Below are 65,084 nucleotides of genomic sequence, written 5' to 3' on the forward strand. Positions count from 1 at the left end.
TTTTTCAAACCGGCTCTTGCTAAGTTCCTGAGGTTACTCTCAAACTTAGCAAAATTCTGTGATTCTCCCATCTCAGTTCTCAAGTCCTGGGATTGCAGATGTACGTCACCAGGCCTGATTTTTTTTTTTTTTTTTTAGGTACTAGGGATTGAACCCAAAGGCATTCTGAAACAGGGTCTAAGTTGCAGAGAGCTTATTTTTTTATTTGGAGACAGGGGCCTACTGAGTTGCTAAGACTGGCCTCGAGCCTGTAATCTTCCTCAGCTTCCTAAGCACTGGAATGACAAGTGTGCACCACCATTCATTTATTGAGCACCTGCTGATGGCCGGGCCATGTACTCTAGGCTGTTTGGGGGATAGATAAGTGCCCGACTTGTCCCTGTTCCCAGGAGAGCCTGGACCGGCAGGGATGGGGGGACAGGTAAAGAGCTGGTAGACGGCAGAGACGAAGAGGCAGGGCTGCCTGGAAGCCGAGGACCGTGGGGCAGCAGCTCCACCAGGCCTGCAAACTTGAGGCCGATCTGGGTTAACAAAAGTGGGAACAGCACCCAGGCTGCGGAACAGCATGAGCAAAGGCAGGGCGTGGGAGACATTTGCTTGGAAAGGTCTCAGGGGCCTGGCGTGGTGGCGCAGGCTTGTAATTCCAGTGCTTGGGAGGCTAAAGCTGGAGAATAGTAGTTTGCAGACAGCCTCAGCTACTTAGTGAGGCCCTCGCAATTTAGTGAGACTCTGTTTCAAAACAGAGAATACTAAAAAATAGAAAAAAAATATTCTCTGGTAAGAAAGAAAGCAAAAAGGAATATTGAAATGTTATCTTTAAGTCATCAAAAGCTTGGTATCAGACAAATGAAACCGTTCTGTGAGATTATCATTTTTAATTTTAGATAAATTGCCATAATACTAGATGTCAACTACTAAGCCAAGCATGGGAGGGAGGGATAGGGAGAGAATGGGGTGGGGATCGGGTGGGGGCTGCCTGGGAAAAGTGTGCATGTATGTCTACAAAAGTTTGTATCCCACTATGATGTATGAATACAGTGCACCAATAAAAAAAAAAAAAAGAAACTCCCAAGTAATTATGTCAAGGTATCCTTCACTTAAAATAAATTGGATTTTTATTAAATTAAGATTTAGCTAAAATATCAACAAAAAAAAAAAGAGAATAAAAGCCAGGTGTGGTGGCGCACGCTTTGTGACTCTGTTTCAAAATAGAGAATAAAAGACAGGCGTGGTGGCGCACAATTGTATGGTTTGCAGACAGCCTCAGCTACTTAGTGAGGCCTTCTGAAACTTAGTGAGACCCTGTTTCAAAACAAAAGAACAAAAAAAGAAAAGAACAAAAAATAAGGTTGAGGGTGTAGCTTGGAGGTCAAATGTCCCTGGGTTCCATCCCCAATCCCGCCAAAAAAAAAAAAAAGAAAAGAAAGGAAGGAAGGAAGGTGTAAGGGTCGTGGGAAGCCATGATTACAGGATTAGGCTGCTGGACGCCTGAGAGCAGCCTGTTCCTCCAAGGTGAACGTCCCTGTGTCCTCACTGCCGCCCGTCCCCACACACCCGCGTGTCAGCCCTCGCCTCCAGGCCTCCGCGCGTCCTCGGGTTCGTTGCTGATGGCTAGCTCAGACTCCACTTGTGCTGCCTTGTGCCTGGTCGACTTTGCCCCTTGCTCTCTGGACCCCGCATGGATGCAGCAGCATCCGCGCCTCAACCTCGCCCTGGAGAATGAGTAAAGCTGTGGACCCGTGTCCAGCGGGGCCTTCGCCCGCGAGTGAGGCCCCGGCCTGCCCGCGCCCTCTGCGCTGGGTCCGCGTCTTTCTCCTCAGGTGCACTATGGGACCGGCACTATGGGGCAGGAGAGCACGGGTGCGCGCAGGTGAGGGCTGGGCATGCCAGAAGATGGGGGGCGGGCTGAGGACCCGCAGCTCCCAGGATGCCCCGGAGCTGAGAGCTGGGCTGAGTTCCCGCTGCTCCTGGCCGGCCCGGGAGGTGCCTCCTGTGCTGGAGGGAACCGCCTGAGTCACACAGGGCCCAGCAGGCCCTGGGGAGGAGACGACAGAGCCAGGCCCGTGCGCCAGGCTTGAGGCCCTGGGGACGCACAGGTAGCAGGCCCCATACTCTGCCTGCCAGCGCACCCTCTGGTCCCCCACTCAGTGTTACACAACACACACCATCTCATAGTTGTACAACCTGTCTACACCCATGTGCACACTCAGGGTACACTCCTGAGACCACAGAATCCTGCTGGGCACTCCCCACAAAGTCATACCACAACAGTATCTATAGGGCCACAGCAGGGAGGGCGGGCCGGGAACCCAGTGCCCACCACCCCAGAGCCCTGCTCCGTCCACACCGGGTGCTTGCCCTGGCCAAGTGGCAGGAAGGAGTGGGGGGCAACGGCCATGCACACTCCCCAAATGGCAGCCTCGGCTCAGGCTGGCGGGGGCGGGGGTGGGGGTGAAGGTCAGGGTCCATTCTCGAGACCTCTATGCCAAATCCTCACCTGGCAATTGACGGCCACAGGCAGGTGGGTGGGGTGCCGGGCCTGGAAGGCAACCTTGAGAACATCCAGTTTGTCTTCATTTATCTGAGCCCCAAAATCACAGGCCCAGAGGTGGCCTGTGAGGGGTCAGTGTCTCTGGTCCATTTCATCACTGAAAACTTATAGAGTACCCAGAGTACTGCTAGAAGCCCTGGTCAGGGGTCAGCGCTGTCTAGCTGGAGCCTGGCCAGTGGACAGAACTGGAAGAGGGGAGAAATTCACCCACAAAATCTGGGGTCAAGCTGGGCATGGTGGTACACACCTGTGACCCCAGTACCTGGGAGACTGAGGCAGGAGGATTGCAGGTTAAAGGCTAGCCTCAGCAATTTAGTGAGGCTCTCAGCAACCTAGCAAGACCCTGTTTCCAGTTTAAAAAAAAAAAAAAGTGAATTAGGGCTAAGGGTGTTGTGGCTCAGAGGTAGAATATCCCTGGGATTAATTTTCAATACCATTAAAAAATAAAAAATAAAAATCTGGAGTCAGCCAGAGAAAGGCTACAGGGCCGACTCTCCATCCAGGGGCCGGAGTCAGCAGCCAGGCTCAGCCAGAGCTCAGCACTGGCCTTTAACCCCTCCCGAGCTGAGGCTGTGGGAATGTCAGATGCTGGTCATAGGCCCTCACACTGTGACCTGGGAGGGGCCTCTGGGCCTCGCCGCCCACCCGTGTCACTGGGCTCACACCCCCCCAGCTCTTGTGATCCTGGGGCAGCTGGGGCCACGAGAATTCCTAGGACCCGCTACCTGGACCTGCCAGAGCAAGCCCGTTCCTCCATCCCTCCTGCACTCCTCAGGTTCCACAGGCTCCTACAACATGGTCCTGACCCTTCCATCCCAGCCACTCGCTCTCCCATTTGCCCTGCGATCCTACACCCGGGTGACACAGCCTGCCAGCCCTGCTCACTCCACTGCGGCAAGCTGCTCCAGGAACTACAGGAAGTGGGGCCTGGAAAGGCCCGGGGCCCCAACGTATGCTAGTTAAAAAATCCTCACCCACACACAGTACAGAACTGTGAATAAACACAGATTAACGCCGGGTGTGGCCGCCACGCCTGTAATCCCAGCTATTTAGGAGACTGACACAGGAGGATGGGAAGTTAAGCCCCTCCTGGGCAGTTTAGTAACACCTTGGTGAAAAATTAAAGAGAAGCCAAGCCCAACACGGCGGTGCAGGCCTGTAATCCTAGTACTCGGGAAGTGGAGACAGGAGGATCTCAGGTTTGAAATCAGCCTCAACAACTCAGTGAGGCTCGCATCAACTTAGTGAGACGGTTTCCAAATAAGAAAATCTAAAAATAAGGTTAGGGGTGTAGCTTGGAGGTAGAATGCCTCTGGGTTTAATTTCCAGCACCAGAATAAAATAAAATAAAGCTATAAAGGGCTGGGGGGAGCCTGGCATGGTGGCACATGCTTGTAATCCCAGCATTTGGAAGGCTGAGACAGAAGGATCACAGTTCACGGACAGCCTCAGCTATTTAGTGAGGCCCTTTGTAACTAAGCGAGACCCTGTTTAAAAATAAAGAATAAAAAAATAGGGCTGGGGTGGGCATGGTAGTGCACGCTTGTAATCCCAGTATTTGGGAGGCAGAGACAGGAGGATCACACAGGTTTGAAGCTAGCCTCAGCTACTTAGTGGGACTGTTTCCAAATAAAGTATAAAATATCTGGAAATATAGCCCAGAGGTAGAAAAGCCCCTAGGTTCCACCCCAGTACCACAAAAATAAATAAATAAATAAATAAATAAATAAATAAATAATTTTAAAAAAGGGCTGGGGGCATAGATTGGAAGTAGAATGGCCCTGGGTTCCATCTCCAGTACTACAAAAAATAAAAAAAATAAAAAGTACAGCCTATTATAAGTATCACGTCATAATTAGAAAGAGAAGGAATTGGATGGGGAGAGGGCCCTGGGGAAGCAGACGGAGTGTGGGGTCCAGAAGGACCCTGATGCTAAGAACACCGCAGGGCGGACACCCCGCAGCGACACAGAGAGGCCAGCCGGGCCTGTGGCAGGGCAGCCACCAGGGCAGACGGCCCGGCCCAATCCCACCTGCCCCAAGAAACTGTGTGCCCTCAAGCCAGGCCGTTGGCCTCTCTGTGCCTTCACCCCTCACCTGGGAAGTGAGGAGAGTAACCACAGGACCCCTCGGGGGGCTGCGGGGACTGAACAAGTTGCTGCAGTTATGGGCTGAGTGCCTGGGGCAGAAGCATCTCATGTGCTCCTTTTTTTTTTTTCAGGTCTGGGGATGGAACCCAGGGGCATTCTACCTCCAAGCGACACCCCCAGTCCTATTTTTTATTTTTTATTTTGAAACATGGTCTCACTAAGTTTCGGAGGGCCTCACTAAGTAGCTGAGGCTGTCTGCAAACTGATATCGTCCTGTCTCGGCCTCCTGAATGCTGGGATTACAAGCATGCACCACCACGCCCAGCTCACAATTGCTTTTTCTTTTTTTTAAATTTGTTTTATTTATTTATTTATTTATTTATTTATTTATTTATTTATTTATTTTGGTGGTACTGGGGTGGAACCCAGAGGCTTTCTACCTCCGGGCTATACTCCCAGACCTATTTTATACTTTATTTGGAAACAGGGTCTCACTAAGTTGCTGAGAGCCTCATTAAGTAGCTGAGGCTGGCTTCGAACCTGTGCAATCCTCCTGTCTCCGCCTCCCAAGCACGCAGGGATTACAAGTGTGTGCCACCATGCCCGGCCTTATCTTTTTCTTTTTTCTTTTTTTTGGGGGAGGTACAGGAATTGAACTAGGGGCATTCTACTTCTGAGTAACACCCCACCCCCAGCCCTTTTTGTTTTGTTTTGAAACAGAGTCTTACTAGGTCACTGAGGCTGCCCTAGAACCTGCAAACCTCCTGTCTGAATCACAGGTGTGCGCCACCACACCCGCACTTCTCCCAATTTCTTAGATGAGGACACTGAATCGCAGAGAGGTTAAACAGCCTCTCCAACGCGACACAGCTCGTGAGTGCAGAGCCTGGTACAACTCCAGAGCCTGTGTCGGGCTGGGGCGGCCAGCGGGCAGTTCCTGAGGCTTCTCAGGGGTGGACGAGGGAGAAGGACGTACCCTGGTCTCCTCACTGACCCCAGGGAGCATCAGTATGCGGAGACATATGCTCAGAACCTGGAAGGCCAGGCGGGGAGGAAGTGTCCCAGGATTAGAGGCCCAAGGCGGGGCAGGGCACGGTGCCCCAGCAAAGCCCAGGCAGGCCCTTGGAGTATTGTCACACTGGAAGAGGCTGACAACAGGGACTGACAAGGCCCCCCGGGGACTGGGAGCGGAGTGGCCAGGGCCCAGGAGGGGCAGGCCCAGAGGAGTAAGGGCCGGGAGCCTTCCCAGTGTTCCTCGGTATACTCAAGGGCGCCGGCAACTCTCCCACCCCGTGGAAACCTGCGGTCTCCTAACCGGGGTCCTTATCTATGAAGTATAAAGAATGCCTCTTGCAGACAACTAAAAGGTGAGCGGGAGTCTACCATAAAGAGAACAGGAAAGGGGTAGAGACGCAGAACACGTTGTGGGCCCTGGGGACCCTGGCGTCGGAGGAGCCCCAGCCACGTGCTGTCAGTCGCAACTGCTACTCCTAAAGTCCTCGAGCTCTACTGAGGAGAGGTGCCGGCCACCCCTGGGCCTTGCCCGGCCTCGCCGCCCAGCGGGGTCCTGTCACTACCCAGGAGTTGCCTGGGCCCAGTGCCTCAGTGACACACCAATTTCTCCCAAAGCCAATGAGCCCTACAAGAGGGAGAGAAGCCCCCCAAAGGGAGGGGCTCCCCGAATGGGAAAACCAGTCAGAGTGGCCTGTCTGGGGTGTTAGATACTCTCTGTTACCAGGAGCCCAGCAGCAGCACGCAGGGCTCGGAGGATGGGACCTGGCCTCGCCTCTCACAGTCCCTGGACCTGGACCTTGCAGCCAGCAGGACATGTCCAGCCGAGCCTTGGGCGATCTTGGGGTGGCCATTTTCTCCTGGGTAGAGGCCAGAGGTCAGAAAGATCTGATGACCCAGGACACAGGGAGGACAGGGGCCCAGACTCGGCTTACTGCAGAGTCCACAGGGTGGTGGGCAGAGCGGATCTGAGTCCTGCTTCCGCTGGCAGCCCGGGCAGGTCCCATAACCTCTCTGGCTCAGCTCAGCATGGCGGGGGGCACGAGGGGGGGCAGAGTGCAGAGGAGGAGCGTGCCAAGCAGAGCTCGAAGGCCCAGGGCTGCGTGCACAAGCATGCGCCACTGGCACTACCATTAGAGGGTGGCCGCTCTGCCCGGGCACCGCGGGCGGGTTCTGACTGCTGTCCACTTCCACCTTTCTGACATGCTCTCTGCATCTCAGAGAAGCCGTTAGGCTCCTGGGTTTGAGTCTTTTTAATTTTTTTGTACTGAGGATCGAACCCAGGGGCCTTCTACCTCTGCATTATATCACTAGTCTTATTTTACTTATTAAAACAGGGTCTCACTAATGGCTAAGGGCCTCGCTAAGCTGCCGATGCTGGCCTGGAACCACAACCCTCCTGTCTTGGCTTTCCGAGTACTAGGAGTACGGGCATTCGCCATCACACCCCGCGGGCCCCATACTTAGCGTGTGTGTGTGTGTGATGCTGGGCTTGAACCCAGGAAAGTTGAAATGAAAGGTGTGTGTGTGTGTGTGTGTGTATGTGTGATGCTGGGCTTGAACCCAGGACTTCACACATGCTAGGCTACCACAGACCTAAACCCCCAGCCTTGAGGTCAAGAGTCGACACAAACAGACCTTGTTAAGTAACCTCACTGTCCTTTCGCATCCCCACCAATGAGTTTCTTTGGTACAACTTCCTCTCTGTTCCACCTGCTGTATTTAGGTGCTGCTCCTCCTCCGTCTTCCTTTTCTTCTTCTTGGTACTGGGGATAGAACCCAGAGGCATTCTACCTTTGAACGACACCCCCAGCCCTATTTTATTCTTTTTCTTTTAATTTTTTTGTGTGTAGAACTAGGGATTGAACCCAGGAGCATTCTGCCTCCAAGCTACATCCCCAGCCTTTTTTTTTTCTTTCTTTCTTTATTTTGAAACAGGGTCTCACTGAGTTGCAGAGGGCCTCACTAAGAAGCTGAGGCTGTCTGCAAACCGTAATCCTCCTGTCTCAGCCTCCAGAATGCTGGAATTACAAGCGTGTGTCACCACGCCTGGTTCCCAGCACTATTTTTATTTTTTGGTTTGAAACAGGGTCTCACTGAGTTGCAGAGAGCCTCACTAAATTGCTGAGGCTGGCTTTGAACCAGCAATCCTCCTGTCTCAGCTTCCCGAGTACTGGGATCATAAGCGTCACCGCCACGCCTGGCTAAGTTCTGCCACTTCTTTAGGTCTTCATTTCCTTTTCAGGTCTCCCAAGTCCGGTAAAACATCAATGAAGTGTGTGTTTTTCTCCAGCTAATCTAGCCTGTGTCTGCTTAATTCTGAGGCTCAAAGACCCCTTACAGAAAGTACTTTTTTGTGGTACTGGGGATGAAACCTTGGGGCATTCTACCTCCCAACTATACCCCCAACCCTAATTTTTATTCTTTATTTTGGAACAGGGTCTCACTGAGTTGCAAAGGGCCTAAGTAGCTGAGGCTGTCTGTGAACTGTGGTCCTCCTGTCTCAGCCTCTTAAGCACTGGGATTCCCAAAGACCCCTAAAAGATGGAGAGAAAACATCCCCTTCAAGGGGTGCAAAGCTGCCAGCCTGGGCAACCAACCTTCCTTCCTTCCTTCCTTCCTTCCTTCCTTCCTTCCTTCCTTCTTTTTTGGGTTCTACTGGGGGCAGAACCCAGAGGCTTTCTACTACCAGGCTATATTACCAGACCTATTTTATATTTTACTTGGATACAAGGTCTAAGTGGCTGAGAGCCTCACTAAGTAGCTGAGGCTGGCTTCAAACCTGTGTAATCATCCTGTCTCAGCCTCCCAAGCACAGGGATTACAAGCATGCGCCACCACGCCTGATTTAGCCTGGGTAATTTAGGAACAGCCTGTCTCAACATAAAAAATGCAAAGGGCTGGGGTGTAGTGTAGAGGTGGAATGCCCTGGGGTTCAATCCTCAATACCAACCCCCTTCTCCCTATCCCCCTCCCAAATCCTATTGTTCCCAGTAGAAGATGAATCCTCCTGAGGATCCGCTCCACCTGCCACCTCTGGGGACCATCTCTACTCATCAGATGTGGAGGCACAGCTGGGGAGACTGGAAGGACCTGGGCTACTGAGCGCTGGGAGCCAGCCCCACCAGGTGCCTTAGGGGCCCTGGGGCGGAGCCTGGCTTGGGGCAGGGAGTGCCTGCTTGAGGGAAGCCCTCCTCCCTCCTCCCTCCTGCATCCTTGCCCGCCTCCCTACATGCTCCAAGCCTCCTGGGTCCTGGGGACAAGAAGGGGCATCGATGGTCACAGGCAGCTCCTGATACTGCAGACCCATTTCAAATAAAAAATAAAATAGGGTTGGGGCATAGTTCAGAGGTAATAGGACCCTAGATTCCATCCCCAGTAACACACACACACACACACACACACACACACACACACACACACGACTAGGGGTGCAGCTCAGAGGTAGAATGTCCCTGGATTTAAGCCCCAGTACCACAAACAAACAAACAAACAAACAAACAAACCGGCTTCTGGTTCTGTGTTTGTTGTGTCTCCTGGGCAGGGCCTCTCATCTCTTATTTATCTGCCGGGCACACCTAGGTGCTCAGTGCACACAGGCCAGGGGAGCGAGTGGACATCTGCTGGCCGTGCATGTGGACGCAGGCAGATGTGGCGGCCAGTGGAGGAGTAATGCTGGGCAGGGCTGGGGAAGGGGCGCCCACCAGGACCAGGTCTGTGTGGGTGTGGAGAGGCCCAGTAGTGGGGTTGGCTCCCAGGGCCCCCTGGTTACCTGCCCCTGAAAATGACTCAGAGTCTGGTTCCGGGTACATCCCAGGGCAGAGCCAGGCCCCTCAGCGCCCCCCAGGCCGGGCTGGTGCCCCCTACAATGCGTCCATCCTGCTCCTACCTCCTACTTCTCAATTCCTGCTACAGGCTGGAAGATGCCTCCACCTGGAAGCCTTTCCTGGTTCTGCCACCTACAGGGACTCAATCTCTCCTCCCTGGATGCCAGCCCCCTGGGACAGTCAGAGGTGACCTTGCTCAAGGGAGGCAGACCCAGAGGCCAAACCTCAGCATTCTGCAAAACTGCGCAAGGAGTGGGAGCATTCTTTGAAAAATTCTCACAGTCCTGGGGTTGTCTTTGATCACGTTTAGTATACTGCTTCTTAAATAGGAACAGACACTCAACCAGGTATAAACCTCAGGTGCTTATATTTGCTTCCAACATTAAAACCAGAGCAAATTTACAAATGAATAATAAGGTAGTGGAACCAATAAAAATTCAAATTGGCGGATGGAGGGGCCTTGCTCACTCTGCCACACGCAGGCGGCAGGTGCCCAGGAGGAGCGGTCTGGGGCCTGGTGACCTGGGCCGCAGTTCAGCGGGCCTGGCTTCCCCTGCATCCTTCTCTGTGTACCGCCCCACCCTGGGAGGCCCTGGCTGGAACAGACCTGGACAGGACCCTGCTGTGCAGGCTCCTCAGCTTTCCAGGTCTTTGGCCACCAGTAACTGGCCAAACAAATCTAAACACACTGAGTAGCAAAATTAAAAAATAAAACTGTGATACCCTGGGTGCCATGACACCTGCCCGTGATTCCAGCTACTTGGAGACTGAGACAGCAGGATCACAAGTTTGACACTAGCCTGGGCGATTAGTAAGACCCTGTCTCAAGTGAAAAAATAAAAACGGCTGGGGACGTAGCTCTGTGGTAGAGAGCCTCTGGGTTCAATCCCCAGAAAAAAGAGTAAAATAAACACAACATAAAATTTACCATGTTAAGCCGGGCATGGTGGCGCACTTGTAATCCCAGCATTCAGGAGGCTGAGGTGGGAGGATCGTGGTTTGCGGCCAGCCACAGCTACTTAGTGAGACCCTGTTTCAAAATAAAGAATAAAAAATAGGGCTGGGGGTGTAGCTCGGAAGTAGAATGCCCCTGGGTTCCATCCCCAGTACTGAAAAAAAAAAAAAAAAAGTTACGCGTGTAGCACAGGGGCAGTACTTCCATTCACATTGGTGCACAGTCCCACCCATCTCCAGAACTCCTGTGTTTATTTTTGGCGGGGAGGGGGACCCTGGGGATTGAACCCAGTGACATTCTACCTCCACCAATTTCTGAGTCCAGCACAGCACCTGCCCTCCCCATCTCAGCCTCCCGAGCACCAGGACTACAGCCGAGCTACCACAGCAGGCTCCAGAACTCCTTTGTTTTGCAAAATGAATTCCACACCCATTAAACAAAACCCTTAAACAAAATCCATGCCCGCCCCTCTGGGCACTGACCCTCTGGGCACTGACCCGGGTCTATTTTGGTTTCTAAATCTGACTACTGTAGGTCCTTCACGGGGGTAGAGGCGCACAGGCTTTGCTTATGGCTGGACGATGTCCCCCACGCTCACGGTGTGAAGCCTGTGTCAGAATTTCCATCCTCTCTTAAGGCTGGCGAGGCCCAGCATACCGTATGCCTGGACCGCATTTCACGCACCCATGGCTGGACATTCCCACCTCCTGGCTATGGTGAAGATTATGCATGAGCCGGGCATGGGGGAGCACACCTTGTAAGCCCAGTATTTGGGAGTCTGAGACAAGAGGATCTCAGGTTGGAGGACAGCTTCAGCAAGTAGCTAGACTCTCGTCAACCTGATGTAGGAGAGAGGAAATAAGCAGGCAGAAAGGAGACAGGAAGGGAGAGTAAAATAGAACTTTAATCTAAGAACCTGGAGCTGAAGTGCTTCAGCCTCTAGTCCACAAACCAGTTCTTTCCCAGGCCTGACTCCCAAATTCCTGGGATACCTGTAGATCCTCGAGATAACTAAAAGAAACTATAATTGCTCTGTGCATTGATAATAAGGCAGATCGATGTTCCGAGAAAACTCTAATTTAGAACACTCCAGTTTGTCAATCAGCTAATGAGGACCCCAATCAGCCTGAGGACCCTAAGGCTGACCAGACCACCTGCCCCATAAACTGCCTGGGGACTAGCGGACTGAGCTTATCCTCACACCCCTCCTCTAGCCTACCAGTCATGAAGAGCCCCGAACCCCCAACATGCCTTCCTGCTCTCGAGGTGGCCCGCATTCTCTCTTGAATGTCTATTTCCTCCCCTTTCCCTCAAATAAACCTCTGTCCATGTCTCTGACTGGCATGTGCTGAAATTCTTTTTCGTCCTTTTAGCCAAGAACCCTGCAGACCCTGAGTTCCTGAGCTGAGGGATCACCCCACAAACCTAGCGAGACCTTGTTTCAAAGTAGGAGTGGTGATGCACACTTGTAATCCCAGTATTGGGAGGCTGAGACAGGAGGATCCTGGTTTGCAGACAGCCTCAGGGGAAAGTAAGTGAGGCCCTTCACAACTCAGTGAGACCCTGTTTCAAAATAAAGAATAAAAAAGGGGGCAGGGGGTGTATCTCAGAGGTAGAATGCCCCTGGGTTCCATCCCTAGTACCGAAAAAAATAATAAAAATAAATATAGCCTGGTGTGGTGGCATGCACTTGTAATCCCAGTACGTGGGAAGCTGAGACATGATTGCCAAATTCACAGCCAGCCTCAGCTACTTAGTGAGGCCATCTGCAACTTAGTGAGATCCTGTTTCAAAATAAAAAAAAATGAAAGAGGGCTGGAGGTGTAGCTTGAAGGTAGCATGCCCCTGGGTTCAATCCCCAGTACTACAAAAAAAAAAAAAAAAAAAAAAAAAAAAAAAAAAGAAAGAAAGAAAAGAAAGAAAATTATGCATGTCTGCTTGAGACTGATTTTAATTCTTTTGGAGAAATGTTCAAAAGTTATATTGCTGGGTTGTATATTAATTCAGTGTGTCATTTAGTATTTTTTTTTTTTTATACTGGAGATGGAACCCAGGGGCCTTTTACCTCTCAGCTACAACCCCAGACCCTTTTATTTTTTGAGATAGGTTTTCTTTTTTTTGTTGTTTTTGGTGGTACTGGGGTGGAACCCGGAGGCTTTCTACCTCCAGGCTATCCTCCCAGACCTATTTTATACTTTATTTGGAAACAGGGTCTCACTAAGTTGTTGAGAGCCTCACTAAGTAGCTGAGGCTGGCTTCGAACCTGTGCGACCCTCCTGTCTCAGTCTTCCAAGCGTGGGGATTAAAAGCGTGCGCCACCACGCCCGGCTTGACATAGGGTTTTACTAAGCTGCTGGTTGGCCTCGAACCTATGATCTTCCTGTCTCAGACTCCCAAGTACTGGGATTACAGGCCTGCTTTATCACATCCAGCACTGTTAGCCTGTTGTTGTTTTATAATGTGGCACTAGAGATTGAACCCAGATGCATTCTACCTCTGGGCTAAACCCCCAGCCTGATTTTATTTGGAAACAGGGTCTCACTAAGTTGCTGAGCACCTCACTAAGTAGCTGAGGCTGGTTTCAAACCTGGGTAATCCTCTTGTCTCAGTCTCCCAAGCGCAGGGAATACAAGTGTGTGCCACCATGCCCCGCTTTGAAATGTAATTTTTTTTTTTTGGGTGGGTCTGGGGATGGAACCCAGGGCCATTCGACCTCTGAGCTACACCCCCTGCCCTTTTATTATTTATTTTGAAACCGGGTCTCACTGAGTTGCAGAGGGCCTCACTAAGTAGCTGAGGCTGTCCTCAATCCTCTTGTCTCAGCCTCCCAAATGCTGGGATTATAAGCGTGCGCCACCACGCCTGGCTTGAAATGTAACTTTAATTCAGAATTTCTGCATCCTTTTCTAGGCCTGTTGCTCTGCAAGCCAGTTTCTCTCATAGGCCTGCCACTCAGAGATCTGGGGGGAAGTTATAAAGCTACTTGGTGCAGTTTTAATTATACCACCAATAAATAGTTTAAGCAAAGAGAAAGCTGACATTTTGAGAAACTGCATGTTGGGGGAACTTGTGTGTGTAGTGCTGGGGATTGAACCCAGAAGCATTCTACCTCCAAGCTATACCTCCATCCGTATTTTTACCTGGAAACACGATCTTGCTAGGTTGCCAAGAGCCTTGCTAAGTTGCCAAGGTTGGTCTTGAACCTGTGGTCCTCCTGTCTTGGCCTCTTGGGTACTGGGATTATAGGCATGCACTACCACGCTCGGTTTACCTTAGAGGACTTTCCAGCATTATCTATGGAGAATGACCAGGTCACTACAGTCTAGAGATCAGCAGCTGAGCCCATGCCTCATACCTTCCCACCCCACCCCACCCAGTTTTCTTTAAAAGAGGAGCTGGGAACCCCAAGAATGCGCCTTTTACTCTGGAGATGTGCTCCTTGTTTTCCTAAATATATCCTTATGCCTCTACTGACAGGGCTTAAGTTCTTTTCCCTCAAAGATGTCAAGGACCCTGCTGGTCCTAAACCGAGTTTCCCCCCCTGAGAATTCCTCTGGCCCTCTGCCAGAGACACTCTTCTGTGACCCGTTCAAGTACCTTGCGCGAGCACAGGCCCATGCCTTCTGACTCCTCCAATCACAGCCCTGTGACGGACATCGCAGGCCTGGCGTCGACTCTGGGGCTGGATTCACAAAGCCCTTGCTCTTGCAGAGTGGATCCTGGGCGAGGGAGAAGCAAGAGATGTCTGCTGGGAGCCAGGTGTGGCGGCGCACGCCTGTGAGCCCAGGACTTGAGAGGCTGAGCAAGGCCCTCAGCAACTTAGACAAAAAAGATAAAACTGGGCTGTGGGTATAGTTCAGAGGTAGAATGCTCCAGGGTTCAGTCCCCAGTTACATATACATATAAAAAAAAAATTTTTTTTTGCAGTACTGGGGATGGAACCCAGGGGTGCTCTACCTCTGAGCTACACCCCAGCCCTATTTTTTATCCTATATTTTGAAACAGATTCTCACTGAGTTGCAAAGGGTTTCACTAAGGTTTTGCTGAGGTTCAGCCAGCGAGATCTCGCAAAGAGAACTGGGTTGGGGGAGGCCCCCCCAGGGGGATTGGGGGGTAGCATTGGGGCTGAAACCTGAGCAATGGAAGGCAATAAGAAATCAGACTGCAGAGCCAGAGTCCTCCAGCCAGGTGTCTTCTTAGGACTGCCACCAGTGGGGTCCCCACCACGGAGGCCTCTGGGAGCCCACAGCCCCATGGAAGGGCTGACTCGTGAGAAAATCAGAGGCCCAAAACAGGCCCACAAAAGTGGCAAAGCCAGCACCCTGGGGACCTTCCCAATGCCCATCTGCCTCAGCCTGGACACACAAAGGCCCCAAGAGGCTGGTCGTCTGGTCTGATATAGGCCATGGTCTTGGCCAAACTTCAGACTGAGTTCCAGAAGGGGCCTGGACACCTTCAAGGGCAGCTGACCTGGCCTCAGGGCGCTGGGTGTTCCCCACTGGTCCAAGCCTAGGGAGGGCCCAGTGTCAGCCAGAGGCTGCCTGGGACAGGGCTCGGGGCCGTGGGGTGTTCTCCCAGTCTTGACTCTTCCTCAAGTCCTCAGATTCCCAAGCTCTTCCTGTCACTGTTCCACATGTGACATCCATCAAAGGACCCCAGGGCTCAAACGATGCCCGCCATGCTCCCTCAGAACCGCCTGCCAGGAGCTAAGCGACACCAGGGGCAGGGAGCCCCCAGGGCAGTGCCCGCCGCACGCCTAGGGCAGAGTAGGTGTCACCAGGGGCCAGCCCGGCCCGAGGGTGGCCTTCTACGACCAGGCCCAGGCCTGCACCTGTGCCGTTAGCCCTCAGAACATGCGCTTCCCACTCCCCTCGGGGGGCTGGGCCCGTACCGTGGCCGTAGGAGTGTTTAGGGACACCCGAGGCACAGCCAGGTGAGTGGAGGGACAGATCCTGAAAGGAGGCTCTCCCTGCAGAGCCCTGCCCAACAGAGGGAGTGGTGCCTGGGACCCTCTGGCCACACCAGGCGGAGCTTGGCTTCCTTCTTAGGTGGCCTTTCAGTCTGTGGTGGACGCACTCTCAGAGTGATGAGTTAAGTCTCAGCAGGAAGAGGCACGGTATGGGCTAGTATTTATAGCATGTCCTTTACCCAAACAAAGCCAAGTAAACAAACTAGCCAGTGAGGGCGAGGCCCTGCCCTGTTGACCCCAGCCTGGGCAGCTGCAGCACCACCCACACACCAGCCCAGGGCTTCACTCAGGGGGACTGAGGACAGCTCACAGCCAGCACTGCCCACAGCCCGGGAGCTGGACTGCGGGGCGAGGCTGAAGCAGGCCGGGGTCTCACCCTCGGTGTCAGGACAGTGGCGCCCAGCGACGCAGTCAGAGTGCTGGGGTTCCAGCAGACCATCGCTTACCAGCCTCCAAGCAGATCAGGAGGCAGTGGCCAGCTCCCAGGGAGAGGGCCTCGTGGGACAGATGTGGTGTTAAACACGCCACTAATGCCACCACGCACATACCACCATGTACCACTTCACTGCACTAGAAAACGCCATTGTTTCTGGAGACCAAACAGTATCAGAGATGTTCCTGGGAGAAAATCCCCTTTGTTCCCCAGCCTCTGTGCCGAGTTGAAGTCTGTTCCCCCGCAGGGCAGAGATGGCTTCACAGTGGAGGGCAGCAGGCTTGCTGCAGAGCTCCCCCTTCCCAGGGTCCTGCTAGGCTTCTCCGGGAAACCTGCAACTCCCCACACTATTTGCAGGCGTGGCGAGCAGGTACGGACTGGCCTTTGACTGCTCCATGGTGGCTGGTCCTGGCCAGCTGCTGTTGTACCACGGAGGAGGGCGGATGGGGAGGGCTGGCTGATTCCAATGAAAAGGCCCCTGTGGCTTCAGCTCTGGCCCCGCCACGGATGGCGTGACTTGGGCTGGGAGCAAGTTCTGGGCCTGCTCCCTCCTCTGAGTGGGAACAGCAGTCAGGGTGGCTCCCCTCATCACTGGAGGCAGAGAGCGTGGGGGAAATGGTCTCACCTAGCCAGGGGTGGTGGCACGAATCTCACCTAGCCTGGGATCCAGTATTGAGACGGGAGGATTGCAGGTTCAAGGACAGCCTCAGCAAGTAGCGAGACTCTCGTCAACCTACTGAGACTCCATTTCCAAATAAGAAAAAGAAATTGGGCTGGGAGTGTAGCTCAAAGGTAGAATGCCTCTGGGTCATTCCCCAGTACTATACCAAAAAAGAAAGAAAGAAAGAAAGAAAGAAAGAAAGAAAGAAAGAAAGAAAGAAAGAAAGAAAGAGAAAGAGAAAAGGTCTCGAGGCCCGGCTGGGTAATCTTTCCCCATCTGTCTGTGGCCTTCCTGGGCAGCTGGGGCTCCAAGAGCCCCTTCCCCTCAGCACCAGCCTCCACTCCCCTCTCAGCCAAGCCCGCAGCCACTCCAGACTCGTCACCCAGGGGTGAGGCCACTGGCCTCAGCTGCCCCCACAGTGGAGGGGACCCCACAGGCTCTCCGTGGCAGCCCAGGACCAGGCTCTCCGGGCCTTTGCAGCTGACTGTTCCCCATGGCTGTGCAGGCCCCAGTGTTGCCCAGACCTTCCTGAGCATTTGGCACTGATGACCAGCGACGGTGCAGGCCCCCAACAGGTCGCCCTGTGGGCTTGGGAGCACAGGGCTGAGTCTGGAAGGGGAAACAGTGTCCAGAGGCAAGGGGAAACAGTGTCCAGAGGCAAGGGCAGCCCTGTCTGCGGGCCTCGGCTCACTGTCCACAGGTCGGCCTTTCTACTCTTCTGCGTGGGGCTAAAGGGACCGTAGGGGCCTCAGGCCAGCGCAGCTTCCATGTTGCAGCCCTGGTTCTGAGAAACAGCTGCCCAAGAGATGTGGCCTCGGCCTGCTGTGTGGGGTGCAGCCCAGGGCAGTGGGACAGGGTGGGGCACAAGCCGCAGACGGCTGCCTACTGACTCCACCGCTCAGGCCAAGTCAGGAAAGGCTGACCCCATCCTGCGGCGCTGGCCTGCCCGGACACAAGGTCCCGCTCCGGCTGCACTCTTGGCCAGGCTATGGTGCTGTCCCCACGCTCTGTTCGCCATGGTCCACGCTCCAGAGGCGGTAGAACTCAGCAAAGTCCACGTAGGGTTCCACGCGGCCATCCTCGCCAGGCGGGAGCGAGTGGGCAGGGCGGGAGCGAAAGAGGCCCCCATCAGAGCTGGAGCTGCTGCTCTGGGTGTGCGTGTCAGTGGACTGCAGGGTCATGGTCGGGCTCTGGCTGCGGAGACAAAAGGGGACAGAGTCAGGGCAGCTAGTTCAAAGACTCTGGCTTTTGGCCAGGACAGAGGTCCTTGGCCACAGGATTCTCTGGCAAGTGATGTAAAGCCAGGCATGCTGGTGCACACTTGTAATCCTTGAATTTGGGAGGCTGAGACAGGAGGATGGCAGGTTCATGGCCAGCCTCAGCTACTTAGTAAGGCCCTCAACAACTTAATGAGACCCTGCTTCAAAATAAATAAAATTAAGAAAAAATAAATTTTAAAAAAATGGAACTGGGGGTGTAGGTTGGAGGTAGAATTGCCCTGGGTTCCATTTATAGTATCACCAAGAGAAGAAAAAGACATAAAAGCCTGCTGGTCCCTGTTCTTAGGGACAGATAAAATGGCAGATGGATTTTTGAAGCACCGGCAACCCCGTGGCTACTCAAAGTTAAGTAGCATACTCAGTTCATGTACTGAGTGGCCATTCCTGGTGAGTGGCTCCCATGTGGGGCAGAACATTCCCTGGGTCCCACACACGCCTGCCGGGCAGAGCTGAGCTCCAGGGCTCCCAGCCTAATCCAACCCACTGACCCTGGCCGCATGCCCCTTCTTCCTTTACTCCTCTCCACCTTGCTCCAGGTGGAACAGAGATACCTGGACATCCTCCTCTTATCAAAGAAACAGCTGGTGGCCACTGCCCGGCAACTCCCAACACACCCAGCAGCAGCTGGGCAGGCTCAGGGCTGGGGAAGAGGCTGTGTGCGCCACTGAGCCTAAGTCGGAGGATGCTGGTCCTCCCAGCGAGCAGGCTCTGCTTTGTGGACACAGCTGGCAGGGTCCTGGGGTAGCCCTGCAGGGGGGGAAGAGCCACCTGGCTGCTCAGGGGGCCCGCCGCTCAGCTCCCAGCAGGCCCCTCAACCCTGGTGGTGGCCAGCAGTAGCAGCAGCCAGGACTTGGGGGCGGAGAAGGCAGGCTCCTGGGAGGCAGAAGAAAACATGCTGATTGGCCCTTCCTGCTCAGTGCCTCCCTCAGAGGGCTGGGTGTGCATCCCCTTTACTCTGAGCAGGGCTAACTTTCTGGGCTGGGGGTGGGGTATGCATCCACAGAGGTGAGGGGCAGGTGGGCACCAGGGCTGCAGGGCAGGCCGCACTGGAGGGAGCTGCAGGCTACGCTCCAGCTGCACCCCCTTAGAGAGCCCACTTCAAAGCTAAAATGTTGTAGTCAGGAAGCAGTGGTGCTCTCAGCCAGAACAGGCAAAGCACAGATCTGTCCCCCACGGCCCCAACACAGACGCCAGGTGGAAGGTCATCCTACACCACAGGCTCCAAAATGGGGAAAAGGAAGAGGACCTTCCCACGGAACAAAAGCTAGAATGAAAGCCCAAAGAAAACAGACTGATGGGCCGGCACCATCAGACGCCCTGTCCCTCCTGACTGTCCTCGCACCCCACCTATGTTCAGCTTCAATGAGCCCTGGAACCAACTGTGCTGGCCCTTCCTGCGCCCTGTCTCCTCCACAGAGAACTCCTCCCTCTGCCAGGGGTAAAAGAAGGGAACTGGAGGGTCCAGGATGCCAATACCTCTAAATTCAACTGAGTTAGTAGAAAAGAAATAAGAATAAACTGGGTAAGCCGGGCATGGTGGCGCGTGCTTGTAATCCCAGCATCTGGGAGGCTGAGACAGGAAGATCTCAGTTCGCAGACAGCCTCAACTACTTAGTGAGGCCCTTTGCAACTCAGCGAGACCATGTTTCAAAATAAAGAATAAAAAATGGAGCTGGGGTGTAGCTTGAAGGTAAAATGTCTCTGGGTTCCATCCCCAGTAAAACACACACACACACACACACACACACACACACACACACACACACACACACGAATCAGCTGGGTGTGGTGGTACACGCTTGTAATCCCAGTACTTGGGAGGCTGAGACAGGAAGATCGGGTTCGAGGCCAACCTCAACTACCTAGTGAGGCCCTCTGAAACTCAGCAAGACCCTGTTTCAAAATAAGAAATAAATCGGGCTGGGATGTAGCTCAGAGACAATATGCCCCTGGGTTCAATCCCCAGTACTGCAAAAAATACAAATACAAATAAAAATAGAAAGGGCTGGGGTGTAGCTCGAGGTAGAGTGCCCCTGGGTTTAATCCCCAGAACTGCACCCAAAAAAAGAAGAAATAAAAAAGGTAGAACAGAGACTAACAGGGAAGGTAAAGGGACTGTACCTTTAGTTTCTTGGTACTAAAGATTGAATCCAGGGGCAATCTTCTTCTGAACTAGAGGCCAGCCCTATTTTATTTTTAGTTTGAAACAGGGTCTCGATAAATTACTGTACCTTGGCCTTGATTCTCCTGTCTCAGCCTCCCAATGCTGGGATTATAAGAATGTGCCACCACGCCTGCTCGAGAACACATTTTTATTTTTATTTTTTGCAGGTCTGGGGATGGAACCCAGGGCATTCAACCTCCAAGCTACTACCCCTGCCCAATTTTTTATTCTTTATTTTGAAACACAGTCTCACTAAGTTGCAGAGGGACTCACTAAGTAGCTGAGACTGGCCATGAATCGTGATCCTCCGGTCTCAGCCTCTGGAATGCTGAGATTACAAATGTGTGCCACCACACCTGGCATCGGGAACATATTTTGAGACTGATTAAAAAAAAAAAAAAAAGCCTAGAAGCTGGGCACGGGGGTGCATACCTATAATCCCAATACTTGGGAGGCTGAGATCAAATCATAGGTTCAAAGCTAGTCTCAGCAACTTAGTTACTCCCTGTTTCAAAATAAAAAATAAAAAGGGCTGCGGGTGTAGCTCTGAGATAGAACGCCCCTGGGATCAATCTCTACTATAAAGAAAAAAAAGAAACGGCCCTGAGAAACACTGCTCAAAGCCTAATGACATGGGTGCAGTCCAACTGCTCTCCTTCAATGAGATGATGTCAACCTGAGACTCAAAAGAACCAGACCACCGTGACCTGCTTTGCGCTCTGTGATCAAAAGAATCCAGCCATCAGGCCAGCGCCACCCCTCGTGATCTCGTCTTCCCTCAAAGGAATCCTGAGACCCCAAAAGCATGTCTCGCTTTCAGGGAACTACCTCTGAGCTATGCCCCCAAGCCCATTTTAAACTTTTTTTGAAGCAGGGTCTTGCTAGGTTATTGCTGGCCTCACACCTGCTATCCTCCTGTTTCGGCCTCCCAACTACCAGGATCACAGCCATGCATGCTATGCCCAGCTCGCTCAGGCCTCTTTGATGTGCCCTGAAATTTCTTTCTGTGGTGTAAGTTAAGATCCTGCTAGAGCCGGGCATGGTGGCGCACACTTGTAATCCCCGCGCTTGGGAGGCTGAGACAGGAGAATCGCACAGGTTCGAAGCCAGCCTCAGCTACTTAGTGAAGCTCTCAGCAACTTAGTGAGACCCTGTTTCCAAATAAAATATAAAATAGGTCTGGGAGTATAGCCTGGAGGTAGAAAGCCTCTGGGTTCCACTCCCAGTACCACCCAAAAAAAAAAAAAAAGAAAAAGATCCTGCTAGAGCCGGGTGTGGTGACGCACACTTGTAATCCCCGCGCTTGGGAGGCTGAGACAGGAGGATCACACAGGTTCGAAGCCAGCTTCAGCTACTTAGTGAGGCTCTCAGCAACTTAGTGAGACCCTGTTTCAAAATAAAATATAAAATAGGTCTGGGAATGTAGCCTGGAGGTAGAGGCCCCAGTGTTCCATCCCTAGAACCACACAGACACACACACAAAAAATCCTGCTGGGGCTAAGCTGGGGACCGCTTCTGACCCCATCCAGTGGCACATCACAGATCTACAGGGCCTGACTCCATGCCTGTTCCTGTCCAGGCAGTGGAGCTGTCCGGAGCACGAGGGGGCTTACTTGGTGAGGGTGGGGGTGGCTTCGTCCAGGGTGGAAGCACTGTGGGCCCCGTTGACCATCTGGCCCTGGGAGGGCATGACGAGGGAGAGCGTCACACTAGTCTTGCTGGTGCTCTGGGTGCTCACGTAGGGCACAGACACGGGGTACACACGGCCCCCTGCGGCTGTGGGAGGAAGAAAACGGTGGGCACTGGGGTCAGGAGAGGAAACTCAGTGATGGCGGCAGGGCTGACCCAGGGTCTGGTGGGGTGGGTATCTGAGGACGGAGAGGCTCCCCAAGCCTCAGCCCAGCCCTCGCCCCAGGGGCAGCTCAGGAGTGTCCCTTGGCAGAGCCTTTTCCAGACGGGGTGGGACTTCCCCCCAGCAAGGAAGCCAGTGGTGCTCGAAGCAAGAACAGAATCGAGGGCCAGGCTTCCCACCGGTGCTTAGTCCAGAGGATCAGTCTGCTCCTAGCTGAGGCTGACCCAATAAAAACACGGTTGCAATGACAATGAGCCAGAGGAACTCCAGGAACCCGTGTTGGTGGGAGAAGAGTCCATCTGCAAAGCTGAGCTCCGAGGCTTACTCGCTCAGAAAAGAAACGGAAGTGCAGGCCTCAGGGGCTGAAGGTCTGATGCTGGGCACCACAAAGGACCAGTTCCCTGCACCCCAGCTACGTGGGACCGCTGGGGCTGCTGGCGAGGGCTCGAGTAGGGGAGGGGCCGGCCAGGTGCAGGAGGCACACAGCTGGGGGCTGCGGCCACGCGCCCCTGCGGCTCTGCACTTGGCTGGCTCCTGCACCAGCTCTTCAGAAGGTTGCCAGGGAGATGAACTGCCATTTTACAGACAAAAAGGAATAAAAGCAACATGAATGTGAGAGAGGCTGGAGTCAGAGCGCCTGGTCAGGAGCATGTGCCTGGAGTCAGAGCGCCTGGTCAGGAGCCTGGTCAGGAGCATGGGCCTGGAGTCAGAGCGCCTGGTCAGGAGCATGGGCCTGGAGTCAGAGCGCCTGGTCAGGAGCCTGGTCAGGAGCATGGGCCTGGAGTCAGAGCGCCTGGTCAGGAGCATGGGCCTGGAGTCAGAGCGCCTGGTCAGGAGCATGGGCCTGGAGTCAGAGCGCCTGGTCAGGAGCATGGGCCTGGAGTCAGAGCGCCTGGTCAGGAGCATGGGCCTGGAGTCAGAGCGCCTGGTCAGGAGCATGGGCCTGGAGTCAGAGCGCCTGGTCAGGAGCATGGGCCTGGAGTCAGAGCGCCTGGTCAGGAGCATGGGCCTGGAGTCAGAGCGCCTGGTCAGGAGTATGGGCCTGGAGTCAGAGCGCCTGGTCAGGAGTATGTGCCTGGAGCCCGGCCCAGCCCGCTGCACCCTGGGCAGCGAGGGCAGGGCTGCCTGCAAGGCACACACCTGGGGCACACGCACCTGGGGCTGGGGTTGCTGTGGGCTGGCTCATCTCACCCAGCGGGTAGCCAAAGTTCCTCACCAGCAGGGTCATGTCCTCGTGCCGCGGGCAGAACTTGGCCCGCTCGCCACCACTGGCGAAGGTGTCGCTGTGGATGCGCTTCACCCGGTCCACCACAGCCTGGGCCACTGCGTCCAGGGAGGTCTGCTTGGCGAACTCAGTGTCAATCATGGCAGCGATCTCCTGCGGGCAGTGAGGGTGGACCTGGTGAGGAGTGAAGGGCGGCCCAGGGCCTGGGGGCCGTAACTCCCGCGCCCATTACTCCAGATAGCCAGCAGGTGGAGGAAGCCTCTGCCAGGCAGCTTGCAACCTGAGCTTGCCTAGGTATTCTGGAACTTTCTCATTAGAAAAGGTGTGGCCGTAAGATCTCTGACTGTTGGTTTACACACCTCTAAATGGATAATGTCCACCCCGCTGGGTTATTACGTGGATTACATAACACACGGGTGTGAGAACACCCTGCAGACTCCTAGGAAGCCAGCAAAAACGGATTCGTGTGTGTGCGTGTGGTTCTGGGGGCTGGACCCAGGGGCATTCTACCTTCCAGCTACACTCCTAGCCTAATTTTTTATTCTTTATTTTGAAACGGGGTCTCACTAAGTTGCAGAGGGGCTCACTAAGTAGCTGAGGCTCTCTGTGAACCTGCTACGCTCCTGTCTCAGCCTCCCAAGTACCAGGATCACAAATCTGCACCACCACGCCCGGCTACAAATATATTATTAAGCATTCCTTCCTAGCTAGGCAGGCCTGTAATCCCAGTACTTGAGAGGCTGAGATAGGAAGATCACAGGTTCGAGGCCAGTCTCTGCAACTAAACGAGACGTTTAGCATCCATCTGTCCTTCCTTCTTGGTGCGAGGGATTGAAGCCAGGTGTCAAACACGTAGGCAGGCCTTTTACTCCTCCAGCCCTCTCTCTGGGCTTTTTCTTCCTTCAGCTTTGAACCCAGAGAAGATGTCTGGTGCAGCAGCTGAGACTCTGAGCCTCTGGTGGCCAGAGGAGCACACCCCTGAAGTGGCCAGCTCACCTGGTTGGCCTGCCCGGGCCCGTGCGCTGCCTCCAGGGCCTTGTACAATCCTTCAGACATGAGCACCAGGAAGCCAGTCACCCCATCCAGAGGCTGCGAGCCGTGGATCTCGGGCTCTGCGATGATCGGTTTAGACTTGGCAGCACTATGGGAGAGAGTGGAGGAAGGGTTTTGTGTGGAAAGGTGGACGCTGATTCTTCTGAGTGGGAGAAATTCATACCCAGAATGTAAAATAAAACACACTGGTGTTTTTATGGCTCAGAGGGCCATAAAAGCAGACAGGCTGTGAGGAGGATCAGCAAGAGGGCATGGCGGCACAGGCCTGGAATCCCAGTACTTGGGAGGCTAGTCAGGAGGATCAGAGGTTCGAGGACAGCCTCAGCAAGTTGTGAGACTCCTCAGCCTAGTGAGACCCCGTTTCAGAGTAAAAGTAAAATATGGCTGGGAGTGTAGCTCAGAGGTAGAATGCCCGTGGTTCCATCCCCAGAATGAATGAATGAATGAACACTCCTCTCAGTATCATTTGAGTGCTGCCAAAACGGGTACCCACAACTAAGGCCACAAACATCCGATCTGCATGGTGACTGCTTTAGATGTGATCAGTCATGAAGTGTCAAGAGGCTCCAGCGGGGTCCGTGCAAATGAGGATGCTCCTGACAGCAGTACTCCAGAGGGAGGACGGGCTGCGCAGGACGAAGGGGAGGACATCTCCCATGAAAACAGAGGGGAGGGGCAGCTGGGCGTGAGGGCACCCACCTAGAATCCCAGTACTTGGGAAGCTGAGATAGGACTGCAGGTTTGTGGACAGCCTCAGCAAGTAGTAAGACTCTTATCAACCTAGCGAGACTATGTTTCAAAATAAAAATTAAAAAAAGGGCTGGGCTGTAACTCAGGGGTTGAATGCCCCTGGGTTTCATCCCCAGTAACACACGCACACCCAGAGGGGAGGGTAAACTTACTGCCAACCTCACCGAGCTGTACATACTAATTGTGTGCAGCTTTCCAGTGCTGACCGGACCTCAGTGAGATGCTGAACATGGGGGGGGGGCAGCCAGCACTTGGGGTTTTTTGTAATGTTGGAGACTGAACTCAGGGGATTCTACCTCCGAGTTACATCCCTAGCTTAATTTTATTTATTTATTTATTTATTTTTATTACTTTTTTTGGTGGGTCTGGGAATGGAACCCAGGGGCATTTGACCTCCAAGCTATACCCCCTGTCCTATTTTTTATGCTTTATTTTGAAACTGGGTCTTACTGAGTTGCAGAGGGCCTCACTAAGTAGCTGAGGCTGTCTGTGAACCGTGATCCTCCAATCTCAGCCTCTCGAATGCTGGGATTACAAGCATGTTCCACCATGACCAGCTCTAATTTTATTTATTTATTTATTTATTTATTTATTTATTTATTTATTTATTTATGGTGGCACTGGGGTTCCTGGAAGCCCTTCTACCTCCAGGCTACACTCCCAGACCTATTTTTACATTTTTATTTGGAAACAGGGTCTCCTAAGCCAGCGCGCGTGGCTGGCTTCGAACCTGCGCGATTCTCCTGTCTCTGCCTCCCAAGCGCGGGGATTACAAGCGTGCGCCACCACACCCGGCTCTAATTTTATTTTGAAACTGGGTCTCACTAAGTTGCTGAAGGCCAGCCGGGCATGGCAGTGCACCCTTGTAATCCCCGCACTTGGTAGAATAAACAGGAGGATTACGCAGGTTCAAAGCCAGCCTCAGCTACTTAGTGAGGCTCTCAGCAACTTAGTGAGACCCTGTTTCCAAATAAACTATAAAATAGGTCTGGGAGTATAGCCCGGAGGTAGAAAAGCCCCTGGGTTCCATTACCAGTACCACAAAAATAAATAAATAAATAAATAAATAAATAAATAAATAAATAATAAATAAATAAGTTGCTGAAGGCCCTGCTAAATTGTTAAGACCGGCCTCAAACTTGTAATCCTCCTGTCACAGACATTTAAGTACAGGGATTACAGGCATGTGCCAATATACTGGCTACTCGGGATGTTTTATCTATCTATCTATCTATCTATCTATCTATCTATTCTTTTGGGCAGGTCTGGGGATGGAACCCAGGTGCATTTGACCTCCGAGGTACACCCCCTGCCCTATTTTTATTCTTTATTTTGAAACCAGGTCTTGCTGAGTCGCAGAGGGGCTCACTAAGTAGCTGAGGCTGGCCATGAACCACGATCCTACGGTCTCAGCTTCCCGAATGCTGGGATTACAAATGTGCACCACCACGCCCGGATTATTTATTTTTGTGGTACTGGGAATGGAATCCAGGGGGTATTCGACCTCTGAGCTACGCCCCCTGCCCTGTTTTTTATTCTTTTCTTTCTTTTTTTATTTTTGGTAGTACTGGAGATGGAACCCTTCTACCTCTGGGCTATACTCCCAGACCAATTTTGTATTTTATTTGGAAACAGGGTCTCTTAAGCCAGCGAGGTTGGCTTCGAACCTGTGCAATCCTCCTGTCTCTGCCTCCCAAGCGCAGGTATTATAAGTGTGCGCCACCATGCCTGGCTTTATTCTTTATTTTGAAACAGGGTCTCACTGAGTTGCAGAGGGCCTCACTAAGTAGCTGAGGCTGTCCATGAACCGCGATCCTCTGGTCTCAGCCTCTCGAATGCTGTGATTACAAGTGTGCGCCACGACACCCGGCTACCTGTGGTGTTTTAAAAGGGATGCCTGCTCTTTAGCCACCTCAGAACACATAGGTATGCAGGGGCATGTGTGTGTAACTGTGCATGTACACAGGTATGTGGACGCAAGACCCACTAGCAGCCTGTGTGTGTGTCGGTGTGAGGGGGGAGTAGAGCTCCACATACTAGGAAAAAAAGTTTCAAGCTTGCCTTCCCAAGTCCCAGGAGGGTAAAGATTCACCTGAACCTTGAGGCCTGGCCCCTGCGGGTGGGCCCTCTGGTCGTTACGTTAAGTGCTGTGCCGGCATCACACAGGGCGCGAGGGTGCTGCCCCGGCCAGTGCTTCCCATACATGTCAGCCAGTTTGTTGAAGGATGGCCGGGAGCCACGTCCTGCCTCAGTCTGTCACCAGCCCTAACAGCAGGCCAGCCACCTGACGTCTCTGTGCCTGTTTCCTCTTACGAACACGCCGTGGGGTAACGGCAGTGCCTGCCCTACAGGGCTGTGTGAGGTGTGCAGGCCGGCTGCGACAGAGGTTCGCCATTACCGTGACTTTTGCTGCCATGAGCACTTGGCTGGTGCCCAGAAGGGAAGTGTCCTCAGACAGAAACATGATGTTTCACACCTCTGCCCTGGCTCCAGGAGCAGGCAGCACCCACCCACAGGCCTTTTCTCTGTTATCCTTATCCACACGGATACATTGTGCCACTGCTGGCTTCTGCCAGGCCTGTGGCAATACTACTGCCTGGGTTTGGCCCAGCTCCCACCTGCTCCAGCCTCTCTGGGAAGCAAACAGCATCCTTGGGCTCCGTGCTTTTCCCCTGCACCTGTCACAGCGGCCTGAGCCCGCATCTGCCTAGGCCCTCTGGTCTCACAACCACCGAGGCAGCTGGCTGGCCGGCCACCCACCTGAGCAGGTCGATGTCGGTGTAGCCGTATTTGACCTTGTAGTCCCCGATGCGCCTGGTGCTCTCCTGCCCGCAGATGACGCCCACCTGCTTGATCTTGCCTGCATCCAAACCTACCGGAGGGAGAACAATGCAACAGTCCCGCTCCTGTTCATGAGGAAGGGCAGAGAGAAGGGCACAAGAGCCACAGAAATAAGGCAAGAGGACCCGTGGAGTGAGAAGTAGGGACGGCACGGAGCACCACAGAGCAGCTCACAGCGCCCTCGGCCCCACCCCAGGAGAACTCAGACTCCTCCCGCACTCCAGCGCACTGTGGCCCCGCCCGTGGAGAGCTCACTGGGGACACGGAGGCTGACAGTGGCAACTGGAATCTCAGGTGTCTTTGGCTTCTCTCCGTCTCCATCAGTAACAGTGAGTACCTCTGTGTGCCAGGTACTTGAGAAGTATTTTATTTCATTTTTATTTTTTTATCATCATTATTATTTTTGGTGGTACTGGGGGTGGAACCCAGAGGCTTTCTACCTCTGGGCTATACTCCCAGACCTTTTTTATATTTTATTTGGAAACAGGGTCTCACTAAGTTACTGAAAACCTCACTCAGTAGCTGAGGCTGGCTTTGAACCCGTGTGATCCTCCTGTCTCAGCCTCCCAAGCGCGGGGATTACAAGCGTGCGCCACCACGCCTGGCTTGGGAAGTATTTTAAATGTACTAACTCTTTTTTTGGGGGTGTTACTGGGGATTGACTCCAGGGACATTCTATGTCCAATCTACACCCTTAGCCTTTTTGTCTGTGTGTGTGGTACTGGGGATTGAACTTAGGGGCATTCTACCTTTGAGCTATACCACTAGCCTGATTTTTTATTTTTATTTATTTATTTATTTTTTTTTTAATTTTTTTGGTGGTACTGGGGTTCCTGGAAACCCTTCTACCTCCAGGCTAAACTCCCAGAACTATTTTATATTTTTTATGTGGAAACAGGGTCTCTTAAGCCAGTGCGGCTGGCTTCGAACCTGCGTGATCCTCCTGTCTCTGCCTCCCAAGCATGGGGATTACAAGCGTGCGCCACCACGCCCGGCATCCACTAGCCTGATTTTTTATTTCTTATTTGGAAATAGAGTGTCACTAGGTTGATGAGTCTCACTACTTGCTGAGGCTGTCCTTGAACCTGTGATCCTCCTGTCTTAGCCTCCCAAGTACTGAGATTATAGGCGCCGCCACACCTGGCTTCACATGCTCTTTTAACCCCCACAATACCCGGAGCTGGGTTTTACTACTACCCTCATTACACAGATGAGGAAACAGGTATGAAAATTTGAATTAAGCCGGGCGTGGTGGCACACGCTTGTCATCCCAGCATTCGGGAGACTGAGACCAAAGGATCGCGGTTCACAGACAGCCTCAGCTACTTAGTGAGACCTCTGCAACTAAGACCTGGTTTCAAAATAAAGAATAAAAATTAGGTCAGGGGGTGTAGCTCGGAGGTCGAATGCCCCTGGGGTTCCATCCTCAGACCCACAAAAAAAAAAAAAAAAAAAAAAAAGAAAAAAGAAAACTTGAATTAAGTTCCAAAGTCACCAACTACTACGAGACGAGGCAGACTGGGATCCCCCTGGCCCTGCCCCCCCCCCCGTTCCTCCCTCCCCTGGCAACCCAGGGGTCAGCCTGCCTGCCTCGCGCCCCGCCTGCCCCCTCACCCAGCTGTGAAAGGCGAAAGAGCTCGTCCTCGTTCTCCGTGGTGTGGTCCACATTCAGCTGGGTCACCTGCAGCCCATCTACTGTAGATTTGCATAAAAGTGCCCGGTTGGTGCCTGCAGCAGAGCGGAGCAAAGACTTAGCAGAGTGAGGAACAGGCAGGGGAGGCAGGCGTCTACACAGGCAGTGCGTGAAAGGCCCGAAACAGGCTCAGGCCGTGGGGTGAGCCTTCAGCCTGGGGCAGCTGGTCACAGGACATGTCTACATATAGTCACAGGCTACGAGTTGAGTACAAGAGACCTTCTCTCTAGAGACACGTTCTAAAGTCACACAGACGCACAGTGCAGTATCTGGGGTTTGCTTTTAAACATTTTGGGGACAAAGGGCTATGAATGAAACAAGACGTCCACCAGTCAGTACTTGCTGAACAGGAAGGGACATGGCAAGTCACTGAATACTATTCAAACATTCTCCCATGTTTTGGAAACTGTTTCCTAATAAAGCCTTAAGGCAAGGGGGAAGAGGGAGAGGCATTTTGGGGAGTCTCTCCAGAGTCCCCACAATGACCTGCACCCTACTTAGCCATCTCTGGTTCCCAGGTGGCCCCTCCTCTGCCCACAAATCCAAACGCTCCTTCCAGCTTGCTGCTGTTTGTGAGGACACAGAGTGGGTCTTCCACACTAGTCAAGCTTTCCAAAACAAGCTGCGGGGGCCACTTAGAGTCGGGCTGAGACTCGCCCACGGCCGCCAATCAGGACAGAGGGCGACCGAGCGAGGACGCCTGCCTCTGTCCCGCTTTCTTCCACCTGGAGTGAGGAGGAAGCAAGGCTGGTGGCCCCAGGACCTTCATGGGTCTGAAACATCTACTTGTCTGGACAACCCACAGGCTGACCGGCCCCCTGGCCGGGGACAGCGGCATCTCACCCACGTTGGCAACGTAGAGCCTGTTGTTGAGAAGGACAGCCACAACGGCCATGGCCCCTCCTGCGATCTCGCGCTCCAGCACCTTGAGTCTGTCCAGGACCTTCTGGTACTGAGGAGGCAGCTGGTGCTGCGGGACACCCTGCAAACATAGCGCAGGGGTCGGGACCCTGGGGGCCACATGCCAGCCCTCTCCCTCTCTCGGAAGCAGGGTGCGAGGCCGGGGACAGAGGCGGCCGCGGCACAGCCAGGGAAGCCTGCTGTTCCTCCACAAGAGCCAGCCCTGACCTAACATGCCAGTGGCCCCGAGTGTGATGGAGCCAGGCCATAGCACCTGGGGCCTTCCTCCCCCATCAGTGTCTGCCCAAAGGTGAGCCTCAGAGTGAAGCCACCCCCAGGGCCAGGGAGACCCCTCCCCTCATGGACAACCCATGGCCACCTGGCAGGCTCCCCTCACACTCTGTGGCTCTGACCAGCTGTGCTGGTGGCTCAAACGACACTGCAGCAGGGTTCTGGCCCCAACCAGAGCCCCTCTGGTGCCTTTGGGTGCCGCGGGGAGATTACCTCTGGCAGCTGGGCCTGGAGGCTGGCCTTCTCAGCCAAGGCATCATCAATGGACTCCAGGAAGCTCCGCTCCACCACGTCGAAGGCCTGGGGACAGGGAACGGGCAAAGGCTGCTCCAGCACTGTGGCACCTGATGCTAAACGGACCTGTCCAGAGCAGTGAATTCACCGCAGCCTCGTGTGACCAGGCACCACACACTGCGCTGCTTTCTGCAGATCATTTCTTTTTTTTGGCACTGGGGATTGAATGGAGGGGCACGGTACCTCCAAGCGACTCCTCCAGCCCCCTTTTTTTTTTCCTTTTTTTTGCGGGTCTGGGGATGGAACCCAGGGGCATTCGACCTCCGAGCTACACCCCTGGCCCTATTTTTTATTCTTTATTTTGAAATTGGTCTCACTGAGTTGCAGAGGGCCTCACTAAGTAGTTGAGGCTGTCTGCGAACCACGATTCTCCGGTCTCAGCCTCCCAAATGCTGGATTACAAGAGTGCGCCACCATGCCCAGCCAGCCCTATTTTATTTTTATTTTTTAGGTACTGGGGATGAAACACGGGGCATTCTATCTCTGAACTACACCCGCAGCCCTATTTTTTAAATTTATTTTGGTGGTACTGGGGATGGAACGCAGGGGCTTTTCTACCTCTGGGCTATACTCCCAGACCTATTTTATACTTTATTTAAAAACAAGGTCTCCCTAACTTGCTGAGAGCCTAAGTAGCTGAACCTGGCTTTGAACCCATGCAATCTTCCTGTCTCAGCCTCCCAAGCGCTGGAATTACAAGCGTGCGCCACCACGCCTGGCTTTTTATTCTTTACTTTGAAATAGGGTCTCACTGAGTTGCAAAGGGCCTAAGTAGCTGAGGCTGTCAGCGATCCATGATCCTCCTGTCTCAGCTTCCCAAATGCTGGGATTACAAGCGTGTGCCACCATGCCCGACTTTATTTTTATTTATTTATTTTTGTGGTACCAGGGGCTTTTCTACTTCTGGGCTATAATCCCAGACCTAATTTATATTTTATTTGGAAACAGGGTCTCACTACGTCGCTGAGAGCTTCACTCAGTAGCTGAGGCTGACTTTGAACCTGCATAATCCTCCTGTCTCAGCCTCCCAAGCACTGGGATTACAAGCATGTGGCACCATGCCTGGTGCCTTTATTTTTATTTTTGACACAGGTTGATGAGAATCTCACTACTTGCTGAGGCTGTTCTTAAACCTGCAATTCTCCTGTCTCAGCCTCCCAAAGGATTCCAAGCATGTACCAAGATGCCCAGCTCCTGCAGATCATCTTTAATAAGGACCGTTGGCCCACACGGGTGGGCGTATCGCACAGGAGCCGCCACAGAGGGAGCAGAGTCAGGCTCCAGAGCACAGGGTTGAATTAGACTGAGGGGGGACCCTGGCTGTGCACCTCGGGCTCCTCAGCCACAGATCGGGGCAGCATGGCTCTGGAGCGAAGGCCTGCCTGAGCAGTCAGCACAGCACCTGGCTTGGAGGAGCACTAGTCAACAGCAGCTCACAGGAGCACTATGCTCTTTTCCAAAGGCTTGTCAAATCCTGCTGGCCCTGGCGTACCCTGGTGCCCTGTCTAAGTGCCTGCCGAGAGAACCAGGGGCACAGGAGCCCAGCAGCTAACGAGGACAGGAAAAGGCTGGGGCCCCGGCTCTCAAGGACCAGGAAGCAAGCCTTGTCTAAATCAAAGTGCCTCCAGATGTGCCCCGAAAGAAGAAGCCAGAGAACATTTCACAGGAGTGAGCGGAGGGCAGCCCTAGTCGGCAAGGCCTCCCAGACACCTAGGGCGCTTCCTGCAGCTGGGCTGCACATCTGGCCACCTGAGGGGCTGCTCTAAAGGGCTCCTCGGGCCTTGCCCAGTGCCGCCCCCCCCCACACCTTTGTCCAAGTTCAGAACCCTCAATCCCTTCTCCAGCAGAGCCTTTTCCAAAGCCAAGCCTGCCAGTCACACGAAGGACTGATGGCCCTGCCTGCCCGGGGAGCCCTGGGGAAAGGCTTGCTGCCGCCGAGAGCTGCTCCCAGGGCTGATCCTTGGCAGAGTGAAGAGGCCAGGAGTCTTTGGACCCCGCCCCACCACATTCTGTAGTTGAGGTTCCCAGTTCAGGGGGAAGTGGACACACTGACCAGCCCGAGCCCATCACCTGCAGCAGCACCCGCCGCACGTCAGCCTCGGAGTGTTCAGCGCTGAGCTGGCCGAGCAGCAGCTCTGCAGACAGCCGCTGGGCAACAAAGCTGGTTACCCGGTTGCCATCGTAGCCATTGAAGACGCCATACAGGAAGCAATTGTTCTCACTCCTGTGGAGGGAGGGCACAGGAGGCCTGAGGCCAGGGGCTCTGGGGGAGACTGAAGATAAAGCAGCTGCAGCTTCAGGTGCCCACCGGGTCCCCCGACTTTGGCCACCATTTTGCTTGGCTCTGAACTTCTGGGATGCTACTGGCAGGCCCTTGGTAGAATCAGATGTGGAAGGGATCACAACAGAGGCCACCTCCCCCAGGCCGCTGGCAGCCCCACGTCAGACAGGCGTCCCTGTTTTGCTTACAAGCCGACTTCCTCCGCCCAGGAGAGCAACGGCAGGTGCGCACCTGAACTTGAGCCAGCTGTCCTCTGGAGGGTGGCTCTCGCTGCCCTTCCCATCAGCAGAGTAGCTGCGGTTGGAGGCTGACCCAACCCCAGAGAGGTGGCAGAGTGGCAGGTCATCTGTCCAGCTTGGTTGCTGCTCCTGGGGAAGGACACGGAAGCCTTAAAGCGCTACCTTCTCCCCAGGCCAGGGCCACCTCACCTTCTCCTCCAACCAAGACCTAGCAGGCGGGGCACCCTGCACACAAGGCTCCACTTCTTTCTGGGAAACAGTGATGCTTGTAATGAACAGGGTTTGCTGTTTTTTTGTTTTGTTTTGTTTTGTTTTTTTATGGCTAGTCCACACACTGGTTCCCCAGGAAACATAAAAAAAAAGTATCCCCAAATGCGAGGCTCAGTAATGGCTTCCAGGAGGGAGCTGTGTTATGAAACACACACCCAAATGAAGCAAACACCCAGTAGGCAATTCTCTGTGGCCCCTTCTCCCTGCAGAGCTGCTGGTGCACAGTGCAAAGGAGTCCCGTGGACGCTGGCTACACCCGCAGACTGTAGGCCCCACCCTCACAACGTGTGATCTGGGCCCAGTGGGTTCTGCACAGCAAGCAGTTCCCACACTGGTCCTCTCAGTGGCTGGGGCCTGGCTTTGGGCTGGTCCATCACTCTCCCGGGCCTGGGGCCTCCGCTGCACTGTCCCTTCCCATCTCATCTCACCTTCCTTCTCGGCCAGCACCTGTGGCACTGCGGACACCCTGCTCCTCCCTGCCACGAGGAACAGCCTGCTTTTCCTCTAGCAATTTTCCAGGTCCCTCTGGGACTCTCTGGTTCAAGAGTCAGATCCTTCTGTACTCAGACTATACCCTGGCTCTATTGTTTCTGCCTGACGGTATCTGATTCTCATTCTACCCCCACAGCTTAAGCCAGGCTGCTCGGTACAATCACTGTGGATCTTAACACACACACTCGCACACGCGCAGCGCTGCCCAGACCCTGGCCCAAATACGCTGACTCTGAATCTCCCAATTTCCTTGCAGCGCACCCTGAAGAGCCTACTTCCCGAAGCCCTGGGATGACCCTGAGCAGGCCAGCCTGCCTGCTCACCCGGCCACCCAGCTGAGCACTGCACCCAGCTCACACGGCGCTCTCAGAGCCACTGTGCCGGACCAGACAAAGAGACAACTGGAGAATCAAAGCTCACGCTCAAGAACATCGATTACAATTTGGACTAAAAGCTTAATTGAGCCGGCCATAATCCCAGCATCCGGGAGGCTGAGACCGGAGGATCGCGGTTCGCGGCCAGCCTCAGCTACTTAGAGAGGCCCTTCACAACTCAGTGAGACCCTGTTTCAAAATAAAGAAAAAAAAAAATAGGGCAGGGGGTGTCGCTCGGAGGTCGAGTGCCCCTGGGTTCCATCCCAGACCCGCAAAAAAAAAAAAAAGCTTTATTGAGCCAGGCAGGTGGTGGCAGGTATGGTGGTGAACACTGTAATCCCTTTGGAAGGCTGAGATAGGAGGATCACACAGGTTTGAAGTAAGCCTCAGCTACTTAGTGAGAACCTTTTTCAAATAAAATATTTTTTAAAATAGGTCTGGTAGTAGAGCCTGGAGGTAGAAAGCCCCTAGGTTCCATCCCTAGTACCACACACACAAAAAAGCTTTATTGACATATTAAGCAAAGTTGACCACAGGATACAATTTCTTACAAGTTACTGGTAATGGCTTTCAAAAAAGGGATGTGAGCCGGGCGTGGTGGCACATGACTGCTTGTAATCCCAGCATTTGGGAGGCTGAGACCTCCACAACTTAGTGAGATCTGGTTTCAAAATAAAGAATAAAAAATAGGGCAGGGGGTGTAGCTCGGAGGTTGAATGCCCCTGGGTTCCATCCCCAGACCTGTAAAAATAAATCTCTCTGAATACTCCCTGTCCTATTTTTTATTCTTTATTATTATTTTATTTTATTTATGTATTTTTTTTTTTTTTTTGTGTGTGTGTGTGTGTGTGTGGTACTGGGATGGAACCCAGGGACTTTTCTACCTCTGGGCTATACTCCCAGACCTATTTTATACTTTATTTGGAAACAGGGTCTCACTAAGTTGCTGAGAGCCTCACTAAGTAGCTGAGGCTGGTTTCAAACCTGTGCGATCCTCCTGTCTCAGCCTCCCAAGCGCTGGGATTATAAGTGTGCGCCACCACGCCTGGCCTTATTCTTTATTTTGAAACAAGATCTCACTAAGTTGTGGAGGGCCTCATGAAAAAGCTGAGGCTGGCTGCAAACCTGGGATCCTCCTGTCTCAGCCTCCCAAGTACTGGGATTACAAGTGTGCGCTCTATGCCCAGCCTGGAAGTTTCAGTTTGACATTTAGACCTGCGATCCATTTCTTATTAATTTCTGTAGCAGGTAGCAGGTTTAGGCCACACCTTTTTCCTGCATATGGGTGTCTAATTGTTCCAGCACCATCTGTTGAAAAGATCCGCCTTTCTCCACTGAATTACCTTTGTAATTTGGCAAAAATTAACTGGCCACATTGTACGAGTCTATTTCTGGACTCTGTTCTACTGATCTGTGTGTCTTTCTCTGCCAACATCACACTTTAGTACTTTTTTTTTTTTTTTTTTTTGCAGTAGTGAGGACAGAAACCAGGGGCATTCTACCTCCGAGCTATACTCCCAGCCCTATTTTTTTTTTTTTTTTTTTTTTGGTGGTACTAGGGTTCCTGGAAGCCCTTCTACCTCCAGGCTACACTCCCAGACCTATTTTATATTTTTTAAATTTGGAAACAGAGTCTCTTAGGCCAGCGAGGCTGGTTCCAAACCAGCGCGATCCTCCTGATTCCGCCTCCCAAGCGCGGGGATTACAAGCGTGCGCCACCATGCCAGGCCCCAGCCCTATTTTTATTCTTTATTTTGAAACAGGGTCTCACTGAGTTGCAAAGAGCCTCACTAAGTAGCTGAGGCTGACTGCGAACCATGATCCTCAGGTCTCAGCCTCCTGAATGCTGGGATTACAAGTGTGCACCACCACGTCCAGCTTTAAACATCTCTTTTAACATAAATGGGAACTTGTGCTTTTGGAACCCACATACAATATTATGTATTCCATATAGTGCATTCCACAAATACAGCACTCATTCAATGAACAGCGACTGAACATTTACGACAGGCAGCCATTGTTCTAAGCCTTAGGGACAATACAAGGCAGCGCAACTCAAGCGACAGACAGAGGCTCTTGTCCGAGGCCACCCCTGAGACGAGACCTCCACTGCGCCACAGTGAATTAGCACGGCAGTCTGGGCGGGCACCTGTGCTATGGAGCAGCCCCCGGGGTGGCGGGACAAGGTGGCAGGGCGGGTTCCCGAGCAGACCTCTGTGCAGGGTGAGCGCTGAGCCACACCTCAATGACTCCAAGGTAGAGGTGGCGTGAGAATGGGAAAGGAGCCTCTGGGCAGAGGGACAGCACACGCAAAGCCCTGCGATGGAGGAAGCGTGTCTGGCTGAAGAAAGCATGAAAAGCCGTTTCCCAGGAGAAAGCACGCACAGGTGCTTTCCATAGTCGTGAATGTTAGACCTGAAAGCTAGCTGCCTGCTGTCCCTGGAGCTGAGGAGGATTACAGCTCTCAGTGCTATTTCCTTTCCACTGGCAGGACTTCATCATATTTGCTGTTCTCGGAGGCTGCCTCAGCAGTCACATCTGTATTAAAATTGAGATAAAGATGGATTGAACTGGGTGTGGTGACCCACACCCATAATCCTAGTACATGGGAGACCGAGACAGGAGGATGACAGGTGTAAGGACAGCCTCAGCAAGGTACCAAAACTCTCAGCAACCTAGTGAGGTCTGTTAAAAAAATAAATAGAAAGGGCCAGGGTTTCCCTTGGAGGTAGAATTGCCTGAGCTCAATCCTCAGCAACACACACACAGGATGGATTGCTCAGCTGGGCAGGCGTGGTGGTGCTGCCTGTAAGCCTCAACCGTGAGCCTCGGACTTGTGGAACTGAGACAGGAGGGTCCAGGCCTGAAGCCAGCCTAGAAATACTATAATATTTTTTTTTTTATCTCCTATACCAAAAAAAAAAAAAAAAAAAAAAAAAAAAAAAGCTGGATGGGACTGATCCTGTAGCATGAGCTAAACAACACAAACGTGTCGCCCACGACACGAAGCCTGTCATCAATGCTGCAAGCACTGTGCTTCCTCTGCTATTACCTAACGCCCACGAGGGCAGACACAGCCTTCCACGGACTGGAATCTTTCCAACAAACCCATACTTTCCAGCAAAAAATTAATATCACTCAAGCAACTTCTGGGCTCACTCGACGTTAGAGTTGCACTACCGAAAAGGCCAGTGAAGCTGTCTTGTGCAAGGTAGACGGCTGAGAACTTGCCCTGTGTGTGCTGCGGCAGAGGGAAGACTGGCCCAGAAGCACTTGCATGGAAGCCTCGCGCGGTGCCAGAAGGGGTGGGCAGATGTCATTCCCACCGCGATGGCCTGGCCTTAGCTGGCTGAGTAGGGACAACAAACTGCTGAGTTAGAACCCTGCGCATAAGACGCCGGCAGTCTACTCAGCGAGCATTGTTGGTGCCTAAGTAATATGACAAGTTTCTGGATACTTCTATACTAAGTGACTTTTTTTTAGTTTTTTTTTTTTTTTTTTGTGTGTGTGTGTGTGTGTGTGTGTGTGTGTGTATGTGTGGTCCTAGGGATGGAACCCAGGGGCATTCCACCTCCAAGCTACACCCTCAGCCCTATTTTTTATTCTTTATTTTGAAACCGGGTCTCACCGAGTTGCAGAGGGCCTCACTAAGTAGCTGAGGCTGTCTGCGAAGCGCAATCCTCCTGTCTCAGCCTCCCGAATGCTGGGATTACAAGTGTGCACCACCACGCTCAGCTACATTTTTTTTTTTTATGGTACTAGGACTTGAATTCAGGGGTGTTTTACCTTTAGCTACACCTCCAGACTTTTAAAAATTAGAAACCAGATCTCACTAAGTTATTGAGGCTGATCTCAAATGTGTGATCCTCCTGTAACAGCCTCCCAAGTTCTGGGATTACCAGGCATGTGCCAACATGGTTGACTCAATAAGTGTTGTTTTGTTTTTTAACTGATTTTATAATGTTGGGCTAGTAATACTTTGAAAATTTATTATTCTATTAACTAGCAAATGGTGTTTAGATCAATGGGTGTAGACTCCAATGCCACTGTATTTAAGGACAATCTATCTATCTATATCTATATATATATATATATATATATATATATATATATATATATATATATATTTTTTTTTTTTTTGGAAACAGGGTCTCACTAAGTTCCTGAAAGCCTCACTAAGTAGCTGAGGCTTGTTTTGAACCTGTGTGATCCTCCTGTCTCAGCCTCCCAAGCGCAGGGATTACAAGCGTGCGCCACCACGCCCGGTTTATATATTTTGATATAATTACTCAAAAAATATAGAAACTGGTCTTCCTTCCTTTCTTTCTTCTTTCCTTTCAAACTCAGGGTGCTCTACCACTAAGCTACGTCCTCTACTTGCTTGCTTGATTTATTTATTTTTGCGGTACTGGGAATGGAACCCAGGGGCATTCTACCTCTAAGCTATACCCCCAGCCCTACTTTTTTATTCTTTATTTTGAAACAGTCTTACTGAGTTGCAAAGGGCCTCACTAAGTAGTAGCTGAGGCTGGCCTTGAACCTCGATCCTCCTGTCTCAGCCTCCCAAATGCTGGGATTACAAGCGTGCACCACCACGCCCAGATTTACTTTTTATTTTGAGACAGGATTTTGCAAAGTGGCCCAGCTAGCCTGGAACTTGTGATTGTCCTGCCTCAGCCTCCCAAGTAGGTGGAATTACAGGCCTGTGCTAATCATACTGGCAATCAACACTTTCTTAACATGGCATAAGTCTTCACTTCAGTCAGTGCCCATGCCAGCATCTTACCTAGTGGAAACGCACACACATTCCCAGTGTGATGAAGAATCCACTAGTCAGGGCACAGAAGGTGCCTGCTCTCTCATCTCTTTACATCCACCGGAGGAGTCAGTCCAAGCAATTAGAGACCAGACTGACAGCACGTGAACTGGAAAAGAAAAGCTTTGTTCACCTGCAGACGGTATGAAAGTATACCTAGAAACCCCAAGGAATTAAAGCTAAAACTAACTCAGATAAAAGAAATGAGATGCAGGGCAGAAAGTCAACACATGAAAAGCAGCACCCTTAAGCCCAGCGCCCTTAGGCTGGATGTGGTAACTCAAGTTTATAATCCCAGTACTTGGGAGGCTGAGACAAGAAAATCACAGGTTCAAGGTCAGCCTCAGCAGCAACTTGTGTGTGTGTACACGCGCGCACGTGTATTAGGGAAGGAACCCAGGGACATTCTACCTATGCGCTATGCCCCCTCCCCTATTTTTTATTCTTTATTTTGAAACAGCATCTCACTAAATTGCAGAGGGCCTCACTAAGTAGCTGAGGTTGGTCATGAACCTGTGATCTTCCTGTCTAAGCTTCCCAAGTGCTGGGGGGTTACACACCCGGCCAGCCTCAGCTACTTAGTGAGACCCTGTTTCAAAATAAATAATAAAAAGCCGGGTGTGGGGGCACACACCTGTAATCCCAGGAACTCGGGCATTCTACCTCTGAGTTATACCCCCTGCTCTATTTTTTATTCTTTATTTTGAAACAGGGTCTCACTGAGTTGCAAAGGGCCTCACTAAGTAGCTGAGGCTGGCCTCGAACCGCAATCCTCCTGTCTCAGCCTCCCAAATGCTGGGATTACAAGCGTGCGCCACCACGCCTGGCTGCCTTCATATATTTATTTATTTATTTATTTATTTATTTATTTATTTATTTATTTATTTATTTTTTCGGTGGTACTGGGGGTGGAACCCAGAGGCTTTCTACCTCCGGACTATACTCCCAGACCTTTTTTATATTTTATTTGGAAACAGGGTTTCACTAAGTTGCTGGAAGCCTCACTGAGTAGCTGAGGCTGGCTTCAAACCTGCGCGATCCTCCTGTCTCAGCCTCCCAAGCGCGGGGATTACAAGCGTGCGCCACCACGCCCGGCTTGCCTTCATATATTTAAATACAAGATAGAAGCTGGGCAACTCAGTGAGGACCTGTTTCAAAATAAATAATAAAGAAAAAAATAAGTAAGTAAGTAAGTAAATAAATAAATAAATAAAGATAGGCCACATAAACCCTACTTGCTGTTAACTAAAATAGCAAGTTTTCTCATATGCCTGGCACGATGGCGTCCCAGCCACACTCCAGTGGAAGGCTCTTCAAGCCTAGACTTATATAGGTCGGATTCTATCCTAAAGCTTTCATCCCACCCTTCCAGACTGTTGACGCAGTTTGAATCTCACCCTCTAACAGATGAACAATCTCACACAGCTGTCTGTTTTGTACAGACAAAGCCTTCTACACAGTGTTCCCAATGACTTCTCAACACTGTGATCAGAGCAAAAGGCGTGGGAAGCTAACCCACTTCTGGCAGGCAGGACCACACCAGGCACAGGAGAACATCTGCACCAGATGCTGGCCGCCTTGAAAAGCCAGGCTCATCCTCTGGGGCAGAGGCTCTGGCCCGACGTGTAACCACAGGGACGAGAACACACGTAAACAAACCAGCTCTCTCTACACGCACCCTGCTGAGCAAAGTCCTACTTATTTACATTGGCATTCTTTAAACATTAAGCCCCTAGCTAATCTGTCTTGGCTTGCTATTAAAATCAGAGCTGGGCACCTTGAAGCACTCATGAAACCCCAGCTGCTGGAAGGCTGAGGCGGAAAGGTCAAAAGTTCAAGGACAGCCTGGGCAACTTAGCAAGACCCAGTCTCAAAATAAAAAGTGAGACGCTTTGGGGATGTAGCCCAATCGCTCATACTGCCAAAAATAAATACAATTTTAAAAATAGAGAAAAAAATTACCCAAAGAGTATATTTAAAAGCATGCATAGCCGGGCGTGGTGGCGCACACTTGTAATCCCCGCGCTTGGGAGGCGGCGACAGGAGGATCGCGCAGGTTCGAAGCCAGCCTTGCTGGCTTAAGAGACCCTGTTTCCAAATTTTAAAAATACATATATAAAATAGGTCTGGGATGTAACCCAGATAAGGGTTCCATCCCCAGGAACACCAAAAAAAAAAAAAAAAAAGCATGCATAAAAGCCAGGCGTGGTGGCGCACTTGTAATCCCAGTACTTGGGAAGCTACGAAGCTGAGACAGGAGGATCACTGGTTCATAGCCAGCCACAACAACTTAGCAAAGCCTTGTTCAAAATTTAAAAAATAGCCGGGCGTGGTGGTGCACATTTGTAATCCCCGCGCTTGGGAGGCTGAGACGGGAGGATCGCACAGGTTCAAAGCCAGCCTCAGCTACTTAGTGAGGCTCTCAGCAACTTAGTGAGACCCTGTTTCCAACTAAAATATAGGTCTGGGAGTATAGCCTGGAGGTAGAAAAGCCCCTGGGTTCCACCCCTAGTACCACCAAAACAAAACAAAAAAAAATTTTTTTTAAATAAGCCGGGTGTGGTGGCACACACTTGTAATCCCAGTACGTGGGAGGCTGAGACAGGAGGATGGTGTAGGTTCAAAGCCAGCCTCAGCTACTTAGTGAGGCTCTCACCAGCTTAGTGAGACTGTTTCCAAATAAAATATAAAATAGATCTGGGAGTATAGCCTGGAGGTAGAAGGCCCCGGGTTCTATCCCCAGTACCACACACACACACACACACACACACACACACACACACACACACAAATTAAAAAATAAACTGGGTGTAGTGACACACGCTTGTAATCTCAGCATTTGGGAGGCTGAGATGGGAGGATTGTGGTTCAAGTCCAGCCTCAGCTACTTAGTGAGGCCCTCTGCAACACAGTGAGATCCTGTTTCAAAATAAAGAAAAAAAAAATAGGGCTGGGGGTGTAGCTCAGAGATAGAATGCCCCTGGGTTTTATCCCCGGTACCACAAAATATATAAATAAACAAACAAACAAATAAATAAATGGAATGCAGCAGTGCACACCTGTAATCCCAGTACTTGGGAGGCTGGACAGTAGGAGAGCGGGTTCCAGGACAGCCTCAACAACCTATTGAGACCCTGTTTCCTACAAAAAAAATAAAAGGGCTGGGGTATATCCCAGAGGTAGACTGCTCCTGATTTCAATCCCCAGTGCCACACACACACAGACACACACAAAATATATATAAATATATATACATATGTGTACACACACACACACACACACACACACACACACACATACATATATGTATATGTATATGGAAGGAAGGAATGAAAATGGGCTGTGGTACAGTGCAGAAGTAGAATGGCCCAGTAATACACACACACAAAATAAAGTGATAGGCGAGACCTCCCTTTTCTGTCTTCTCAGTTCTGTGAGTATGTGTGATTGTGTGCATGTGTGTGTGTGTAGATGTGTATGTGTGTAGAGACAGAATATGAATGTGTCACTGGGGACTGAACCCAGGGCCACTCTACTCTGCACTATAACCCAGCTCTTTGTTTTTTTTTATTTTGAAATGGGTGTCTGGCTAGCCTCAAGCCTTTGATGCGTCATGCTCAGCCTCCCCAGCACTGGGATTACAGGTGTGCGCCACACCTGGCTTTCCTCAGCTCTCTCATCCCAGTCTCTGCTCAACTCCAGCTCGTACCAAGGGCCTGTTTCCCAGCCTCAATCATCCACACACCACCTTCAATAAGTAAATTAATTTCCTATCTTACTTTTGTTTGTTTTTTGCAGTACTAGGGATGAAACCAAGGGTCATCCTACCTTGGAGCTACACCCCCAGCCCTACTTTTATTCTTTATTTTGAAACAGGGTCTCACTGAGTTGCAAAGGGCCTCACTAAGTAGTAGCTGGGGCTGTCCGCAAACCATGATCCTCCTGTCTCAGCCTCTCGAATGCTGAAATTACAAGCGTGTGCCACCGCACTCAGCTTCAAATGATTTCATTTTGAATATAAATTTTTCCAGTATTTTAAGTAAAAAACTAAACAGGGCAAAATCCTTTTTGTTCCCTATCCTCTAAGCCATCTGCAAGCCCACCATCTGAATCTATCCTCTTCCTTGGAACCCAGGGGCATTCGACCCCCAAGCCACACCCCCTGCCCTATTTCTTATTCTTTAGTTTGAAACAGGGTCTCACTAAGTTGCGGAGGGCCTCACTGAGTAGCTGAGGCTGTCCGCGAACTGTGATCCTCAGGTCTCAGCCTCCCGAATGCTGGGATTACAAGCGTGCGACCCCACACCTGGCTACCCTCTTCCTTCAAACTTCACTATTTACATTCTAATGTCATCTCATTTCTTATTACTGCAAGAGCTACCCAAATAATTGACTTATTGCCACTCCTGGAACATTAAAAAAGACTTCTAATATAGTTGCCAGTGAATGTTTCTTAAATATAACTGCATACTCTTTCCTCAAAACCCAAGGCTTTCTCATCTTGCCAATATAAAATGCAAACTTCTAGCTGGGGATGGTGGCACATGCCTGTAATTCCAGTACTTGGGAGGCTGAGATAGAAGGATCACAAGTCAGGCCGGGTGTGGTGGCGCACGCTTGTAATCCCCGCGCTTGGGAGGCGGAGACAGGAGGATCGCGAAGGTTTGAAGCCAGCCGTGCTGGCTTAAGAGACCCTGTTTCCAAATAAAAAAGTATAAAAAATAAGTCTGGGAGTGTAGCCCAGAGGTAGAAGGGCTTCCAGGAACCTCAGTACCACACAAAAAAAAAAAAAAAAAAAAAAGAAAAAGAAAAAAAGGATCACAAGTCCAAGGCCAGCCTCAGCAACTTAGCAAGGCCCTCAGCAACTTGACGAGATAGATCCTGTTTCAAAATAAAAAATAAAGCCAGGCATGGTGGTGCATGCCTGCAATCTCAGTACTTGGGAGGCTGAAACAGGAGGATCACTGGTTTGCAGCCAACCTTGCAACTTAGTGAGACCCTGTTTCAAAATAAAAGATAATAGGACTGGGAATGTAGCTCAGAGATAGAATGCCCCAGGGTTCCATCCCCAGTATTGCAAAACAAAAAATAAAAGTGGGCTAGGGTATAGCTCAGAGGTAGAATGTCCTTGGGTTCAATCCCCAGTATCACAAAAATAAATAAATAAACAAGCCAGCGTGATGGTGTATACCTGCAATCCTAGTACTTGGGAGGCTGAGACGGGAAGATGGCAGGACAGCCTCAGCATCGTAAAGAAACTCTCAGCAACCTCATGAGGCCCTGTTTCAAAACAGGAAATAGGGCCAGGGATATAGCTCAGAGGTAGAATGCCCCTGGATTCAATCCCCAGAACCAAAAATATAAAACAAGTGGCCACAGAATTCCAGGAGGCTCCCCAGTGGGAGAGCAGAAGAGTATTTGTCCTGCCTGACCCCTCGCTGGGCGCAGTGGGGCACCGCGCACCTCTCCCACCTGTCCATCTCCTCTCCATCTCGCAGGGACACCTCGCGCCAAGTGCCAGGGCAAGCGCTCTCAGTCTGCCAAGTCTCGTCCTTCCTCCGCAATTCTGAGCAATTTTCAGAAAGGTCACATATTTGCTATTCACACAAACCGCCCACCCCTCCGCGCCTGCGCGGCTGATGCAAGCCTTCTCTACACCCCCAAATGCCAAGCCGTGAGCTTGGGCGCCAACCTTCAGGAAGCTGAGAAGGGGGCGTCTCACACTTGACAGTGACACAGGATGGCGACTTCTCCATGGTTCAAAGGAATTACTCACAAAATTAACAGAAAATATGGCTTAAAAAGAAGAGTGGCTTCAAAGGGCTTTATTTTGACTTGATTTTGAGGGAGTTTCCAACTGTCCTATTTTGGTTGAAAAGCTCCTGCTGGGATCCTATTGTGTTTACCCCTCAAGGGCTTCACAAACATCACAGAATGTTTATTCTCTGGAGCGGGAGCTCTGCACTCACGTACCTGCCGGTCAGAGTTCCTGACCGCCTCACACTGGACGCAAACCCCTGGCCCGCACAGTGGACCAAGCAGTTCCAAGCTCTGGCCACAACCTGAATAGCCACTTATGGTATGAAAAGGCCGAGTGTTTTTGTGGCGAAAGCGCACACACACACAAAAGCTCAGAAAGGGAGAGCAGCGCCCCCAGGGAGAGGCTCAGGGTGGGGACAGCAGCTTCTTCCCCAAACAACCCCTGGCCATCTATACCCTGCGGGATGACCCGTGGCTTCCTCTTCTACTTATTTTTTTGTACTGGGAACTGAACCCAGAGAAATTCTACCTCCGAGCTCCACCCCCAGAACTCATTCTTTCTGGTTTTGGTCTCACTAGGTTGCTGAAAGCCTTGCTCTGTTGCTCAGGCTGGCCGTGGACTTGCGATCCTCCCACGTGCTGGGGTTACTCCTGGCCTGGGTGATGATCTTTATTTTTCTTTTTTGTGGTACTGGGAACAGAACCCAGGGGCATTCTACCTTCGAGCTACACCCCCAGCCCTATTCTGTATTCTTTATTTTGAAACAGGGTCTCACTGAGCTGCGGAGGGCCTCACTACGTAGCTGAGGCTAGCTGCGAACCGCGATCCTCCTGTCTCAGCCTCCCAATGCTGGGATCACAGCATGCGCCACCACGTCTAGCTTGGACGACGCTCCTCTGAGGCTGACCTGCTCCTGGGCCCATTCCCCTGCCACAGTCTCCCTCGAAGGCCCAGTATACTGACATCACGGAGTCCCTGGTCCTGGCACAGGGCTATGAGCGCTGGGTGCTCTCCATGGGCCAGTGCAGCAGCAGACCTCATCACTGATGGCCGGTCAAATAGCTATAGGTGATGGCCTAATGGACTGTAATGGATGGTAATGGATGTTTTTATTTTAGTAGACACTTACCTTTTTTTTTTTTTTTTTTTTTAGCACTGGGGATGGAACCCAGAGGCATTCTACCTCCAAGCTACACCCCAGTCTTTATTTTGAAACAGGGCCTCACTAAGTAGCTGAGGCTGTCCATGAACCACGATCCTCCAGTCTCAGCCTCCCGAATGCTGGGATTACAAGCATGTGCCACCACGCCTGGCTAGTAGACACTTATCTTAAATGTACACTTGAAAGAATATATAGCTAACACCTATGATACCATAGATATAACTGGACATACATACCTAAGTTAGACTTGATTTCAGCCTGAGTTTTTAAAAATCTGTTTTTAAGCCAGATATGGTGATACATACCAGTAATCCCAGTACTTAGGAGGCTGAGACTAGAGGATTACAGGTTTGAAGCCAGCCTCAACAATTCAATGAGGCTTGTGGGAACTTCAAAAGAACCTATTTCCAAATTTAAAAAAAAGAGTATAGCCGGGTGTGGTGACACACACTTGTAATCCCAGCATTTGGGAGGCCTAGACAAGAGGATCTAGGTTTGCAGCCAGCCTCAGCTACTTAGTAGGCCCCTCTGCAACTCAGTGAGACACTGTTTCAAAATAGAGAATTAAAAAAAAAATAGGGCTGGAGGTGTAGCTCTGAGGTAGAATGCCCCTGGGTTCGGTTCCATCCCCAGTATTGCAAAATAAATAAATAAATAAATAAACACACACACACACACACACACACACACACATGGTATAGCTAAGATATAGAATGCCCCTGGATTCCAGCACCACAAAAACAAATAAATAAACACATAAATAAATAATAGAGCTGGGGTTGTAACTTGGAGATGGGGCACCCCTGGGTTCAATTCTCAGTACCACACACACACAGTTTTTTTTTTTTTTTTTTAAATCAGGGTCTAGGTGCCCAGGCTGGCATTACAGGTACATGCCGCCATGCTTAGACCCCTCCCCCCACCCCAGATGGAGCCCAGGGCCTCATGCATGCTAGGTAAACACTCTACTTTTCCTCTCCTTTTTTTTTTTTTTTTTTTTTTTGGAGCACTGGGAATTCAACCCAGGGGTGTTCTACCTCCAAGCTGCATCCCCCAGCCCTATTTTATCTTTTATTTGGAAACTGGATTTCAATAAGTTGCTGAGAGCCTCACTGCGTTGCTGAGGCTGGCTTCAAACCTGTGATCCTCCTGTCTCAGTCTCCCAACTACTGGGAGGCGTGCGCCACCATACCCAGCCCTGTTCTAAAATGTCATTTTGAGACAGAATGTCATTAAGTTGCCAAGGCTGGCCCTGAAGCTGCAGCCCAGTATCCAGGGTAACGGGGATTACAAGCAAGTGCCACCATTTTCTTTTTATATTTAAATAATAGCCCAGGCAAAATCAAACTCTTGGTTCTTCCTGCTCTCAAGATGATCCTTTCCAAAACCCCTCAGACTATGACCAGTACACATTTGCTCAAACACAACTTGGAGTCCCTGGCTCTTCCTCCTCTGCCACACATTCAACATCCGGGCCACCAGCACAGCACACTAGCTCTTCCTCCGAAATACACCTGGACTATGACACTTCCCACTGCTCCTCTGTCATCGGTGGCCAAGCCACGGTCCTCTCTCAAGTGGACAAGTCTAGCAGTTGCTTAACATGTCCCAGGTTTCCACTCTGGCACTAAAAAACAAAAGGATCTTTTCCCGATCATAAATCAGATCACAGCTGGGCGTGGTGGCACACACCTGTAATCCTAGTACTTGGGAGGCTGAGATAGGAGAATCGCAGGTTTGAGGAGAGCCTCATCAACCTAAGGAGATCCTGTTTCTTTCTTTTTTTTTTTTTTTAAAGATTTAAAGTTTATTAAAAAGATAGAAATGAAATACAGCCCCATGCCAGAGTGGCATGGAGGGGTGACTCAAATGTATACACCCCTATCCTGTTTCAAAATAAAAATAAAATAGGGCTGGGGGTGTAGCCTGGAGACAGAATGCTCCTGGGTTCCATGCCCAGTGTCATAAAAATACACACATACATCAGATCACATCAGGCTCCTACTCAAAACCACCTGGCAGCTTTACATCACACTCAGGAAAGAATCCAAGGCCTAATTAGTACCCAGCAAGCCTGACAGGGCCCAGCTCCCTCAGACCATGGTTGCTAACACTCAAACTCAGGGCACTCCACTCCAGCCATACTGACCTCTTTGGGGCATCTGAAAAGGGGAAGCCTTTGTACCCACTTTATTTAACCAAATGTTGAGAATTCATCCCCTACCTCCCTGCCAAAAATGGCCTCTCCATCTTCACAAGACACCTGAGGCTGTATTACAGATGGTATTAAGTCATTTGTAATTTGTATTTGTTCAGTTTACCATCCATCTTCCTTACTAGAACATAAGCCGCGTGGTAGCAGTGTCCCTGGTCCCTGCAGGTTCCCACCACAGAACAGAAGATGCTCACTCAGCAGAAATGAGGCGGAAGTTCATGGCTGAGGTGTGACCACGCCAGGCAGGGGTAACGTGTGCATTCATCTAACACCAGCAACATCCCCAGGAGTCTTCTTGGTTTAGAAAAGGATGACTTGCTCAAGCCCATATTGATCAGACTATGTTTTATCAGGCCGAAAAGGCTGGGTTCTTGTGAACACATCAAGCTTTCTTCAAGAGACCTTTAAGGTTCCACACAGCCTTAGGAAAGGTGAGGCTTCTCAGGATGACATTCCACCAAGCACTCTGCCCACCGGCCCTGAGCACCCCAGCAAGCAGAGTATCAGCAAATCCCCAGCCTTTCTTTGCAAGCCCAGCTGCAAGATGTGCTCCACAGCTCCTCAACACAAGCCTCAAGTGCCAATGCCATGTAAGCTGTAAAGGCCTCTCCAAGTCCTATGCACACACATGTTCCTGGAGTGTACCTCCTCTGCCCTGCCTGGAAAACTCAATGTTCTTTTGTGTGTGTGTGTGGTACTGGGGATTGGACCCAGGGGTGCTTTAGCTTTGAGTTACACCACCCACCCCCATTCTTTTTATTTTTGAAATAGGGTCTTGCTAAGTTACCATGTGCAGACCTAGAACCTGCAATCCTCCTATCTCAGCTTCCTAAGTACTAGGATTATAAGCATATACCACTTCACCCAGCTTCCAATATCCTATATTTTTTTATTATTTATTTACTTATTTGTGGTGCTAGAAATGGAACCCAAGGGGCATTCTACCTCCAAGCTATACCTCCAGCCTATTTCACTCTTTTAATTTGAAACTGGGTCTGAGTTGCAGATGGCCTCACCAAGTTGCTGAGGCTGGCCACAACCCTACAATCCTGTCTCAGCCTCCCAAGTACTGAGATTACAAGCATGTGCCACCATGCCCGGCTTCCAATATCCTTTAAAGCCTCTGCAGTCCTCTGCTACCCGCCCAGAGCTCCTAATGCAAGTCCACGCTGACCTGAAAGTGCCTTCAACACTGTGCTTGCCAGGTGTGGTGGTGCATGCTTGTATTCCCAGTGCTTGGGAGGCTGAGTCACAGGTTCCCAGCCAGCCTCAACAACTTAATGAAACCCAGGTTCAAATTAAAAATTAAAGCCGGCATAGCAGCACACACTTGTAATCTCAGTACTAGAGAGGTTAAGACAGGAGGATTGCAGGTTTGAGACCAGTCTCAGCAATTTAGTGAGTCCCTCCGCAACTTAGTGAGAACTGTTTCAAAATAAAAATAAAAGCCAGGCATGGTGGCACCAGCTTGTAATCCTAGCATTTGGGAGGCTGCGACAGGAGGATCATGGTTCCCAGATAGCCTCAGCTACTTAGTGAGGCCCTCTGCAACTCAGAGAGACCCTGTTTCAAAATAAAGAATAAAAAATAGGGCTGAAGGTGTAGCTTGAAGGTAAATGCCAGCACCATCCCCATTACTGCAAAAAAAAAAAGAATAAATAAAATACGGTCAGGGTATAGCTTTGAGGTGTAGACTGTACCTGGGTTCCATTCCCAGTGTGTGTGTGTGTGTGTGTGTGTGTGTGTGTGTGTCACACACACACACACACGTACATAGAACACGCCTGGGTTCAATCTCCAGCACCACAAACAAAAAAACAAAACAAAACTGTACTAGAAGTACATTCTCCTTCACCCAAGCTGGATGGCAAATGCAGTGAGGATGGATGCCTCAATCCGCTCCACACCCCAAGGCACAGCAGCCACAGGCTAGCAACCTTCACAGCCGGCGGATGAACACAGGCATCTGGGTGAGCCGTAAGCACAGCACCTGCCTAGACTGGACACCTGAGCACCCTGGGCGTAGGGGCACCCTGGGCGTAGGGGCATCCTGAGGGTAGGAGGAACCTTGTATAGACGGGCTTGCATCAAGATGCCATATCTTTGAAGCTAACTATTGAGCTAAGAGCGGTGGTGCACGCCTGTAGTCCCAGGACTTGGGAGGCTGAGACAGGATTGCAGGTTTGAGGACAGCCTCAGCAACAAGTAAGACTCTTGCTAATCAACTTAGCAAGACCCTGTTTCAAAATAAAATAATAAAATAGGGCTGAGGGTGTAGCTTAGAGGTAGAATGCCCCGAGTTCAATCCCCAGTACAAAAATAAATAAATCTAACTATTTGTGGTGTGTGTGTGTGTGTGTGTGTGTGTGTGTGTGTGAGATACTGGGAATTGAATTAAACTCAGGGGCATTCTACCTCTAAGCTACACCCCCTGTCTTTTTTGTTTGTTTTTTTTCTGGTACTGGGGAGAGAACCCAGGGGCATTTTACCTCCAAATACACCCCCAGCCTAATTTTTTATTCTTTATTTTGAAACAAGATCTCACTAAGTTTTGGAGGGCCTAAGTAGCTGAGGCTAGCCATAAACCCAGATCCTCCTGTCTCAGCCTCCCAAGTACTGAGATTACAAGCATGTGTCACTATGCCTGGCTCCCAATCTTTTCGTTGTGGTGGTGGTGGTACTGGGGGTGGAACCCAGAGGCTTTCCTTCTCCGGGCTATACTCCCAGACCTATTTTATACTTTATTTGGAAACAGGGTCTCACTAAGTTGCTGAGAGCCTCACTAAGTAGCTGAGGCTGGCTTCAAACCTGTGCGATCCTCCTGTCTCAGCCTCCCAAGCCCGGGAATTACAAGCATATGCTACCACGTCCAGCTTTATTTTTTATTTATTTATTTATTACTTTTTTTTGTTTGTACTGGGGTTCCTGGAAGCCCTTCTACCTCCGGGCTACACTCCTAGACCTATTTTATACTTTTTATTTGGAAACAGGGTCTCTTAAGCAAGCGCGACTGGCTTCGAACCTGCGCGGCTGGCTTCGAACCTGCCAGTGAGGCTGGCCGAGAACCTATGATCCTCTGGTCTCAGCCTCTGTTACAAGGATTACAAGCATGCACCACCATTCCTAGCTTAAAACTATTCTTTCTTTCCAACAGTTCACCACCATCCAGAGGAACATGTGAGGTCAATAAAGCTCACCTTCTATCTAACTCCAGTCTCCTGGGTGCCATCACACCTCCAGAGGAGAGAAGCCGGTAGCTACCCTGCTCTGTATTGACTCAGGTAACTGTTCTCTTCCACAAGTCAACTCACCCTGCACCATTTACCCCCTCCCAGTCCCTCTTTCTCTCAAAGCCAGATTCCAGCTAATGTTTCCTGGACGCTTTCTACAATGAGGACATTTATACAAGGGCCCTGCTCTCCAAAAGCTTACAGAGCAGAAGGCCAGAGTCTACACAAGCCAGTGTTAACATGCAACAGTGAAGGTCACCCCTCACCCTCCAACTTCAGAGCGTGAAGACCCCCAAGGAGGCAGGCGTGTTGTCGCACACCTGTAATTCCAGTGCTTGGGAGAATAAGAAAGGAAGATCCCAGGTTTGAGGCCAGTGCACAGTAACTTTGCAAGACTCTGTTTCAAAAAAAAAATAAAAAAATAAAAATAACAATAGGGCTGGGGTGTAGCTTGAAGAAAGAAGGCCCTGGGTTCAACCCCTAGCATCACCTTAACACACACCCCCTCAAGGGCAAGAGGGCCAGTGTCTGCTTACCTCTTGTCAGGCCAAGGCCTAGCACCGGGCCTGATTACATACACTTTACTATTATTTCGCAAATGTCAACTGAGTGCCCAGCACACAGTGGTGGAAGGTGCTGGAGACAGAATAAGCAAGAAACTCCGGTGATGCCGTTGAGGAATGCACTGTCCACTTCAGGAGGTAAAGAAGGCAGGCAATTCCCAGAGTGCCATGGGCAGGGAGGGTCCAGAGGTCTGGCACCCTGTCCCGGCAGGCCAATGGGGAAGGCCGTGGTGCCACCCTCTGTGTGCATCTCTGTGCAATCCATGTCGCCAGGACGTTGGGCCTGACATGGGGCAAACCCATGAGGGTCTAGAATAAGGACAGGGGCGCCTCTGGAGCTAATCTTTGCACTCCCACCCTCGCCTTGGGGAGAGGGAACTGTGGTCAAAGGAGACGCAGCGAGTTAGGAGCAAACGCAAGTCACCAACCCTTGTCGTTCCTTCAGTGCAGCCCAGAGGTTAAGGGGGGTTCTCAATAGGCCTGCCTGATTTTAATCATGCCTCTGCCACTTTTACCAGCTCTGTGGCTTGGGGCAAATGACGGCCGCTATGCACCTCAGTTTCCTCACCTGTAAAACAGGACTACCTATAGTACCTATCTCCTGGGCTATTATGAAAATTAATCTTACGAATGTCAGGCAATGAGCACAGCACGCCTTACACAAGCGGATGCTACTGTTGTTATGGTACTAGGGCTCGGTCCCGGGGCGGGCTCCGGCGAGCGCCGCCAAGTCCCCTTCCGGCTCCCAGAGCTCCCACCCGGCGGGACCCCGCGCCCTGGCCGGCGGGGCCGCACTGCGCACGCGCGGGCCTGGCGGGCTCGACGGCGCAGGGTCTCCGCGCGCCGCACGCGCCCCCGGCCTCGGGAGCGAGGCGAGGGCGGCGGCCACACTCCGCCGCCGAGGAGCCTCTCCTGCACCCGACACCCTCCCGGGGCTCCCAACCCCCTGCCCGGAGAGCGGGCCAGTTCCTCACACTCTGCAGCAGGCTCCTCCTCTGCGCCGCCATCTTGGAGGGACCCCCGCGGCGCGCCCGCCTCTGGGCGGAGCAGCGAGTAGGGCGGCTAGAGCGGCGCGGAGGCGTGGAGGACCGCGCGGCCGGGAGCATGCGCACTGCGCCACCCGGGGCCGCGGGAGCGAGTGCGCAGGCGCGCGTCCGCGCTTTCCCTGGAGATCCGGGAGGGGTCCCGAGTGCGACTGCAGTCCTTGTCGGCTGTCCTCTCGTTTGTCCGTCCTTTTTTGGTACAGGGGCTTGAGCCCAGGGTCCTTCCACCTCCGAGAGACACCACCCTATTTGCCTGTTTTTATGTGCTTGTTTTCTCCAGGATGTCTTCTTTTTTTTTTTTCTTGCGGAACTGGGGAGGGAGAAGTGGAACCCAGGAGCATTCTACCTCTGAGCTACACCCTCAGCCCTATTTTTTTTTTTTAAATTCTTTACTTTGAAACAGGGTCTCACTGAATTGCTAAGGGCCTCACTAAGTAGCTGAGGCTGTCTGTGAACCGCGAACCTCCTGTCTAAGCCTCCCAAATGCTGGGATTACCCGGCTTGCTTGCTTATTTATTTATTTATTTATTTTGGCGGCACTGGGAATTGAACCCAGGGGCATTCTACCTTCGAGCTACACTCCCAGCCCTATTTTTTTTTATTTTATCATTTATTTATCTTGTGGTACTGTGGCAGAACCTATGGGCTTTTCTAATTCCGGGCTATACTCCCAGACCTATTTTATACCTTACCCGGAAACAGGGTCTCACTAAGTTGCTGAGAGCCTCACTAAGTAGCTGAGGCTGGCTTTGAACCTGTGTGATCCTCCTGTCTTATTCTTTACTTTGAAACAGGGTTTCACTGAGTTGCAAATTGACTCACTAGGTAGCTGAGGTTGGCCTCGAACCGCAATCATTTTGTCTCAACCTCCCAAATGCTGGGATTACAAGCGTGTACCACCAAGCCCAGCTTCTTCTTCTTTCTTTTTTCTTTTTCTTTTCTTTTTTACAGTAATGGGGATCAAACCCAGAGCTTCGTGAATGCTAAGCAACTGCTCTACCACCAAACTGCAGTCCCAGGTCAACAATTCATTTTTGTTTTATTTTGTGGCACTGAGGATCGAACCAAGGGGCATTCTACCTCCAAAGTGTACCTCTAGCCCTTTTTTAAAATGTTTTGAAATAGAGTCTCACCTATACTCCTAGTATTTGGAAGGCTGAGACGGGAGTATCATAGATTCAAGGATAGCCTCAGCAAGTAGTGAGACTCTCACAACCTAGTGAGTCCCTATTTATTTATTTGTTTATTTATTTTTGCCATACTGGGGATTGAACCCAGGGGCATTCTACCTCCGAGCTGCACCCCCGGCCTTATTTTTTTATTATTTATTTTGAAACAGGGTCTCACTAAGTTGTAGAGGGCCTCACTAAGTAGCTGAGGCTGGCCGTGAACCCAGATCCTCCTGTCTCAACCTCCCAAGTACTGAGATTACAAGCATGTGCCACCATGCCCTGCTCGAGACTTTGTTTAAAATTAAAATTAAATAGGGCTGGGGGTGGAGCTCCGAGGTAAAACACCCCTGGGTTCAATCCCCAGTATCACAAAAAAAGAGAAAGAGACAAAGGAAGGAAGAAATTGAATAGGCTCTCCCTAGGTTTCTAAGCATCTTGCTACATTGCTGAGACAGTCTCTAACCTGACATCTTCGAGGCTAAGTGTCCCAAGCACTGGGACAAGTACATACAGTACTGGGGGTGGAACCCAGAGGCTTTTCTACCTCGGGGCTATACTCACAGACCTATTTTATACTCTATTTGGAAACAGGGTCTCACTAAGTTGCTGAGAGCCTCACTAAGTAGCTGAGGCTGGCTTTGAACTTGTGCGATCCTCCTGTCTCAGCCTCCCAAGCGCGGGGATTACAAGCGTGCGCCACCACGCCCAGCATCATCATCCTTTTATAAAGCAGGAAATCCCAAATCAGTGAGTCAGCCCACACTTGCATGGAGACTTTGGGCTCCTTTCCCGCAGTCCTGTGAGGTGAGTCCTCCCAGGCCCTGCCCAGCTCCGCCCACCCACCTACTGGAACCTACCTGCCTCTCCCCAGTGGCCGCTTCTCCCCTGCCTCCATCTGCCGATGCCCCGTCCCTCTGTGGGATATCTTTCCCTCCTTCCAGGGGACGCTGGGGGCCGGGGTGAGCTCATGGTTCCAGGGTCCTGTCTAATGAGAGTCCTCAAACTTTTTTTTTTTTTTATCAAGGATTGAACCCAAGGGCCTTCTACTTCTGAGATACACCCCTGGCCCTAGCCCTATTTTTTATTTTTCTAAACAACAGAGTCACTGGGCGTGGTGGCGCACGCTTGTAATCCCCGCGCTTGGGAGGCTGAGACAGGAGGATCGCACGGGTTTGAAGCCAGCCTCAGCTACTTAGTGAGGCTCTCAGCAACTTAGTGAGACCCTGTTTCCAAATAAAATATAAAATAGATCTGGGAGTATAGCCCGGAGGTACAAAAGCCTCTGGGTTCCACCCCCAGTACCACCAAAAATTAAGTAAATAAATAAACAACAGAGTCTTGCTAAACTGCTGAGACCTTTGCAAAATTTCTAAGGTTGGGTTCAAACCAGTTATCCTCCTGTCTTAGCTTTCCAAATACTGGGGTTTCAGGCATGCACTACCACCCAGCCACCTTTTATTATTTCTTATTCTTCTTACTGGCTTCAGACCTGTGTGATCCTCCTGTCTCCACCTCCCAAGCGCAGGGATTACAAGCCCAGCCACCTTTTAAAGTGATTTTTTTTTTCAGTACTGGGGATTGAACCCAGGGCCATTCTACCTTCAAGCTACACCCCCAGCCCTATTATTTTATTCTTTATTTTGAAACAGGGTCTCACTAAACTGTGAAAGCCCTCACAAAGTAGCTGAGGCTGGCTGCAAACCTGCAGTCCTCCTGTCTCAGCTTCCCAAGTACTTGGATTACAAGAATGTGCTACCACACCTGGCCTTAGTTTTTATTTTGAAACAAGGTCTCACTAAGTTACTGAGGGTCCGGTTAAGTTGCCCAGGCTATCCTCAAAACTTCACTCCTCCTGTCTCAGCACGCCCAGCGGAAAAGTATTTTTTTCTTTTGAAGCAGGGTCTTGATAAATTGCTGAGAGTCTCACTAAATTGCAGAGACTAGCCTTAAACCTGGTATCCTTCTGTGTCAGCCTCCCCAGTACTGGGATTATAGGCGTGCACAACTGTTCCTGGCTCTGAAACTATTTATTTCCACAACAAGTATAACTCCCTCGGTCACTTTCAATTATTTATTTGGCCCTGGGGATGCAACCCAGAGGCACTCTACCTCTGAGCTACACCCCCAGCCTTCTTTTATTTAATCTTGAAGCAGAGTCTTGCTAAATTGCAGAGGCTGGGCTCCAAACCCTTTACAACCATAGTTATTACTTGCGGCAAACTCCTGAGGCCTGAGATCATGGTGGCTCTGCCCTGGGTCTCTTTGCAGGCTTCAGGGAAAGTGCTGAGCACACTTTCTTTCTTTCTTTCTTTCTTTCTTTCTTTCTTTCTTTCCTTCTTTCTTTTCCCTTTTTCTTGTTCTTTTTTTTTCTTTTTCTTTTTCTTTTCTTTTTTTTTTTTTTAGGTATTGGGGATGGAACCCAGGGGCATCTACCTCCGAGCTCCATTTTTTTACTCTTTATTTTGAAACAGGGTCTCATTGAGTTGCAGAGGGCCTCGCTAAGTAGCTGAGGCTGACCGCGAACAGCGATCCTCCGGTCTCAGCCTCCTGAATGCTAGGATTCCAAGCGTGCGCACCATGCCCGGCCCTCGGAGCACACTTTTGCAGCGTCAAATTGGTTAGAGCCAGAAATTACTGGATATGTAGCAAAATGAAGTCCGGGATTCCGAAGTCATTCAGGGGGGATTTGGGAGTCCAGCTTGTGTCATCCAGACTCTCCCCATCCTTTCCACACTTGACCCCCCAGTCAATACCCTGGTGGCCTCTCCTCCCCCTCCAGCATTCCTGGGGTCCGACACTGGGCTCTGCATGGCGCTTGGGAGAACAAGCATCAAGTCAGTGCCTCCTGTTTACTGAGCTCCCAGGGCGTGGGAGTAGACATGAGTCAGCTGCCAACAGCCCTCCTTCCCCTCTGGGACAGTGCACCTAGACACTGGGCTGAGATGGGCCCTGTTCTCCCTAGAAGTGTATGCTTTACAGTGGGGTGTGCGGTCAGTTCAAGACATGCTTCAGCCAGGCGTGGTGGGGCACATCTGTAATCCCAGTACTTGGGAGGCTGAGACTGGAGGAGTGAAGGTTCGAGGACGGCCTCAGCGACCTAACGAGATGCTCGGTAACTTAGTGAGACTTTATTTCAAAATAAAAACTAAAGCCAGGTGTGGTAACATACGCTTGTAATCCCAGTACTTGGGAGGCTGAGACAGGAGGATCGCAGCTTTGTGTAAGGCCTTCCACAATGTAGTAAGACCCTGTTTCAAAATAAAGAATAAAAAATAGGGCTGGGGGTATAGCTGGGAGGTAGAATACCTCTGGCCTCAACCCCCACTACCACAAAAAAAAACCATAAAAAATAAGTAAAATTAAAAACTATAAAGACTGGGCATGTAGCTTGGAGGTAGAATGTCTGAGTTCAGCCAGGCATGGTGGCACACTCCTATAATCCCTGTACTTGGGAGGCTGAGACAGGAGAATTGTAGGTTCAAGAACAGCCTCAGTCAGTAGTGACATTTTCATCAACCTAGTGAGACCCCCTGTTTCAAAAATAAACATAAATTAGGGCTGGGAGTGTAGCTGGGATGTAGAATCCCCTTGGGCTCAATCCCTAGTACCACAGGGGGTGGGGATAAAAGATTTCTCTGCGTTCAATCCCCAGAACTGGAAAAAATAAAGAAGACATGCTTCTGCCAGAAGAACAAAGCCACCGCAATGCGTGGCCGCAGTAACTGTTTACAGCCAGCGGTCGCTCCGGGCCCCGTCAGGGCACCCAGGTGGCTGGTGGCCTGGATGGATCAGGATCCAGATGCACCACCGAGTGCGTGCGGCCCAGATACCTGCAGATGACCGCACCGCGACCTTGCTGGACTCCAGACCGCACAGGACCATGCACTTGCCATGAAGCCGGCTGCCTTCCGGGAGCTCAGATGGTTTTGCAGGATTGCAGGAAGGGCTGGAAACTCCGTGTGTGTGTGTGTGTGTGTGTGTGTGTGTGTGTGTGTGTGGTACTGGGGATGGAACCCAGGGGCTTTCTACCTCCAGGCTACACTCCCAGACCTATTTTTATATTTTATTTGGAAATAGGGTCTCACTAAGTTGCTGAGAGCCTCACTAAATAGCTGAGGCTGGCTTCGAACCTGTGCGATCCTCCTGTCTCAGCCTCCCAAGTGCTGCGATTACAAGCGTGTGCCACTATGCCCGGCTCCTGGAAACTCCCTTTTATCATAGTTCCCCCTCGAACAGCTTTCTACTGAGACAGCACATGGCCCTTAAGACCTCACAAACAGCAGCTGCAGCTGGGTGCTGTTGTGCACACTTGTAATCCCAGTACATGGGAGGCTGAGACAGGAGGACCGCAGGTTCAATACCCTCAGCAAATAGTGAGACTCTCGGCAACCTAGTGGTGAGGAGATAGAAAGGAAATAGGCAGATAGGGAAAAGGCCTTGGTAGAAAAAAAGTTAATTTCCTGAGTTTCCTGAGGGGCGATAAGTACCTGAAATTCCAAAGACTCAGAGATAAGAAGGCCAGAGCTTCACAAAGCCATCCTGAGTTTCCTAATCAACAAACCCACCGAGCAAGTCTGGCATTCCTGAAAGGAGATCCTTCAAAGAACTTGCAAATGTCCTATGCAAATTCTCCTTGGAATCCCAAAAGTCACCCTAACCACAAACGGACTTGCAAGCGGTCAGGCATCGGCCAGTCAGATGGCAAAAGGGGGACTTTCCCGCTCGGGACCCCCTCCCCTTTTGGGGAGCTGTTCTCTCTCTCTCACAGGTCGTGTTGGCCCTGAGAGAAGGCAGAGTGCATCTGAGGGCACGTGGCTCGGGCGACTCTCGAGTAGTGACCTGAAGGCCTCTGCTGGACATCATGGCTAGCCAGGCCCCTAGGGGTGACCTGCACCTCTTTTCTGGCAGATCACGTGGACTCTGGGAGAAAGTAGTTTGCAACTGATGGGTACTTAGCTCGGGCGACACTCGGGTAGTGACCCTGAAGGCAGCTACTGGACCCCGGAGTTCTGACCACCCCTATGGGGTGTTCAGCCACTTTTCTCTATTCCCTTCTGGCAGGCTACTCTCAAGTATTGTCCTGAAGGCAGCTGCTGGACCCAGAGTTCCAGCCCCTTTGGGGGTATTCAGCCACCCTTGCTCCATTCCCTGCTGCTTCCAATAAACCTTTTACTCCCCTTCCTGAGGTCTGCGGCGGGTGTCATTCTTCGCTCTCCGTAGACAAGAACTCGCCGGGGTTTTCTCGCAAAAAACCCCCGTTTCAGTGGGACCCTGTTTCCAAATAAAATATAAAATAGGTCTGGAGGTGTAGCCTGGAGGTAGAAAGTCCCTGGGTTCCACCCCCAGTACCACAAAAATAAATAAATAAATAAATAAATAAATATAAATAAATTAAATTAAATTAAATGGGGATGGGGGTGTAGCTCAGGGGTAGAATGAACCTGGGTTCAGTCCCCAGCGCCCCCTGCAAGTGTGCACACACACACAAAGGTGGCATTTCAACTTGTTTTAATTTGCATTTCTCTAGTTACTAGAGAAATCAAACTTTTTGAATACGTATGCTGGCCCATTTACATTTTTTCCTAAGTGAATCGTCTGTTTCAACAAGGGGCCTACTTTTCGGTCTGCTAACATGTTGGTAATGTTTTTTCCCAGTTTTTATGTTCTTTTTCGCTTTGTTTATTTTATTTTTTTGACATACTAAACATTTGCATTTTTACATGGCCAAATCAGTATTTTCCTTTATGGGTTCCGCCTTATGTTACAGTCAAGAAAAAAATCGTTCCCTGCCTTAAATTCATATAAATATTCACTTACGTCATGTAAAGGGTCTAATTTGATTGTTTCCAAATTCAGAGCCAAGTTTTTATTAAATTCATTTATTGAATAATCTCTTCTTTCCCTCCACTGCTTTGAAACACTACCTTAATCCCTTTAGTAAATCTTACACACCAGTGTCTTTGTTCTTTACAATCCCCACCTCCCAGGGATTTAAATGAGGATTAGATGAAATTGCCTCAGCAAGCCAGAGCTGGAAACGCAGGATCTGCCCCAAATGTGTGGGGCCCCACCCTCCCTCCCCAGCCCCTTCCCCCTGCCACATACTCGGCCCGGGGGTGCTGGCCGCCTTGGGATTCACAGCAGGTGTTTCCAAAGGGCCTCGCTATTCACTCCGCCAAGATGGCCTGGCGGGATGGCGGCGGCCCAGAGGCCCAGAGACAGGAGCTACAGCAAAGCAGGTTTGGGCCTGGAGGGTGGGGCTGCGGGAGCAGAGGGGTGGAGAGGGCTGCGAGGCCCGGGTCTGTGCAAGGGAGGCGGAGGCCGTGGGATGCGGCCTGGGCAATACTTAGGAAACCGGGTCAACACCACCTGGCCCAGGCGATGCTTGTTTTTTCTTTCTTCTGTTTTCTTTTGGTACTGGAGATTGAGCCCAGGGGCCCTCTGCCTCAGAGCTACACCCCAGCCCTTTTTATTTTTAGTATTTGACTTTGAAACAGGGTCTTGTTAAGCTACCGCACACTGGCCTCAACCTGTGATGCTTCTTTCTCATCCTTCCAAGTCCTGGGGTTGCAGGCATGTGCCACTGTGCCTGGCAATATTTGGATTTTTTTTTTTTTTTGGTATTTTTATACCAGAAATTGAATCCAGGCAGGGATACTTTACCTCTGAGTTGCAATTCCAATTTTTTTTTTTTTAAGAAGGTCTTGTAAATCGAGCTTGGCGGTGCACCAAGCTCGTAATCCCAGCATTTGGGGGTAATCCCAAATCCCAGCATTTGCTTGTAAACCCAGCATTTGGGAGGCTGAGAGCTGAGGATCGCGGCTCGCGGACAGCCTCAGCTACTTAGTGAGGCCCTCTGCAACTCAGTGAGACCCTGTTTCAAAAATAAAAGGACTAGCTAGGCGTGATATCGTACGCTTGTAATACCAGTGTTTGGGAGGCTGAGACAGGAGGATCGCACAGGTTCAAAGCCAGCCTCAGCTACTTAGTGAGGCTCTCAGCAACTTAGTGAGACCCTATTTCCAAATAAAGTATAAAATAGGTCTGGGAGAAGCCGGGTGTGGCGGTGCAAGCTGGTAATCCCCCCGCTTGGGAAGCTGAGACAGGAGGATTGCACAGGTTCGAAGACAGCCCCAGCTGCAAACCCGGATCCTCCTGTCTCAGCCTCCCAAGTACTGGGATTCCAAGTGTGTGCCACCACACCCGGCTGGCCCTCTTATAATTTAAATTCTTTTTATGGTACTGGAAATTGAACCCAGAGCCATTCTATTTCCAAGCTACAGCCCCAGGTCAATTTTTATTTCTTATTTGGAAACAGGTTCTCCCTAGGTTGATGAGAGCCTCACTAAATTGCTGAGGCTGTCCTTAAGCCTGCGATCCTCCTGTCCTCATCTTCCCTAGGATTACAAGTGTGTGCCACCACACCCAGCTTATAATTTTAAAATTTTAAAACAGGGTCACCCTAGTTTACTAACAGTTTCAATAAACTGCTGAGGCTGGCCTCAGACCTGTAATCCTCCTGTCTCAGCCTCCCAAAGACTGGGATTATAGGTGTATACAACAGCACCCAGCTACCTGCAGATTTTGGAGATGGCTTTCGGGAAAGGGCTTTCCATTTTGTCTGAAACCTCTCTAACATTCAAAGTAGCACTTCTAGGGCACATAATTGGGACAGGGCTTGGGAAGATGGCAGAGCTGGGAGCAGAGGGGACAGCTGAGTAACCAAAAGCCTCTGCTGATGCAGAAACATGCAGAGCTACAGGGGGGCACGTTAAAACAGGTTTTAAGAACCTAAAAATTGCCAGGAGTGGTGGCGCACGCTTGTAATCCCAGCATTCAGGAGACTGAGACCGGAGGATCACAGTTCGCAGACAGCCTCAGCTACTTAGTGAGGCCCTCTGCAGCTCAATGAGACCTGGTTTCAAAATAAAGAATAAAAATAGGGCAGGGGGTGTAGCTTGGAGGTTGAATGCCCCTGAGTTCCATCCCCAGTACTGGGAAAAAAAAAAAAAAAAAAAAAAAGAAGAAGGAAAAGAAAAAGATATGAGCTCGGGCTGGGCATGGTGGCACACACTTGTAATCCCAGCATTCAGGAGTCTGAGACAGGAGGATCGCCGTTGGATGACAGCCTCAGTTACTTAGTGAGGCCCTCTGGAACTCAGTGAAACCCTGTTTCAAAATAAAGAATAAAAAATAGGGCTGGCGATGTGGCTCAGAGTTAGATGCCCCTGGTTTCCATACCCAGTACTGCAAAAACAAAAAGAAAAATAGATGTGAGCTCAGTAATGCTTTACAAAGAGCTCAGCACAGCTGAAGCCCACAGTCTAGTGTAGCTATTGACAGAGAAACTAACAGGAGAAGAAAAGACCCAAAATAGCATAAGGGGGAAACGCGAAGGGGCTGGACCCGGGCCACCGTGCGCAGGCTCCACTCTCAGAACGGGCCTAGCATGTGGTTTAAGGTTCTGCCTTTGCTATCTTGGAGCTTTTTTCTTTCTCTTTTTGGTAGTCGTGGGGATCTAACCCAGCAGCCTTCTACCTCTGAGCTACTCCAAGTCCCATTTTATTTTATTTTGTGGTACTGGGGATTGGACCCAGGGATGTTCTATCTCCAAGATTTACACCCAGCCCTATATTTTGTTCTTTTATAAAATTAAAAAAAATTTTTTTTGGTGGTACTAGGGATGGAACCCAGAGGCTTTCTACCTCCGGGCTATACTCCCAGACCTATTTATATTTTATTTGGAAACAGGGTCTCACTAAGTTGCTGAGAACCTCACTAAGTAGCTGAGGCTGGCTTCGAACCTGCGCGATCCTCCTGTCTCAGCCTCCCAAGCGCGGGGATTACAAGCGTGTGCCACCACGCCCGGCTTTGTTCTTTATTTTGAAATAGGGTCTGGATAAATTGCAGAAGGCCTCTCAGAGTTGCTGAGACTAGTTGTGAACTCACCATCCTCCTGTTCAGCCTCCCAAGAACTGGGATGTCAGGCATGTGCCAAGCCCAGCTTTGAAACTCCTAATAATAATAATTTTATCTCTGAACTTGGACTTCATAAGCGGATCCAGTGGACTCGGAAGTATATTCGGGAGAAGAAAAGAGACCCAGGTGGCGCTGGGCAGGCCCAGGCTGCTGAGGATGGCTGGCAGCGCGCAGCACGGGCGTCTGGCCGATGGCCGATGGGCTGGCCACCTGGCGTGCACCCACATGGCCGGCCAGTCTGGGACACTCTGGGGCTGCAGAGGGGCCAGGATCTGTGCCCAGACTGACAGGAGTAGAAGACAGAGTGGTGGTGGCAGGCGCCAAGGCCGTGGCAGGAGACGGGCTCTGCGGGGAAGAGCGCGTCCCTGTGGCACACGCACACAGACAGCTCTCGGGCCCGGCACTGGGACAGCTACTGCCAGCTCCTGGGCAGCCGGCTCTGCCAGGAACTTACTACAAGTGAAAGCCAGAGCCTGGACCTTGCAATAAAGCAGAGCCCCGGCACTGTTAAAATTCTCCAAAGAGCCGAGGATCTCTTTGGACAACTGCTACAACATCACAGAACAAATTTGCAAAAGCGTAGACATAGAAATTAAATGGAAAGCCGGGCGTGGTGGCGCACGCTTGTCATCCCCGCGCTTGGGAGGCAGAAACAGGAGGATCGCGCAGGTTCGAAGCCAGCCCCGCGCGCTGGCTTAGGAGACCCTGTTTCCAAATTTAAAAAAAAAAATGTAAAAATAGGTCTGGGAGTGTAGCCCGGAGGTAGAAGGGCTTCCAGGAACCCCGGTACCACCAAAAAAAAAAAAAAAAAAAAAAAAAGAAATTAAATGGAAAGAGCCTCACATTCTACAGAAAATACATGTTGACACAAAGCTCCACTGTTAATGAGGAAGGCAGAGTGTGTGTGTGTGTGTGTTGCTAGGGATTGAGCCCAGAGCCATTCTACCTCCAAGCTATACCCCCAGCCCTTTTTATTTATTTATTTGAATCTGGAAACAGGTTCTCTCTAGGCTGTTGAGGGTCTCAATGAGGCTTTCCTCAGGCCTGCGATCCTCCTGCCTCAGCCTCCCAAGTACTGGGATTACAGATGCCCACTAACATGCCTGGCTCTGCCTAACCTTTTTTTTTTTTTTTTAATTCTGAAACAGGAGCTAAGTAGCGGAGGCTGGCCTTGAGCCTGCAACCCTCCTATCTTTGCCTCCCAAATACTGGGATTATAGGCGTCCTCAACCGCACCTAGCCCCCTCATCCCTGTCAGGAGCTGTGGTCTCACCTGGAGACTTGTGCGTCTGAATTGCCCCCAGGTGGCAGATCCGGGTTCTTTGGCAGGTCACGTGTGTGTGCTGTGGTATGTGTGAAGAGCGGCCAATCCCTGGGCGAAGAGGAGGAGGAGAGGGCGCGCGGGCCCCGTAACTCTGCCACTCTGCCTTCCAACCTCTGCCACTCTGCCTTCCAACCGCTCCCCTATTTCTAGGAACTGGCTCCTCCCACTCCCGGAGACATCAGGAGGGAAGCACTCTGATTGGCTTAGTTACCTCCGCGAGTGGGCGTGGTCGGTACCATGACTGACAGCCCCGTGCAGCGACCTCCTGCAATACCCCAGCCAGAGCTCAGGCGCCTCCCCCGAGCAGAGTGTCCATCATTTACT

The 65,084-nt window shown here is 51.1% G+C and overlaps 1 protein-coding gene across 2 annotated transcripts; it reads right to left on the minus strand.

The window, feature by feature from the left end:
- Nucleotides 1-17,482: 17,482 nt before the first annotated feature.
- Nucleotides 17,483-53,249, minus strand: TAB1 (TGF-beta activated kinase 1 (MAP3K7) binding protein 1; the record flags this gene model as incomplete). Of its 2 annotated transcripts, none has more annotated exons than XM_080706650.1 (11): nt 17,483-17,690; nt 21,554-21,710; nt 22,948-23,170; nt 24,014-24,158; nt 27,581-27,692; nt 29,276-29,389; nt 30,198-30,336; nt 30,759-30,845; nt 32,910-33,063; nt 33,352-33,488; nt 53,217-53,249. In XM_080706650.1, 11 exons carry the CDS (start codon nt 53,247-53,249, stop codon nt 17,483-17,485), a joined length of 1,509 nt encoding a protein of 502 aa, XP_080562776.1. The 2 variants fall into 2 exon arrangements, with proteins under 2 accessions (XP_080562776.1, XP_080562775.1); XM_080706649.1 differs by having other exon boundaries at nt 21,554-21,716.
- Between the last annotated feature and the right edge of the window lie 11,835 nt (nt 53,250-65,084).

Source organism: Muscardinus avellanarius, assembly GCF_963383645.1.
Source record: "Muscardinus avellanarius genome assembly, chromosome: 11".
Taxonomy (NCBI): domain Eukaryota; kingdom Metazoa; phylum Chordata; class Mammalia; order Rodentia; family Gliridae; genus Muscardinus; species Muscardinus avellanarius.